General features: G+C 35.5%; 1 protein-coding gene across 7 annotated transcripts; it reads right to left on the reverse strand.

Moving 5' to 3' along the window:
• Positions 1 to 3590: 3590 nt before the first annotated feature.
• LOC110807864 (Spc97 / Spc98 family of spindle pole body (SBP) component) lies at positions 3591 to 31989 on the reverse strand. Of its 7 annotated transcripts, XM_088219373.1 has the most exons (24): positions 31653 to 31989; positions 31046 to 31063; positions 30478 to 30596; positions 30224 to 30282; positions 30059 to 30107; positions 28069 to 28203; positions 27389 to 27520; positions 26364 to 26447; positions 26188 to 26289; positions 25964 to 26055; positions 12980 to 13052; positions 12751 to 12903; positions 12503 to 12622; positions 12318 to 12371; positions 8123 to 8206; positions 7910 to 7984; positions 7698 to 7823; positions 7059 to 7184; positions 6872 to 6979; positions 5604 to 5666; positions 5381 to 5455; positions 4103 to 4284; positions 3891 to 4017; positions 3591 to 3761 (listed from the first exon to the last, which is right to left on the reverse strand). In XM_088219373.1, exons 2-23 carry the CDS (start codon positions 31047 to 31049, stop codon positions 3891 to 3893), a joined length of 2142 nt encoding a protein of 713 aa, XP_088075499.1. In that variant the 5' UTR covers positions 31050 to 31063; positions 31653 to 31989; the 3' UTR covers positions 3591 to 3761. The 7 variants fall into 7 exon arrangements, with proteins under 7 accessions (XP_088075499.1, XP_088075501.1, XP_088075498.1 ...); XM_088219375.1 differs by having other exon boundaries at positions 3591 to 4017; positions 30059 to 30101; XM_088219372.1 differs by having other exon boundaries at positions 3591 to 4017.
• Between the last annotated feature and the right edge of the window lie 40100 nt (positions 31990 to 72089).

Below are 72089 nucleotides of genomic sequence, written 5' to 3' on the forward strand. Positions count from 1 at the left end.
CTCCAATCTACTCAACATCAGGACACAAATACTGCATCTTGTTCTTGGATGATTTTTGTAGATTTACATGGTTGTTTCCATCAAAATAAAAATATGATGTTGTGTAAACCTTTATTAACTTCAAAATCTTGGTTAAAAATCAATTAGACAAAAGAGTTAAGTGTGTTCAATCAAACATGGGGGAAGAATACCTAGATCTTGCAAACTATTTACAATGTTAAGGAATTGAAATACAATATTCATGTCCCTATACCTCACCTCAAAATGGGAGGGAAGAGAGAAAGCACAGACATATTGAAGAAACAGACCTAACTCTTCTTGCTCAATCAAAAGTTCGTCAGAAATATTGGCCTAAAGCTTTTCATACAACAATATTTTTTATTAACATATTATCAACTTCTGTTTTAAATAATGTCTGTCCTCTAGAGAAATTATTTCATAAGAAACCCAACTATCTATCTCTTAGAACTTTCAGTTGTGCATGTTACCATTACTTAAGACCCTATCAAAACCAAAAATTTCAATTTCACTCTACAAAATGCATTTTCTTGGGATATAGTAACTCGCACAAGGATTCGAGTGTCTAAGCTCAACTGAAAAAATATATGTTTCAAGACATGTACTGTTCAATGAACAAGAATTTCTCTTTTGTGATAATTTTCTGAATACTAGATTACTAGAGAACCAAACAATGATAGTTATGCTAAATTGGTTCTCAAGTACTACATCGAACACAAACACCTTCTCTATACTTGAACAAAGTATGACTGATTCAAGTAACCAAGATACTTCTTATGAATCAAAGCTGGAACCTCCAATACTAGTGGAAAATGAACAGTAAGTTGTTGAATTTAAGGTACAAAATAACAGCAGCAAACATGGTATGATAACTATATCAAAGGCTGAGATCTTCAAGCTCAAAATGCATCCTCTAGAATTTCAATCTTTTCTTATCAATTCCAAACCAGCATTAGCAGAACCAATCTCTGGTGATGAAGCACTGAAATTAGTAGAATGGAAGAAGACCATGAATGAAGAGTTTGAAGTATTTAAGAAAAACAATACATGGTCTATAGTACCTCTACAACCATCAATGAACATACTAGGTAACAAACGGGTATTTAAAATCAAAATAAATATGGATGGCAGCTTTCAAATGTGTAAAGCAAGATTGGTGGCGAAGGGTTTCCATCAAAATGCAAGGGTTGATTATGGAGAGACCTTCAGTCCTATTATGAAGGCTTCAATTGTTAGAATAATTTTAACCATAGTTGTCACTGAAGGTTGGGGAAGTTAGGCAACTAGACATCAATAATGCATTTCTAAATGGTGATCTTCAGGAATCAGCCTATGTGCAATAACCTAAAGGCTTTGAGGAAGGAGATAAATTCAAAATTATGCGCAAGCTGAACAAAGCCTTTTATAGTTTGAAATAGGCTTCAAGAGCCTAGTTTGAGAAGTTTAGGAATCACATTGATAAGCTAGGGTTTTAAAAACTCAAAATGCGACTCTTCCTCGTTCATTTTTAGAGAGAAAAACCGAACAATGTTTGTACTTATTTATGTCGACAATATAATAGTTACAGGAAATGATTATGGTTAATTGAAGAGGCTTATACAGGAGTTAGATAAACTATTTGCTTTGAAGGACTTGGGGACATTGCATTTTTTTCTGGGCATTGAAGTAATGAGAGATAAAGATTGAATTTATTTGACACAGACAAGGTACATTAAGGAGTTGCTCAAGAAGACCAGCATGACAATTCAAAACCTTGTCCTATACCAACAACATACTACACTTCTCTTTCAGCTCAGGAAGGTGAACCTCTCAGAGAGCCAACTTGGTACAGAAGGATAATTGGTGCTTTACAATACATCACTCACACTCATCCTAATTTTGCCTTTGTCACTAATAAGCTTAATCAGTTCTTACAGCAGCCTACAACCAAACATTTGAATGCTGTAAAAAAAAGTATTATGTTATTTAGAATGTAGCAAAGAGATGGGCCTTCACATTCAGTCTTACAAGAGCTACACTCTTACCAATTTTTCAAATGATGATTGGGCATGCAACAAAGATGATAGAAGAACAACAGCAAACTACTGTATATACTTTGGCTCAAATTTAGTCTCATGGAGCTTAAAGAAGCAGCATGTTGTTGCTAGATCAAGTACAAAGTCAAAATACAAAGCTCTTGCACATGTATCCTGTGAGATAACTTGGCTAGAATCATTGCTCAAAAAGTTGCATATTTCTCTAGAAGAAGTGCCAATTACATGGTATGATAACTTAAGTGCAAGTCAATTGGCTAGTAACCCTGTATTTAATGCTAGAACAAAATATATAGAAGTTTATGTTCATTTCATTAGAAACAAAATTCTAGATAAGAGACTTGAAGTAAGATATATCCCTTCTAAAGATCAATTCGCAGATAATTTGACAAAAACCCTGTCAGGATAAAATTCTTCGAAATGAGAAGCAAACTTGGAGTGATTGAGAGACCAATAACACTTTCAAGTTTGAGAATGGGTGTTAAGAATATACCTTGTGCTAGATGCTGCTGACATTAAAGATAAGAATTGCCATCCATGAATACTACAATAATTTGGGAATATTTTACAGAAATAGATTATAATAGAATTTATCCTGTAACATGAGCTGCAATTACTGTTTGTATTGTACACGTGTCTTTTATTCATTGATTGAACAAGTTTATAAATAAAATGTTCTACTATCAAATTGTATAATATGCTGAGAATTATTCTCATTTAATATTTTGTTATTCTTGTCTTTACTCACAAGAGAATTAATTGAGAATCGCACAAACAAATCAAGAATGAAAAAAAAAATTAAGATAAATAAATAAACCTAATGAACTCAATTCGGAACTTGTCATCAAATGTTCAAACTAGCTCAAATCTCAGCCGGAAAAAAGAAGAAAAAGGTCACAAGGAGAATCATCTCTTGTTCTTCTGTAAACCTATTGTTCAAGAGAGTGATTATTTTGTAAAGTTTAGGGTTTATAAAAAAAGGTTGTAATATCTCTTGGGTATTTTATGATTATTTTTGTAAAAAAAAAGAAAGACATATATAAGAGGAATTAACATCAGATTAAATGAACAGTTATACGTTATTTGAAGATGGTGAAAAAGCTTAATATGTTATTTGAGTACAGGACAGTGACGACATTGTGATAGAGGGGTGAGTCAAAATCAACCACTTTTGTTATTTAGCATACCAACTTCGTAGAATGTAAAATAGAGTACAATTAAAAATTTGGAAACCAGTTTAATACGTAATATAACATAAAGGATTTTGTTCTTTTTTTATATTTTAGTTTCCTTTCTCAAATTTAGGTTATTATTTTTTCTAATGGATTTCTCATCCTTTTAAAAGAAGATGTCTAGCGCAGACCAAACAGCCAAATTCAATCTCCTTTAGTCCCAACATTACAAACAGACTAAATTTTTTTACTTTTTAACTTTGTTTTGTTATTTACTTGTTTAACTTTCCTTGTAATTTATTTAAAGCTCTACATGTTACCTTTCATGCCAACATAATTTATCTTGGAAAAAAATATACACGCAGCATAAAGTGATATTCTTTTTTTTATACACTTCAGCCACGCAATTTGACCATATCTACACGATACGTCTTTGGTGTCATCACAACATAAAGGAAGCTCAACCCTTCTTTCAAGCCTGAACATGTCACACCAGCAGGACATGGTCTGGAAACAGACAACTCTTTTACTTTGCTTCCTGCTGACAAAGATTTCAAGTCCAGAAAACCCACATGAAGGAAACAGAGGAAGAAACACGCACAACAAAACTTACATTTCATAACCCAAATCATCTAATGGTCACAAGGAGATACATGCATATACGCACTTATTGGTCATTTGCAACGCCAAGAATACATTGTGCAAGATGAGTCAAATACGGTTCAGCCTGGGCACTATTGCTCAATATAGGTCCAAGACTCTGCAACTCAATATTGAACTCCTTCTCGAAATTGCTGCAGTATAAGGCGCAAAGAACAGAGATGAGGAAGAGAAATGGACAGACTAAAGAGTCAAACTACCTGTCATTATTCAACTTACAAGATAGAATCAGTAACTGCACTGTCTTTAGTCACTAGTTTGTACACTTGAGATGTTTTCTCTTTCTTAGATCTTTCTTTAGAATCAGATGATTCCTCTGGTTTGGTAATGCTGATAGAAGTTATCAACCACTGTGTTGCTGCAGCATAATGGAGACACAATGATTTCAGCTTCTCCACCTTCTGCAATGGAGAAATCACTCTTGTTAAATACAGAACAACCATATAAAACAGAACTAGAGTTCTGAAAACAATTGGCATCAACAAAACACTGCATTTCTCACAGAAATTTGAGTTGAACTTCATACTTCTGACTAGAGTCATCATAACGGACTAAGAGGAAAGTTATCCCATTGACTCAATATCATTACCGCAAATAGACTGAATAATATCTGGCTAAGAGCACAGTATGGAGAAGAATGGTTGTAGGGCTTGCAATAATTTGAGTCGAGACTCATCCTCAAAAAGAAATAAGATCAGAATGGTCCCTTACCTCAATATATTCCAAGTTTCGGCTATCTATATATACTGGTCTAACTTTTTTCAGGGAGAACAAAAAAAGAGAAAAAGAAAACATATTTTGGTTGTAATTAACATAAATAAAGAGAAAACACACAAGATCAGGTTGAGATACCAAATAGAAACAATTTAGGTCCTTAGAAACCTCAACTGACAGTTTTCTAAAACTTATTACTCTTACTTCCAGATTTGTCGGGACCATCTAATCTCTTCCTCTTTATAGAATGAACTCTCCAGTGCTTTTTATTCTTAAGCAATCAGCAAAGTCCTCTACCTATACTGCATCCATTGTTCATTTGCTATTAAATCTTTATTTCCTAAAAATTCTAGAGCTATGCATCAAAATGCAGGACAAATGATGAGGTAAGCTTGCATAAACAACTCATATGAAATGTACTTGACTTCTTTTAAAATAAGGATTTTCACATAGAAAAATTTACCAATATAATAATTATATTATCCTTAGGGAATGTTTTCTAAATGCCATATATCTAAGGCAGCTGGATATGCTCCTTGATTATGTGGTTTTCACCATGTCCCAGAGGCCAATATGCATCCTGATGTCCTTGAACTGGAGGATATGGTTTGCACTGTTCTTTCTTTCTTTTCCATCAATTATCAACTTTTTCATAAATGAAAAGATGTCCTGGGCCAAAATCTTGTTTATGTTCCTCCTTACCATAGAAATAGCACAATGCATCCATGACTGCCTAGTGTCAGAATAATCTGGGAAAGTATGAAAAAGACAAGCAGAACAAACCTTGAGCAGTTCAGGCAAAAGAAGCAAGCACTCGCGCAGACACTTGTTAAGGAAAAATTCATGATGTTGGATCACCTGATAAAGAATTAGCTCCCCAAATAAGATACAAACACGTTGCATAGATGTGCATTCTTATGCATTCTTTCATATGTCTGAGAACTGTGCAAGCCAGCTTTCATTCAAAAAAATTTTGAAGAGATCAGTCAGATGATGAAATTCATACCTCGTCTATGCTCCTAGCATTCTGAATTCTACTGTGTACCATGTGCCAATTAGGTTCAAGAACCTGAAGACAAGCATTGCAAATATGTTGAAAAAGGTGGCAAGCCATTTCATTTCACAAGTTTCTTCAGAAATCAAAATTTAGGGAGATAAACAAAATGTGATTTCAACTTGGAGTCAAATACTGCATCATATTGCTCCAGTTTTTCTTCTGAGAATTATCAATTTAGTCCATAAGCTTTACAATATGTTACAATTCAATCTCGAAATTTTTTTCATTCCAATTTAATCCTTGAATTTACAATATTGTTTCAAAATATGATTTTTTATGATGAAATTTTTATAGAAATAGCAAATTTTTTCTTATCTTACTTGAATGATATAAAAATAACTGAAAATAACTATTCTATCTATGACTAAAATTTGAAAAAAAATTCAAAATGGTTATTGCAAGCATATCATCTTCTCTAATGTTATTATCGTCTACATGGCATAAATAATACAATTAATTTTTCTTTGTAACTTTATTAAAGCTAATAATTTGGTGTTATAACTTTTGAACTCTATCGGAAATAAACTGTATTAAAATAAAATGAACTAACGTCCAAATTCTCACAGTTCTATAAAAAGATTAGGCATTTTTTTAAAAAATTATTTAAAGACTAAATTGTAAAAAGAACATAAAAGTTTTAGGAACCTAATTGTAACATGATGATTAATTTAGGGGCATAATTTGTCATTTTCTTTTCCAATTCTCAACACTAACCACTCATCCCCCCAACCATTTCCTTTTCTTTGACCTCCAAACAAATTTGCAAGATAATCTGTTGTAAGCTAAATGAATCTACCTCCAAAAAAAAACATTTTCTGGATAGATTTGCAGGTAATGCAGGGACATGTATATCATGTCTTTTCAGTTTACCAATTTTTTAGGGTCGAACAGCCAAATGTAATGACATAATGTCATTTTGACTAGAAATGCACGGGGCATAAATGATCTTATAGACTAGCAAACTGAAACGAAATAATATAGCATCAAAACAGATCTTAAAGAAGGGCAAAAAGTTGACAAAATGTAAAACAGTGACAAACCACTGACCCCCTGGGATCAATGGTAGTGCCTACAGTGATGTTCCTTAAGCTCAAAGGTTCAAGCCATATAAAATCCCCATTAGGGCCACTGAAATAAGAAGAAAACAACAACCATGTATGCATGCCTTGATGAATCGCGAAGAGGAAATATGCCATAAATGAAAAGGTAAAACCTGCCTCGAATGTTAAATAATGCAGAAGACTGTTAATAAATTTAAGCATGCTTCGACAGAGGAGAGATGATCTAGAGATTGCTGTTCCACGTGAATTCATGGCACGGACTCCCTACAGAAATATATTGTAGTTTAATTAGATACCCAAACAAGATAGACAAAAGCAGACTACATGAAAGGTTCATCCCTACTTGATGCACTTGCCAAGCCCCACAAAGTTGGCGCTCCACATGTTTGCAATGGAAAAGAAAGCGGAAAAGCAACTGGTATTTTGTTAAGGCCTCTTTTGATATGACAATAGACAATGGCCATTTAACCTGAAAATATTAACCAAATGTTATGAGTCAGAACAGGCTAACTGATAGATGGCAAGTGGCAACAGATGTGGTATCATCAAGCTAATGCAATGGAATTAAAAGTTGCATCACAATTAGATTAGCAAAAGATGAGCCTGGTTCTTAAGGAGAACCACTTTTTGTAGAAAAAGAAACTTGTGGACAAGTGGAACTACAACCTACAGAAGGATAAGCTACATACAAGAAATAACAAAGAGAAAGTAAACTGAAGTTTCAATACAAAATTGGAGGCCAATCCCTCTACAGTGTAAAAAGAACAGCCCTCAAAGAGAAAATTACTAACAAATACAGAGAAGGCCTTCAATTTTCAATCTGTTTTACCTTGACCAAGAAATTAGAGATTAGCTAATGGAAATAAATATTAATAGTTGTTTTGATGCATATTCCCAGCTTATGAAAAGACCAATCCCGTATAAATATCACAACATCAGTAACTACCGAAAAAAGATAATCTTTAAGAGAGAGAGAGAGAACCTTGTAGCTTAATGTAAAAGTCTGAAGACCAGTAATGCCCACTGGCTCTTCTAGATCATCATTATCAGAAGCAGTCCTAATTTCTACTATGAGCTTGCCAAGACTACTAAGCAAAGAAGATCTTTCCTGAGACCAAAAGTAACAAAATCTAACGCAAATGTAAATTAACAATTAGCACCTTCAAACAGCCAAATCGATATTCGTTTGCTTACAACATAACATGTCAAGTCCTCATGACAAGGATCTGCGGCAGCTGCTGTGGTCCGTAATGCAAGGTCTAGCAAGGACTACATTTTTTAAAGTATACCCCCAGAGATGTTAGAAATTAATAGCATTGACGATATTTTCTTATCAGGTTATGTTTCATTTTAGAGGAATGATAAAGAAGAAATGTACTTGGCAAGATTCGAAGGATAAGTAGAAACCTGTAGCTTCTCCACTGAAATCTCATCAAGTTTTTTCATGAGCTCTTCCCGAGCTATATCCATGAAATGAACTAAGAAATCACCCTGTATTAAAAAAAGTTACTGCATCATAAATGTCTGGAACAACAAAAGAATAAAATGAAAACAGTAACGGGACGTGGATTAAACTGAAAGCTATACTAGATAAAACACCCATTTAGACAGTGTCAGCTGTCCCAGTATGTGCCTGTTAACTAAAAAGACTGGTACAAGCTGTACCCAAAATTTTTCTACCCCTTTTCAACTTCACCTGATATACGCACATATACCATCCTACTTTTTTGTGAAGAGGTACAAACACAACTGGATTCACCCAATTTTTCTATTTGGAAGCTTAAAATATATAAATGAGTTGGAGAGACCCTTGGGCAGCAATTCCCCATGATCTTTGCCATTGCTAGCCACAAGGAAGCCACAATTAAGGATTTTTTTTTAGGATCACTGGCAAATGGTGTGTGGAAAGTTGATCTAACCAGAAATCTTAATGATTTGGAGATTAATGAGTTTAATCTCTGTCCATGTGCGTTCTCAATGAGAAAGAAGATGAACCGATTTGATGTCTAAACTTAAAGGGGATGTTCTTTCTGAAATCTTTCAACTTTCACTTGGCTAGGAGTATAAGACAGATTTGGAAGATAAATGCATCATCAAGAATAGCTTTTTTTGCATGGGAAGCAGCAAGAAAGTGCACCTTAACCCTGGATAAACTGATGAGGGGAATAGTCTTGCTAAACGGGTGTTACTTGTGTAAGGAGATGCAGAATCCTACAATCACATTCTAATACAGTGCCCGTTCCCATATCGGATTTGGATTCAAGGACATGATCTTTTGGGGTTCAGTTGGGTGATAGAAGGCTCACTGGAGAAGTAATCTAGCTGGAAACGGGAAACTGACCTTTCGAGTATGGGAAGAAGGAGAACAACCAGGTAATGTCATAGCTCCTCACCACCATGATGAATGAAACAATAGCAGAAGAATGGGAAGCCATAAAGGAGGCAATTCATACGTCGAAGACACATCCGAACTATTTGACATCAAATGTCTTCTTCATGATCAGCGGCAAGGAGAACTTACCATCACTGGATAGACATTGACAGCAGTTTGATATGTTTGAAGAACATGCACAGAGTCCAGATGATGCTTTATACCATAAGAAACTTGAGCAGAAGCAATTATACAATTGCTTTATAGGTCTCAGCAAAAACCTAGATAAGTACGTGAAAGAATCCTTTCAAAAATACCAACTCCTAGTCTTCGAGAAGAGTTTTGTGAAGTGAGATGTGAGAAGAATTGCAAGAAAGTGATTATAAGAAAGCAAGATCCATCCAACAATCCCAAAGCATCTACCTTGATTGCTCTGGGAAGACAGTCCTCATCCAACACCAGAAAACAAAAGAGACCTTAATGGGATCACTACCATAAACTTGGTCAAATGAAGGACAGTTGATGGGACTAATATGACAGACCTCGTAATCGAAGAGATAACAGACTAAATTCAGAAATTTCAGAAGAAAATCCTGACACCATTTGAACCTCTCTCTTCAACAAAGAACAACTGGAATTACTCCAAACATAGTTCGTTCAGAAGAAAAACAATTCCTCCTTGTCCTCCATTACGGCCAGAAGATTCGTGGCACATAAAGGTTATATCCTGCACAATATCACTGCTGGAATAAAAAATTCTCATGTCTGGATAGTGGACTCCAGAGCATCTAATCATATGACAGGAGATTCACAGTTATTTATTGAAACTAATCTGTGAACCGAGAACTGACATGTTTGGGTTATTGATGGAACACAATCTCAAGTAGTGGAAATTGGAACAGTAAAATTAACAAGGACTTAATAGTGAAATTAACAAATTTCGTGGCACATAAAGGTTATATCCTGCAAAATATCAATGCTGGAATAAAAAATTCTCATGTCTGATAGTGGACTCAAGAACATCTAATCATATGACAGGAGATTCACAGTTATTTATTGAAATTAATCCATGCAACGAGAAGTGACACGTTTGGGTTGCTGATGGAACACAATCTCAAGTGGTGGAATTGGAACAGTGAAATTAACAAGGACTTGAGGATTTAATATTTGTTGTTTGTTCCAAATTTAGATTGTAATCTACTATCTATCAATAAAATTACTCATGACTCTAATCGTTTCATTGAATTTTAAAAAAATTTGCGTGAATTTAGATATAAAAATATGGGGAGCAAGACTAATAGTACTAAGGAATGCTCGGGGTTGTACCTACTTGCTGGCAATAACACTCCAAGTGGACAAGCTCTAAATTCTCAGAGTTCATCTTTCTATGTTTCTATTTCCAATAATGATGCCATGTTGTGACACTTTTGATTAGGTCATCCTAACTTTGTATATCTTGAAAATTTGTTTACTTTAGTATTCAAAAATAAAAATCCAAATTTATTTAAATGTAGTGTACCATTTTTCAAAACATACTCACAGTACATCCAGAATCAATCGTATAAACCCTCTCATTCGCTTGCACTAATTCATAATGGTATGTGGGGGCCTTCTCAGGTAAATCACATTACAAGGTCATGTTGGTTTATATCTTTTATTGACGATCATACTCAACCGACATGGATATTTCTCTTAAAAGAAACTTGAGGTGGATCGCATCTTCAAAAACTTCAACACAATGGCAATTTCAAACAAAAATTCAAATCATCAGAATAGGTAATGTGGTTAGATATTTCTCCTAAAAGAAATCTAAGATGGGTCGAATCTTAAAAAACTTCAACACTATGCCAATTTCGAACCAAAGTTGAAATCATCAAAATAGGTAATTCAGAGAATATATTAAGTATATTCTCGGAGATTGGACAAGGGACCATTCATTAGAGCTCTTGGCGTTGACACCTCACAACAAAATGATATTATAAAATGGAAAACAAACACCTTGAAGCTGTCTGATCCCTGATGTTCTCAACCAATGTCTCAAAACAATTCTGGGGGAATCCATTCTCACTACTATATTTCTAACAAACCTAATATCATTTCCTGTCCTCACATTCCAAGCACCATGCCAAGTTCTCTTGAAACATTATCTTCCTCTCAGCTTTTATCCACAACTCCACTTAAAATATTTGGGTGTTCCATATTTGTTCGTAGTCATTCCCATCTAACAAGATAATTTTTTTCCCAAATTGAAATTCCACATAATCAAATTTTTATGACATGGCATACATGTGGGAATTCTGTGGCCTACAAATTAGACCTGCTTTAAGCTTCGCTCGTTCATTAAGTATTCCATGTCTCTTGTCTCAAGATTTTCATGGTGATGAATCCTTTCAACCAACATTGCCTGTAATGCAGAATGGAGAACTCAATCAGCAACCGCAGCGAGTACAGGATCATTGTTTTCGAGCTGGCAGAAAGGAGATCCTCGCTCACTGAGAAGGTCTTTCTCCAGCCAATTGACTCTTGAGAAGATGCAGCTAAAACGACAATCCATTAGCCTACTCTGGCATTTGTAGACAAGCACCATATCGTGGGAGGGAGTAATTTCATGTTCAAAAACTTAACGAAGACCAATTTACTGCCAAAGTCCATGTATGGGGTCTCACGATTCCGAGAAGCTGCAACTGGCGTCAACCACTTAAAAGGATTTGGGATCACTTTCTTAATCATTTCTTAGGCCATCTAGTTTGCTCAGATGTTCTAATTCATCTCAACCACCCTATTTACCTTAGAAGTTTGGTTTAGGAAAAATTATCCAAGGATTAGTATTCCTAGACTGTAGGGTCGTCGACGATACTGCTTTGCCCGTGTATTATGCTTGAAACAGTAAATAAAAACATTAGAACTCTTTCATATATGATTATAGAGCGCCTAATTCTAAAGATCGAAGGGTTCTCTCTCAAGAGCCCTGGTCCCTAAATAATCATAGGTCATAAAAGAAGGAAAGCCTCAAAACAAGCTGCACTTTTTTTTTTGAAATACCTAAACAAGCTGCACTTGATCCCTAAATACCCCACTTACTTGATCGAAAACCTAGGACTGTATCACAATAATAAGGTGCAGAATGCCAATCTTCCAAAGAAGTAATGATGTTTGAGAGCTTTTCTTGAAAAACTATATCATTCTTCTTACAAGACACAACTCAGAAAAATAATAAAACAATAAATATACCTGATCTAGAAGCAGATAATGCTTTATTGACCACAACTTTCCAATCAGATCATACTGCATGATAAATTAATTATCAGTAATTGGCACTAAGCTGATGCATTTTTCATCACTGACCACTGCATTAGCAAATGATAATAAACCTAAGATTAGCAGCTCAGAAGTCAATTATTTGATGTAAGGTTCACCTTTTCTTTAATGAGATTTAAGAGTTCACCACTGGAAAATTCATGAGCAGCCTTGATACACTCCAGATAATGATGGTTTGAGCCAAAGATTCTTAATTTAGAATTTTCTGACACAGGTACCTGTCAATAACAAAACAGCCAATGCAGCACACTATTACATGGAGGACAAATTAGTTTCGTCACTCTTCCCTAAATCAAATACAACAAACCATATAGCCAAGGAGCCAAGGCCTTAATGATAATGAAACCTGAACATTGTGTCCACATTCTCTCATGACATTCAAACATTTTCCTGTAGTCAATATCGTTCCAGCAAGATTTGCCAGGAAGCTAGGAATGCCATCCTTGAGGCTGTATCGTTGCTTCCAATACTTGGCATCATAATCCTGAGTGAGGCTCTCCTATACAGAAAACTAAATCTTGAGCATCTAAAGGTCGAACTTGATGTGCTCATTAACATGAATGGAGTCAAAATACCTTTTGAAGGAACTTGTTCTCGGCAATAAAAAATTCACCATAAGGATCATCTATAACTCCTTCATAGACCCACCTAAAATTTGTGTTCCATTTGGGTGAGAAGACTTGATAGACAGAATTAATCATATGAATAACAGGAGTTCTCAAAAGAATCTGAGATGGTATCACAAATAAATATGTAGTAAAAGAGTTCAACATAAACAAGTTAAAAGTAAATTCAATTCAGTGTTTTAAGTCTGAGTTTGGATCCATTAAGCATGAAGTCAACCAAGGCCCAATAGACAAACAAGGAGCCAATATAAAATAATGAAATAACAAAACAACGTGTTTCACATATGTTACTTCTTATCTTTAAAGATTCGAACTACCTGAAACAGTTTTCTTCTTGAAATCAAGATTCCTAGAATGTAATGGCTCCGCAGTGTGGTGCTCTACTTACTGGGTGATGGGTATTATGGCCAGATTGCAAGCTGGAATCTTGAATAAACACACCCAATTTTCTTGCTCATTTGTCAAAGAGGTGGTGCTTTTGGCTTCTTTAAAGGCCAAGGCATGAGGTATTCCAGGAATATTCCTTTACCAAGTTTTCATAGAATTTTTTTTTTTAAATAACCAAATTTCAAAGGAATTAGGAGGTTATTCCATGCTAAAGCCTTTCTGTTCTCTTTTCTTGTATCCTAGTTTAATTTTTTGTTTTTGTACAAGGATGCATTATCCTCACTCTTTTTGTAATTTCTTCGCCTTTAATTAATAAATTAAATTAGTGTGCACTAGAGGGTGCAACCCCTGTACAGAGCTTTACAAAATTTTTCATTCATAATAATGTTTCTTTTGTACTTAAAAAATAAAAAAGGTGACAGCAACATTCATTCAAGAAACACTATGCATCATTTTAATTTATCCGTGATTTCTTCATAAGGTAATGACTACTTGGATGATGCAAAAGTTACATTGCCAAAGTGCAGCATTATATTGCTGAGGCCTAGTGCAGGAAAAGGTATAGAAAGCTCACAAAGAGATTCAAATGTTTGTTATTGATGTCATCTTACTTTCTGCCACTTTTTCAAGCATTTCTTTCTAATTATATGCACATATCTTACAACAAAAAACCACAATTAATTAAGATGTGGTAACATCACATCATCATATTAACAAAGCCTACTCCAAAACAATGTTCCATAAGGCCATCCCTAGAAAAAATAAAAATAACATCCAATTTGTACTCTCTTTGATGTGGTAGAAATGAATAAGAATAGAGCAAAAGAAAAAAAATTAAAAAATTAATTCACCCCACAATCACATGGAATGGTAGCAACCACAATCACAGAGTAGTCACAACCATACAGAATTAGACACTCGAATAAATTAAAAGAAGAAATCCATATGCTTTATTCACAAACAGTCCTAGAAAATGTTGAATCACCCATGGACTTATAGAGTGTCCAAATAACTAATATCATTACTGGCAGCCAAAAGTTTTTTGTCTAATCTCTTCCAAGTGGGGGATCCTTATTCAAGGAGTTCAAATTAATTATTATATTATTGTCCATGATCTGAATGAAATCATTGCTCACTGCAAAATCAAGAGATCCATCAGTAAGTGACTTATCAATTTGTTCAGTAGGAATAACAACATCCTCTGTAAATCTCCTCAGTTACTTAATCTGCTAACTTGCTCTCATTAGTTGAACGGTGAACACTAATGGCATCTTCTAGCTCTATAAGAAGATATGGCCCTGAAAAATGTAATCCCAACATCAGTCTAGTCATGCAAGAGGATGCCGTAAGTCCAAATATTTAATACCTATATCAAGAATAGTTTAAGCTTAGTGCAACAACTTTCAAGGACTCTCCCTATTAACCATGAGCAACTAGTGTTGTTATCCCTTCGAACACTATGTAGGAGTGGAGAAATCAACTCTAGCAAGACGCAATCACTTTCTTAGGAAAGAGTGATCAAAATTATCCCATACATGAGGAGATAATTTATCCATTGAGGTTCCATAGACGTCAAGAAATGTTCGAATATTTCAACAATTAATGCTTCACGGTTAAGATCAACATCACCTAACATAAATCTAAGCCTGCAAGCCTTTTGAGAATTAAGATATCCTTGACATGTGATTGCCTTGTGATGTCAACTAATATTTTAAATGTAAAAACAATCGACTGAAAAACCTTCTTCATCCATGAATTACTGTAAAGACTATTTGGTATAGTTATTCAAGTAACCAGCAAATGCAATAAGCAACTTCAATTTCACATCATCATTTTAAAGTTGAGAAGGTGATCATAACTAATGCCTTTTATAATTTGTATTGTCTTAGATGGCTCTTGACATTCCATTGATAAACAATATTTAGCTTGGTCAAAACCAACTCAACTGAGACATAATCACTTTCTTGTAAAAGAGTGGTCATAGTTGCCTTCATGTAAAGGATATCCTTCCATTGAGGTTGCATCTACTTCAAGAAGTGTTTGCGATTTCTACAGCCAGTTTTTCACAATCAAGATCCAATATTACTAGATATAATCAAAATCTTGCGATTTTTTCAAGAGTTAAGATCTCCATGACATGCGATTGCTTCGAACTATAAGCTACCATTTTAAATGTAAAAACAATCAACTTGAAAACCTTCATCTGTCAATCACCATAACAAATATTTGGTACAGTTATCCTAGTTACACAAATAGATGCAATAAGCAATCAATGCCTTTTTTTACAACTTGAGACGCTGATCAACATCCAATGACTTATAATAATGGCCAATTGCATCTGCCATTGGCTAAGATGGCCCTTGATTATCTTTGGTAAACAATATTTAGCTTGCTCAAGACGAAGAAATAGATTACTTGAATGAAGAGGACCCATAAGCATATGACAAATGTCCTTAAGCCACTGTTTGAGTATGTTTGTTCACGACGCCATGATATTGCTAGCAGTATAGTCATTCTCTCCTCTATCAAGCCAAATAAAAGACTTAAGGAACATTATTTTTAAAATAACTTAGATTGAAGGTCACCAACATTCCTGAATAATTCACTGTTCATCTTTTCTTTCTGCAGAAAGGATTTTATTCTAACAATAACTGAGAATAATTACTTCTAAAGTCTAGACACTGAACAGCAGTCAAACCTAATAGACTGCCAACTTAAAAAGTGGCAAAAAACAACAAAAAGCACATAAATCCACCATAACTGTCCTTTTTTTTGAGATTAAAATAGTGTGAATATTATGTATATGACACCAAGAGGGTGCAACCCATGTAAAAAACTATTTACAGATCAGCAATCCACCATAACAGTCACGTAGAAGTAGAAATACCCTAATGGGATGACAAACTGATAAACATATGGCAGCAAAATAGCAGCAACACCTAACACACACATTTGTTACATACAGCAGTACCGTAGACATCCCAGCGAACTAACAGTTAAAAACCAGTCTCAACAAATCAAAAACAACCAGTTGAGATGAGGGTGAATTGAGTTTGATGAATAGGTTTGGTCAAACTGGATTGAACATGTCAATAGCTGAGTGTCATATGTGTACCCCACGTCGAAAACATATTTTTATTAAGGATTTGGAGTGTGAAATGAAGGAAAAACTTGGTGGGTAAAGAGGCCCTTGAGGAGTTTATGAAAGCAATTTGGAATTGTATCCCACTTGTATGAATCATCTTTTTGTCAGAGGTTAGGAGTGCTACCTGTGGGAAAGTGGAATTAATTAAAAATGTATAATTATTTATTTCCGGTTTGTAAAGTAGTATATTCCTAAAATATGTTAATAAGTCTCCTAATTTTCCTAGGGTTTCCTTTTCCGCTCTTAAGGTAATATATTATTCAATAGAAATTATCACATTCTTCCACATGGCTTCAAAGCCATAGGTGAAAATTTTTCGAGGGAAGTTTCTTCCTCTTTAAATCCTAACTGGCTTTCGTTGCTAGGAAACCAAAAAAAATAAAAAATAAAAAATAGAAAACCCTAACACCACTAGCTGGCCTTCACAGCTAGCCAGTCCCCAACTTGCCTTCACAGTCACAACCAGGCTGTGCAAAGCAGCACCGACCAGCCACTACCGCACCCAGCAACGCAAAGCAGCACAACCCAGCACCCCCCTGCCGTCAGCTGCACGTTCTGCCCCCTCTGCTGCACGCCGCTGCACGTCATGCACAGTAAGCTGTGAGGACAGTCAGCCCCATAGACAGCCAGCTGAGCCTCCTGCAACGCATGGTTTTTGGTTTGTTTCTCTATTCTGTTTTTTGCTTCTGGTTTCCTCTTTTACACTGCACCTACACGACTTGCTACCATGCCCGAGTTATCTGTAAGGATCTAAGTGCAAATAGAGAAAAATAAATTAGGAAATACAAGATCTACAGGAATACATAAAGAGAACTATGGAAATGTTTGCAGAAAATTCAAACCCAAGAGGTCTTTAATCCTTTCAAACTCTTAGTTAACTAGTCATTTCCTCTTCCATCTCCATTCAATGAAGTTAGAGATTTTCTCTACAACCCATTGGGATTCCATAAAAGATTGATTGTTTATTTACTTGTTCATGCGTCTTTTCTTCCTATATAAATCACATATTTTCATCTATGTAATCAACCAATGAATGAAATATTTTGAATACATTATCAATCTCTCCCTTATTTCTATTTATGTCTCTCAATATCTATCTTTTCTCTCTAATTTTCTATCTATTCTTCTTAATATTCTTACTCTATCTTTCTCAAATCCTTCTATTTCTCCTCTCACTCTCTCTCTCTCTTTCCCTCAAACCCGAATACATACTTTCTTAAGTCATAACCATGTACCCAAGTCATGACAACTTGGTATCAGAGTCGCGTACCAAATCCCAATGGGAGGTGGTGATGGCCAACGACCGCACTGCGAAGCTCTTCGATCAAATAGAGCAAACATTCGATATGATGATCAAGTTGCTGAGCAGCAGTGTTACTTCTTCGGAAGACGTAAAACCAACGGTCGCTGCTGCAGTCGTGTGCATAGGACATAGTGAGGTTCTGCTTTTTCCACTGCGTCACGATGAAGAAAAAGAAGAAGAAGACCCATATGAAGAAATTGTGGAAGAAGAAGAACCATAAAAAGAAGAAGAAGAAGACTCATATGAAGATATTACAGAAGAAGGAAAACCCGAAGGAGAGGAAGAAGAAAAAACAGAAGAAGAAAAGAAGAGGCATAAGAATAAGTGGAAGAAGAAGAGGTGGAAGAAAAAGACGTTACTGCGCTGGTGGTGCCCGGGGCATGCCAAGAAGATCTGATTTCTATGGGTTTAAGCAGTGGAAAATTGTTTTCAAAATATATATATATATCTATATAAAATAATTATTAAAAAAAATGTAATATATATTGGTTTAAAAAAAAAATTGTTTAAAAAAAATATGCTTAAAATATATATATCATAATTAAAAAATATATAAAAAAAAAAAACTAAAGCTGAATTTTAACCTTGAGGACAAGGTTAATGTTGAAGAGGATTGTAAGGATTTGAGTGTAAATACAGGACAATAGACTAGGAAATACAAGATCTGCAAAGGCAGCACAAAGAGAACTATGAAAATGTCTACAAAAAATCCAAACCTAAGATATCTTTAATCCTTTCAAACTTTTAGTTAACTAATCACTTTCTCTTCCATTTCTATTCAATGAATTTAGAAATTTTCTCTACAACTCCTTGAATTTCATGGAAGATTGACTGTTTATTTACTTGTTCATACATCATTTTTTTTATATAAATCACATATTTTTTATCTATGTAATCAATCAATAAATGATATATTTTGAATATATTATCATTATCTCCCTCATTTTTACCTATTTCTCTCAATATCTATCTTTTCTCTCTGATTTTCTATCTATTCCTCTTGATGTTCTTACTTTATCTTTCTCAAATCTTTCTATTTCTCCTCTCACTCTCCCTCTTTTTCCCTCAAATCCGAATACATACTTTCTTAAGTCATAACCATATACCCAGGTCATGACAACTTGGTATCAGAGCCGTGTACCAAATCCCAATGGAAGGTGGTGATGGCCAACGACCGCACTGCGAAGCTTTTCGATTAAATAGAGCAAAAACTCGATATGATGGTCAAGTTGCTGAGCGGCAGCATTACCTCTCCAGAGGATGTGAAACCAATGGTCGTTGCTGCAGCTGTGTGCATACGACAGTGATGTTTTGCTTTTTCCATTGCATCATGATGAAGAAAAAAGAAGAAAAAGACCCATATGAAGAAATTGCAGAAGAAGAAACAGAAAAATAAGAAGACCCATATGAAGATATTGCAGAAGAAGGAAACTATAAGGAGAGGAAGAAGAAGAAAAGGAAGAAGAGAAGAAGAGGCATAAGAAGAAGCGAAAAAAGACAAGGTGGAAGAAAAAGATGTTACCATGCTGGTGGTGTGTCAGGCATGCCGAGAAGATCTGATTTCTATGAGTTTAAGTAGTAGAAAATTGTTTTCAAATATATATATAAAAAATAATTTTTTTAAAAATGTAATATATATATAAGTTTAAAAAAACAAACTACTTAAAAAAAATCTGCTTAAAATATATATATATATGATAATTAAAAAATATAAAAAAAAAAGGCTAAAACTAAATTTCAACCTTGAAGACAATGTTGATGTTGAAGATGAGGGTATTGTAAGGATTTGAGTGCAAATAGAAAAGAATAGATTAGAAAATACAAGATCTGCAGGGGTGCACAAAGAGACCTATGGAAATATTTACAGGAAATCCAAACCCAAGAACTCTTTAATCCTTTCAAACTCTTAGTTAACTAGTCACTTCCTCTTCCATCTCCATTCAATGAATTTAGCAATTTTCTCTACAACCCCTTGGGATTCTACGGAAGATTGATTGTTTATTTACTTATTCATGCATCTTTTTGTTTTGTATATAAATCACATATTTTCATTTATGTAATCAACCAATGATATATTTTGAATACATCATCACTATTTCCCTCATTTCTACCTATCTATCTCAATATCTATCTTTTCTCTCTTATTTTCTATCTATTCCTCTTAATGTTCTTACTTTATCTTTCTCAAATCCTTCTATTTCTCCTCTCACTCTCCCTCTCTTTCCCTCAAACCCGAATGCATACTTTCTTAAGTTATAACCATGTACCCGGGTCACGACATTATCTTCACATTCCACCGGAGTTACTCTTGGAGGGATGACAGCCATTCCACCGGAGACTTACAGCACATTCAGGCAGTTTAACACTTGAAAGAAAAATATTAAATGGTCCCAACTAAACCGTATGTTCCTGAAAGGAAAAGGAAACTTAATCACCTTTAGGTAGAAGACCGAAGCTAGAGGACCCAAGATTTGATGCATGACATGAGGAAACCTCAATAATGATAGCATAGCTAGAACTTGATGTTCCATAATTCAGTCACATTTGTATATTTCTGCCTACTGCCGAAGATACCGGATGCAATTTGACAGACATACTTCAGAGTTCGAGATCCTGGTCAGATTTAAGAATTGGAAGTGAAGACTATTTCTACCAAAAAAGGAAACAGATCAGTTACAGAGTATACTAATCTCCTGAAAGGACTGTGGCAAGAGTTTGATCACTACCACTGCATAAAAATGGAAAGAAGCGAAGATGCAGGTATGCTAAAAAATTCTACTGAGGAAGACTATGCAAATGATGTTTTTGCAGGTCTTAATATTGAATTTGATCAAATTTGAGTTCAAATTTTGGGGAAAGAAGAATTGCCCTCTCTGAATGAAGAAATTTCTCTTACTGTGACTGAGGAACCTAGAAGAGGATAATGTTGGAATCTCAGACAACTGAGGGCTCAGTTATATCAGCTAATGGGTCCAAAATTTGACAGCAAACAAATAAAGAGAATGGAAAAAACTGAACCACCAAAATAAGTGGGGATAGACGAGATAACATGTCGTGCATTTCCTGTAAGAAACCAAGGCAAAACAAAGAAAAATGTTGGAAATTAAAAAGAAAACCTTCTACCTCAAGCAAAGTGTGGGTGTCTAAGAGCGGATAGTAGAAAAATTAGGGATAAGTCCACTTGACAAATCAACAAGAGAAAGAAAAAGCTCCAGAACACAGAGAGTTCATCAAGGATAAGATTAAAAGGATAAAATCCTCCTGTCTTTAGAAAAACCCACAGGTACTAGGTCATTGGAACATTCAGGTAAGTTTTCCCTTTTATATGGTTTAAATATCTCAGATAAATCATTTGCACATTCATGGATCATCAACTTAGAAGCTAGAGACCATATGACACATTTCTCACATAATTTTAGAACATATGTCCGCTCTAGCAACAGAAAAATAGCTATTGCAGTTGGTTTACTGACCATTGTAGAAGGGATTAGAGATGTCAAGATTAGTTCCTTTTTCATTTTTAAAATGTGCTTCAGGTTCCAAAGCTATTTTGACTAATCTTGTTGTCTATAAGTAAACTCTCTCATGATATGAATTGCAAGGTAACATTTTTTTTTTTCTAAATGTGTATTTCAGGACCAGAATTTGGGGTAATGATTGAACAAGTTAAGGAGATGGAAGGATTGTCCTTCTTGAAGGTACCTAGAAACCTAAGTAAAATACCTATTTTCCTTCTCTTCAAACAACCTGCTACCAGTAAGCATAGAGTATGCATCCATCACCTAAGAATTGGATACCTTCATTTACGATTTTAAGGTTATGTTTTTCTCTTTTTTTTTTCAAAGAGCTAAAATAGTTGCAATTTGCACTGTGATCTACATGAATTTGCTAAATACAAACGTATAACTTTTCCTCAATAAGACAAGAAGTTCTTTTCATTTTACATTAATTAACAAAGATATTTTGATCCATCTAACATCCTAAAATTTCTGGGACTAGATTGCTTGTTTCTTTCATTCATGATTGTACTATGATCATGTTGAGTTTATTCCTTAAATCCTGTTAAATATAATATTTTATTATTTAATTAGTTGGTATTATGTAATTAAAATTTTATTAGAATAGTAATATTATGTAATTAGAATTCTAATAAAATAATTATTTCTTAATTAATAGGTTAAGAATGTTATAAATACCCCAAGTGTAACCACCTAACAGGTGATAAATAAAATTATTATTTTTCTTCAAAAATCAACAAATCCAAATATACTATCAGTAGTGTCTTCTCCAACTTTCATAACATGATCAAAACTCAATTTAGTGTTCACATTAAAAAATTTTAAATTGAAAATGCAAGGGATTATTTCTATCGAACTCTATTAGCATATTTCTAACAAGAATGGATAATTCATGAATCACCATGTCTCCATACTTCACAAAAAAAATGGAATGGCAGAGAGGAAAAGTAGTCACTTTTTTGCCGCAACTCGAGCCTTTTTATTTCAAAATAATATACCCAAACACTGCCTGGGAGAAGCAATTCTTACAGCCATGCATCTCATTAACAGGCTACATCCACAGTATTGGACTTCAAAAGTTCTCTGGAGGTTCTCTCAAAATTATACCCTAACCTCAACACCACAAATCATCTTATCCGAAGAATTTTGGTGGAATGTCGACTGTTCACGTTCATGATCAAAACAAAGGGAAACTAGACTCGAGAGCCATTAAATCTGTCTTAGTGGGATACTCTTCAACATAGAAAGACAATAAATGCTATCATCCATCCATCTAAATATTCTAGACTTCTACGAATATTACTTTTGTGGAAACTGACTCATTTTTACTAAACCTTATCTTCGGATGGAGACTAAATTTTTGGAATATAAGGACAGAGACCTCTTCCTTCTTAATTTACCTTTGCTTTTCAATCTCAACCGGCATCTATATTCCCTCAACACCAGTTTGACTCACCCCAAGAACCAAAAAACCTCCAACTAAGGATCTTGAACCGGGATCAGAGGTAATGAAAATTACAAGACCTAAGGTTCTCTCAGGTTTACTCAAGGAAGAGGAATCCAATTCCTAAACCAGAGCAAGTTCAACCATCATATCCTAATTATGGGAATACGGTAAAATATGATAACTCTTTCCCTTATGATATTAATGTGCTTATTAAAATTTAAAAAAGAACTAGAGTATGTACTAAACCCATTGTGTCCACTCTTAAAATTTGTATCTCATGAAAAATGTTTACTATCCCAAAAAATTTTTTTATGAGTTTAAATATTGTGTCTATTCCTATTTCATTATTTGAGACATTATCCTTTAAAAATAAAAAAATACTACGAATGTAATAAATGCAAGAGTAGGAAAAGAACAGGACATAACAATGCTGAACCTACCTAAAGGAAAAAAGTCAGTGGGATGTAAATAGAAATTCACTATAAAGTACAAAGTAAATGGTTTAATCGTGAGATATAAAGCAATATTAGTGGCCAAGGGATACATACGGACCCATGGTATACTATCAAGAACTTTTTGCTCCTCCTGCCAAGATGAATATTCTCAAATACTATCTTCCCTAACTGCTAGCTATAATTTGTAGTTGTAACAATTTGATGCAAAAAATGTCTTTCTACATAGGATCTCCATGGGAAGACATGAATGAAAATTCCACCTTGGTCTTATTAAGAATGCGGGATCCAATAAAGTTTGTAGACTTAAAAACTTATTGTATGGATTAAAGCAATTGCTAAGAGACTCGTTCAAAAGATTCTTCAAGGTAATGCTAGCTATGGGAAATAGACAAAATCAAGGGGGACCATAAACTCTTTATCAAGCACTCAATTTCAAGGGGAGTCATAGTTTTACGAGTGCATATTGATGATATTGTGACGTGAAATGATGTAAATGAAATATAGGCACTCAAGTAGTGTCTGGCAAAGGATTGAAACAAAAGAATTAGCAAGTTTGAAATACTTCATAGGAATTGAAGTGACTCACTCAAAACATGGAATCTTTATCTTCCAACGGAAGTACATCAATGATCTTTTGGAAGATATAGGAAAGCTATGCAAACCTGCAAGCAATCTAATAGATCCTAATCACAAACTTACACTAGGAGAGGAAAGCTCTCAATAAGGAGATGTATAAAAAATTATTGAGAGATTCATTTACTAGTCACATACAAGACCTAACAATGCCTACATTGTAAGTGTAATAAGTCAATCTATACACAACTCCAAAGAAATTCATCTGCAACCAGCATACAGAGGATTACAATATCTTAAGGGAACTCCACGCAAAGGCATTTTGTTTAAACAGAATACAGGACTAACACTTGAAGCTTACATGAAGTTTGACTATGCTACATCAGTAATGTGATAGAAGATCTATTACAGGTTATTGCACTTTGCTTGAAAGATAAGTCCATTATCAAGGGTAGTTCTTTTGCAATTAAAAAAGCTATACAATCTCATGTTGCCTACTTTTTCGACCACGCAGATCATTTAGCCCTTCAGAAGATTAAGAGGTTAAGAGAGGTGATTTAAAACTAGATAGATATGCATTGATGTGCATAGAGGTTCATGAAAGAATGGCTATAGAATATATTGTTGATGAACATGAGTCCATATATGAGGAAAACCTAAAATCTGTAGCAGTTGAGAAGCTTGCTGAAATTCAATTATATAAAACAGGATCAAAGAAAAGATAGCTTGATGAACGAGAGTGCTTGTTAAAATTCTCCAACCACAATAGTTCCAGTGTCATCGAAGCTACGTATCAGCAGCAAGAAGGTCAAGGGATGGAATCACTACAGCTCCTTATGAAGCTGTTGACACCAAGCTTGTTTGAAGATTCAATTAGATCCCAGAATCTATTTCTGGATAGTGATTGTTTTACTAAATGTGAATTAAGTTCCAGCTTCAACAACAACGGAACTCTACTGAAGGATGTTTGGTTATATGTTAAATATCACCTTCATAAAGGATTGTTGCTTGAACTGATCAAATAGCATTAATTGATATTAGCAATTCAAATGGTAGTGGATCCCTTAGGATTTTTTCTTTGTACTGTGCTTTATGGCTATACACATCCTTGAGGACAAGGATGCTTTCATGGGGAAGGTATTGTCAAGACCCTATTAATAGTAGTTAGAATTTATAAGAAATAATTAATTCGGTTGTTTTGATTACTTAGAAATTAATTTCAACTAATTACTTTTCAACTGTAGAAGGTGGTGTTAGAATGGATTTTGTATCAAGGAAAAATATGAATGAATATTGAATTTCTTTCTCTACAGCTTTGTTGTGCTTCTTCAATTCTTTTACTTCCTTTCCTTCTTCTTCTTCCTTTTTTTCTTCCATATCAGGACAGGTTCCTGACAACCTAGTCGGAGCTTCTCGGACAAGGTCATATAAAGGTTTTGATGATCATTGGAGAAATCATATTAGGTGATTTCTATCAATGTCACTGATGAACTAAAAACTTAATTTACATGTCAAGGAATTTGGCAGGAAAATCCTCTTTCTCCTTTCCTCCTTATCTCACTAGTGGATATTCTTTACTGCTGTATGTTACTGTGGGCCAGCTGAAAAAGGTCTAATTTATCAGGGGGTGATATGGATTTAATTTCCCATTTACAGTTTGGAAAATGATATTATACTTTTATGCCATAGGAGATCAATAAATTCATTAATGTGATTTTAATGCTACTGTGTTTCAGTAACTTAAGTAAAACCGACAGAGCTGGCATTGATGTTGAGAAGCAGTCTATTAGAGGTTAGGTTAACATTGCTGGATCGTGCTAAATTATAGTGGCCCTTGACTTAGATGTCCCACTGAGGGGTTACATTTTGTTAACTTACCTGTGTATCTAAGAAATCACAGCTAAAGCAAAATATTCGATTTGTTTTTTCTAATAAAAAAAGTATATCAGAAATAAAAGAACTTACAATCTAAAGGACAATAAACTATCTTCTAGAAAGGAGAAGAAACAACCAAAATGTTTCTTTCACATGAAGTACAGGTTATCGAGAGAAAATCACTCAGGATATCTATAGATGTCATCAAGACAAGCCAATTCTAGGCATACCTTTCCAATATGCTCAGATATGCATTACTCGCATAGTGGGTCATCTTTTCCAGTAATGACCTCACTGCATTGTCGCCAGCCATGGCTTTAGCCTGGGCATTACAAAAAACCACATTTGGACAAGGGAAGAAAGCATCAAATATTTGGGAATGATAAAGAAGCAAGCTTAAATGGAAGCAACCTCAAAAATAGTATTTATTGACTAATACTAGAAAAATAATCACCTGACTCTGCAAGAGATTAAGAACTGCAGAACCTGCAAAATCATTAGCTGAAGCTTTCTGAGTCACATCAGACAAAGCTTGCATGGACGCCATCGTGGGCTGCTACACATGAAAGAGCCTTTTAAGCAAAAGAGTATATAGAAATAGTAGCTAGCATGAAGCAAAGAGATTCATACCTGACAGTAAAACCACAACCCTTGTATGGAGAGTCTTCCAATACGAAATTGGTGCTCAAGTTGTGCCACCATGGCCTGGTAATCCTGATAAAGAAATACAAAGGTGAAACTGAAAGAATATATGCCTGAATATAATATACGCAAAAATGGAGGGGCAACCACTTTGGCACTCATATACATGAAAATTATAAGATGATTATATGCATAAGGCTATAACATACAATACCACAACCTGCAGGATAAAATAACACCAGGGAAAACTTCAAGTTCTCTGTGGCCAAACCTCCATTAAAAAAATGTTCAAAAAGAAGCAGCACTGAAACCAATAAATTGGAAAAACGAATAGAAAACTGTCACTCATTAGTTACCTACCCTGCACTAGTGACAGCCACCAAACTGTCAAAGTAGAACAAAGGCGTGCATGTCTCGGGAAAGAGTGAGCATATATACACCAAATCTTTAAAACAAAAAGATCTACAAAACTGATAGGAAACACTGTAAAATCACTGACTTTAAAAAGAAACTAAGATCAGAAGAAGATGGGGACAAATGGGATAGTGATGATACCCTAGATAATTGTGAAATAAAAAAAATGCTTCAAGTTATTAAAAAAGGAAAAATTCTTCAAACAGTGGTTCTACTTTACTACTTCCAGGTTGAAAGAAGGAAATCTCAGAACTACTAAGTAAATACCAAGGGCATAATCTCAAAACAGAAACAAGCTTACTAGTCCTATAGACTGTAGTCTATATTCATTCAAAGAACAAAAGAAATCAATTCGGCAGGCCTCTGAACTACAAGGCTTGGTCCTTGTGAAGTTAGGTTTATTTCTCAGTAGAAGAGAAAGATTCTAAGATCCATTCTCAAGGATTAGCAAGAAGAGACCATATTCTTTTAGTGTCAGCTTGATTTTCACAAATATAAATAAAAGGATACAATTATAAAAGACAGAATTCAATCTTCTAACAGTTGAAGAAGTAAAATATTTAAAACATATCAGCCCAGAATACAACTCAAAGACCTACAAGAAGAAATGCCCTCACTGCAGCTGCAAAGGCATGATTAACTAGCCCATTCTTGAACTGAGACCTTGACTCAACAAAATGGTCGATCAACAGAAAGCTCTTGCACAAAGGGAATATCCGTTTTGCCATTTCCTGCAACAATATTCCAATGAGTTCAAAAGTTGTGCAAGTAAAAAATGCTAAAATGCGGAGATTGCATGTGATCTTATGTATATATATGTATATATATATATATATACATTAGTGCATTGTAAATGGGCGGTACCCCCTTAGTATTGTTGATATAATACTTTACTTATTTGAAATATATATATATATATATATATACGAGAGAGAAGAACAAAACAAGGACTCATACAAAAGTTCAAAAGCTGCCATTTCTTGCAATGATATTCCAATAAGTTCAAAAGTTCTGCAAGTAAAAAAAATGCTAAAAAAGGCTAAATTGTGGAAATTGCATGTGGTCTTTATATATAATAAATATATATATAGAGTGAGAAGAACAAAAATGAAGACTTCAGAAGAAGATAAGTTATCCTCTAAAAATGAATAAAAAATATGGACATGAGAGAAACATGAATTAAAAAAATTCTAACTGAAAATGAATTGATCCTAGTGATCCAAAAAAGCAACATGAAGAAAAACTTTGTTTTACTGCTTCCAATGACCACACTGCTGACCTGAAGTGCTAGATCCATAGATGCATCAACTTGGAAGGTAACATCAAGCTCCTTTCCACGTATCCTTTTGATTGAAATATATCTTCCTTCAATTCCAACCATAGCAGACAGCAAATCATCCATGACAATAAGTTCCTGAACATCAAGTGGACCAATTAAATTTCTGCACTGGAATTTAGATACATCCACCTTCTGGGTTGAAATAAAGAAGCATACTCTGAACATATAGGCATGCAAGTTAAGCCTCTTCCCAAGTATTTTAAAAACCTAACGTTCTCCCAGCCTCAAAAGATTTTGATACTTATACTGAATCATAAAACTCATTGCTGATGGCAATCTACTTCCACAAAATTTCCATGTTTGATGCATGAGGCCGGCTCCCGAAAATGTAGTTTAACAATAATAAATCTAAATATCCAATTATAGTAGCAAACCTAAAAAAGAGGTCAAAGAAAAAGAGAGACCAGCAATGATACAATAGCCCCTTCCCATAAAGAAGTGTCAAGCAAATGAACACCATTGCATATTCCCAAGCAACCAAAACACAAGCAACACTAGTTTGACGAAATGACTTGTTCGTCCTAACTCAGTGGATGTGAAGTAGCAGTAAATCAAGGACTAACTACCATCTTCAGCCCATCACAGCTCAGTAGACATTCACTTCAAGCAAATAAGTAACATGAAGATCCTAAATGCCAAGCTAATAACATGCTCTACAAGCCAATGGAAGAATGAAAAGGTTTTGTCTTAGATGCATTTCAAGGTGGCAGTCTTGTGATCTGGTCCATGATTGTATCAACAAAGCATTAGAGGGTAAACAGCTATGGAGATTCATGAGAAAGCAACATAGCCTCTAGAGAAGAGCGATTAAAGCTAGATTGGAGAAGAAACCAAGCATTGGCGCTCTAAAAGTACTAAAAATCTGCACGGGGTTGGACTATGGAAGAAAATAATGTCAAAAGGAGAAGATTTTCATGGGTGTATCCGATGGAAGATTGATTTGGGCCAAAGGATTAGCTTTTGGTTGGATGAATGGAATGAGGGCGAAATGAAACTCTTGGACAATGATTTTCCACAATTTATTACCTAGTTCAAAATAATAGGCAACATTGGCAAATCTTTATACAATAACCCAGGTAATGATTATGTCAAGTTATTGTAGTGTTTGTCCAATCATGAAAGGCTAAATGAAGCCTTGGATGAGCCAATTCGGAAGCTCACTATTAATGGGGCCTTTTCGATAAAATCCAACTATATCCATTTAGCAAACACAGAAGAATCAATTTCTAATTTCTTATAGAAACTGATTTGGAAGATTAACGCTTCACCGAGGATGGCCTTCTTTGCATGGGAGCTGCAAGAGGATATATTTTCACTATAGATAATCTCATCAAAAGACGAACAGTAATGGTCAATAAATGCTACTGATGCAAGAAAGATGAGGAGTAAGGAAATCATCTACTTCTTGGAGTCCTTTCTCTTATTATCTTTGGTCTATAACACAGTCTTTTTGGGGTTTAATTTTGTAATGGTTGGTTCAGTAGGAGGGGAGATTGGGGCCTGGAGAGGCATCCATGGAGATAAGCATTATAATAAGAATTTAGACCTTATCCTTCTAACTAACTTATGGCTCATTTGGAACAAAAGATAAACAAAGGCTTTCAATGGTACAGAATTTATTTTTTGATAGAATTAAGGATGTTTGGTTGCAGGCCCAGGGTTAAAGTATCACTCTCTTTATACTTTTGAGGATTTAGAAGATTTGCTTGATATTTGATAGATTTATAAAGCATTGTATATGGGTTGCACCCAGCCTATATATAATATACTAACTTTTCCTTCAAAAAAATAATTACTAAAAGAGAGAAAAGAAAACAATAAAAAGAAAAGAGAAACTGAACAGCTAATAATATTAGATAAACATACAAATAATAATAAACAAAATCAGCATTATTTGATCAATACAATAATGTAGTTTTTCTAAGCATACCTGAACAGAGGTATTATAACAGCCTATGGCTTTCTCCAACCTGCTGGTGCTTAAAGCATGCTAAGATGGATTAGGTGGATCCTTTCTGACTTTCTTCCATAATGATACAGAACATAAAAAAAATCTAAAGAAGACAACCCTAAGCAGGTTAGAGCAACACAATACCCGGATGAATCCAAGGAAAAACCCTTTGAATCAGAAAACCTTGATGTCGGCTTTGTGTCCTAAATGCAAAAAGTAATGAAGTCGAAGGAAAAATCAATTAAACATAGAAGACAAAATAACTCAGACTATTAAAAAAACACATAAATCAGATAAATCAATGTAATTCAATAGAAGAAAAAAAAAACTAATTTTACTTTTTATTTGAAAAGAAGTAAAGAAATTCAAGATTGATTCCAAGAAAGTGAAAGTGAAACCTGGTAGAATTGGCCTGTGAGGAATGGCCTCTCCAAATTCCAACGAGGCGTTGAGGGGCATGTAGTTGCCATTGCTGGTTCCATTGATTCAACCCTCTCGAAGCCAGTATGACTGGAAACTGTTGTCAAATATTGGAAAAACAAAGTCTTAAATACATTGTTCTTTTCTGATGTTTCAACCTTTTCCTACTTTGTTCCATAACCCGTCAAACCATATAATTCAAATCTCAAGTTTCTATAAAATTTTCAATTTAGTCCACCTCACAGTTCTAAGAGAAGATGTTAGGCATCCGTCCAAGGGTGCTTAATTAGTGAATTAGGCCATGTAAGTGAATGTGTCAAATCTAGGTGCACATGTAAGAATGAAATTCATTGCAAAAAATAGAATTGGCCTTGTACCCTTAATTCCAATCTACCCGCTGCAAACGCTCAATAGAATAATTAATTTACAAGTTCAAGCGGGAAGTTACAAAATAATAAATGAACATAAACTAGTAGAAATGCTTCTCTTCTAGGCAATGCCTTCAAAGTGTTTGCTCCCATTGTCATTAAGAGATATCAAGGATACACATGTTGAATTATCCTCCTGACAATAAGAACTTAATAATAGGTAAATAACGCCAAAAAAACAAATCACAGTAACCATAAATTGAGTACTAAATCATCAATTATTTCCTACAATTTAGCCCATGTAAGTAACTAAGTTCAATTCAGCAATTATCGATTAATCTTAACAAAAGCGAAGTATTTTAACTTTTAAGCCACATAATACTTTTCAAAAAATGTATGTATATCTGGAAGAAAAATGTAATTAACCCACATTTCCAATTTTTCATTTTGTAAGTTTAGGAATATATGCTTAGAATTTTATATAGCATTTTATTGAAATACCTTAACTGCATATCTAAAATAATTTAGTCCAGGAAAAATTTACCCAATCAGTCTTGATAAATACATTAACTTTTATCCAAATCAAATACAAGCCAAATTTATCATAGATAAAAAAATAAAAAATAAATAAAAGAAAGAAACACCATCTCAATACTCATTAATCGGCGGTGAACACAGTAACAATCATCAATAAAACAGCGTCTATATAGATATATATATATATAGAGAGAGAGAGAGAGAAAACCGAAAAAATCCGATTAGGAGCAATGCAAGGAGGAGGTTACCTGCGAGGCGTTCAAACCAATGTGACCAGAGACGGCGTCGGTTTGCAGAGGAGGTTGCGACAGAGAAGAGAGATAACGACACACAGTGGCGGGGAAAGAAGGACGACGACACGCGGCGACCAGGAGAGAACGGATGCGCAACTTGGGGCTTCTCCCTCGGCTAGCAAACTGGGCTCCGGTGAAGCTTTCAGAGAAACAGCCGCGAGTAGTGGCGTGCAAGGGAGGTCTGCGGTTGGGCCTTCTTGATGAAGCTGGAGAGTGAACTGAGAAAGGGACGGCCTGAGGAAGATGGGGCAGAGAGGGAAAAAGAATAAGAGCTTTTTCGGTTTAATTTTCAAAAGTCAAATTATTTACGTGATAAGTTGTAATTTTGTTTTAAAATTTTTTATTATATAATTTAATTTTTAACTTTACAAAATTATATTAGAACGAAAATTTTTTAAAAGTTTTGCAAAACTGTAAGAAGTGTTTCATGTCTATTTTCACTAAAATAAATTTTAAAAAATAATAATTTTATCTAAAATTAAAACTCAAAAACAAGAGAAAATTATGATTACATACATTATTTGTGTTAAGTTACAATTTTGTTTAAAAATTTTTATTATAAGTTAATCTTGAAATTTATAAAATTATTTTTACAAAATTTTGTTTTTGAAAATTTTTGCAAAAAGGGCAAAAAATGTTTCACTAACACTTAAAAACATTTAAAAATATAATATTTTTATTTAAAATTTGAAATAAGAAACAAAAAGAAATTAAAAATATTCTTATTTAAGGCAACTAAAGAGGGAGATAATTGGATTTTTTAAATTTTTTATGATTTTACTAATATTTAAAACATACACAAATAAACAAAATATTTGAATGCTTGAAAATAAAAGAGAAAATGGAAGATAATGCAAACACTATCTATAAAGGTTATACTACTATGCTTGGGCCCACATCATTTTATCAAATCATTAGACTTTACTTAAAAAATCTTCTAACAAGGTGTCTAATTTAATTGCATAAGTATTTTTCGTAAACCTTTGAAAATCTTTTTACTCATTTTTTAAAATATTTATAAAAATAAAAGATGAAATGTCAGTTGTAGCGCCCGGAAAGGGGCCGAAAAAAAAAAAAAAAAAAAAAGCCACGTCAGCAGGCCCGGTCAGCAGTCCCGGCCAACCGGGACCTGCCACGTGGCAAGACCACGTCGTTCCAAAAAAGGCCACGTTGGCGATCCGCGTAGGCGCGATCGGACGACCCAGATTAAGCGTGCGATCGGACAGCCCAGATTTAAACGCACGGACGGCCTAGATTTAATCAAAAACGGACGGCCCAGATTAAAACAAAATGGACTGCTGAGATCAAAAGGCAAAGGGTTATAAATAGAACCCCCACACCAGACCACAAACCCTAGCCGCCTGCCGCTCGCCGGAGAAGACGAACCAGAAGCCGGCTGCCGCCACCCGCCGCCGCACCGGAGGAATTTCCAACCGCTGATCGAGGTAAATTTCGTACCCCCGACTCGTTTTTCCACGCTGATTCCTCCTGTGGCCAAATCGGAGCCAAAATCCAGGCCAAACGGCCGAAATACACGGCCGAAGCACAGCGGCGCCGCCGCGCCCCTTCTCGGTTTTTGCCTCCGATGAGGCCCTTCCCGGCCTCCGTTTGATGCAATTTTTATATCACCGTGATTACCATTCTTTTCTCTACAGGTTGACTGGAGCCGAATCACCAAAACACGAACCTCGCCGGAGAGCCGCCGCACCCGAGAGCGCCACCGCCGGTAAGCTCCGTTTTTCCGTGATTTTTTGGCCCCCCGAGGGCCCTAGGGTTGTTTTCTCGCAGGGACCGATGCGAGTGTGGGCGAATTCGACCGGAAACGGTCGAAAACAGCCAACCCAAGGCGAATCGCCGCCGCCAGTGGCGGCGCCTTTGCCGGAACACGGCGGAGCCACCGTGCCGGAGTTGCAATTTGGGCCGAAAGGGGCCCTGGGCCTAATTTGGGATTTTTTTGGAACACGTGCAGGTACCAGTAGTGCGTTTCAGTTCCCCGAGAAAAATTCAGGGAAAATTAGGGACAGCCTGCAAGCGCACTGTGAAGCCGTGTTCGGACCCCGAAACGAGTAAGGACCCCTCACCCTATTTCCTATCACGGTTTTAAAGTTCAATAAATGATAAAACGGTATTTCATGAATCAACGAGTGTGTGAAACTGCTTAAGGTCGCTAATAGAGCCCGAGTCTAGTGTGTTTGTCGGTTAACTGTTAATTGGCCTGTTTTACAGTTTTAAATGCAGCATGAGGTTCGATGTTTTCATTTTATGGATTCGTGTGCATATTTTACTGTTTTATTGATTATGGATTAAATGACCGGGATATTGATGCTGTATGTTGTCTGTTTAGCATAAATTACTGTTTGCTTGCTTGTATGTGGATTAATGATGCTGACTGAGGAAAAAAAGAATGAAAAATTATGTAAATGGGTAATGGTATAATGTGGTCAGCCTGACTAGATATCTTGGGAGATGGTGGACGGACCGGGTCTGTAGGGAACCCTACCGGGATTGTGGTCTCCCATACCAGACGGGGTATGGAGATCTTATGTGTTTTGGCGCCCATACCGGACGGGGTATGGGGACGGCCCGTTTCACCCTCATACCGGACGGGGTAATGAGGTCTATGTTTTGGCGCCCATACCGGACGGGGTATGGGGACGGCCCGTTTCACCCTCATACCGGACGGGGTAATGAGGTCTATGGTTTGGCGCCCATACCGGACGGGGTATGGGGACGGCCCTGGAATGGATTTCAAGTGTTAAGGATTAACGGGTAACGGGACCCCTATGGATCCCCATGGATACTAGTGGGCTGGTGAATCAGGAAAATATGTTGTGTAACGATTGAATTACGAAAAGTGTGATAGGTATTATGTTATACAGTTCATATATATGTTTCCATGATGATGATGATGTTATTGCTTTCGTATATTGTTTTATGAATTTCACCGAGGTAAGTAAATGGTAAAGGTTTTATTATCGATAAAAGGATTTGTTGTAAATTATGCTCCATTGGTCTTTTTGTGTTTTCTACCCACCTTTACCTCCGTGACGGTGAGATATCGTGATGTCTTTATTGGGCTAGTGTAGCTCATTCCTTATTTAATCATTTCATATCAAGAGGACATCGTTCCCGAGCCGGTTCCGCAGGAGGACGACGAAGGGGACGCCTAAAGACTCCATAGTCACATTCGTAGTTTTTACTTTCAAGTTTCTCCTTTAGGTAGTTTAATCTTTTATATTTTGTGAGCACGTTTCGGTTTCAGTGTAAGGGATGTTATTCAAATTTTGACTTCGCTTCCGCATTTGATATTTATAATATAAATTCCATTATGAATTTCCGGGGCTGCTACATCAATTATTTCTCATTCACAGTTAGTTACAAGATGAATCAGAAGGAGATCCAAATATATTTAACCTTAATAGTGAAAGAAAGTTGTTTGCTTGAAAGTTCAAATTTCTCACCTTAAAAATAGTGTTTAATATGGTTAATGATGAGAACTTATAATCTACTTATCAAAATAATTATTAGAGATATGAAAAGTACTAAATTAAACATTAAATGCGTAAAAAAGATGTGTTTTTTAAAAAATACAAATCTACGATCTAATGTAATAAAAATAATCACATATAAAAATACAACAAAAATAATATACTTTGTCATATTAGTCTAAAATAATGGCGTAACTGACTATTTTCATCACATTGATTTATTAATATATTTTTTGGTGTGACGAAGCATGTGGCATATGTTGTCATATTGTCCGCCATTTATATCTTCTAGAAAATTAATTTTTGATTCCAATTTTCTTCGAACTCCATTTGTTTTTACACAAAAAAAAAATACTTTTTAAGTACTCTCTCACAAAAAAAAAAATTTCTAAAACTTTAATTTAAAAAATATCTTAAACTTTATGTTGAATTTTTTTAATCAACCATGTGAATTTATATGTGGATTTATTATATATAAAAGACTATCAAATTTAATTGGATTCGTTTAAATAATCTGGTATAGTTGAAAATATTGGGTCTTAATGCATTAAATTAGAGTGTGAGTTTTATTTTATATATAGATACCAAAAGCGTAATTTATAATTTTATGATAAATAAAATTAGAAATAACGAAAACTTAAATATATAAATAGGTAGTTATAGTCCTTAAATTACACGTCAAAATTTTTTTTATTTTGTTATTCCCTCACAAAAAATAGAGAGAGTGTAAGAACACAAAAGGATCACGTGTTGATTTGGAAAATCTATTAAAGAACACGCAAATTTATGCTGCTATGGATTCAGGTACGCTTTCGTTTATACATCTATTCTTTTTTATTTGATACGAACATGTTTTAGATTTAAATCTATTTTGTTTTGAAATCCCTTCACTTCAAATAATGAATCACTTTTTTTGTATACTAAGCTATCTTGTATAAAGTGAATTGTATTGATTCCTTCTTTCCCTCAACTTTTCTTCAATATTTTCAAGTTTTTTGTTCCACTTTCTAAATATGGTTGATCTTTATATTTTAAAAACTAACAAACAAATATTAGACAAAATTAATTATTATCATTTATTAAAAGCAATGCAATTTTCTTAATAATGTCCCTTTTTTAATTGATGACAATACCTAATTCTTAATAAAGAAAAACAAAGAAAACAAAGATTCAGAAAGTCCTTAATATATGCCTCCCTATTTTACTTTCAATATCCAATTTCATTTCAAGAGATTGTCAAGTTAAAATCTATAATGATAAATTTCACTAAATGATTTTAATTTATCATTATACATGTAACGGCCCCAGAAATTTAAATGAAATATATGTATTAAAAATGTCAAATGCGGAAGTGTAATAAATATTTTGATTAACATCCCTTACACAATAACTAAAACGAACTCAAAACATGAAAGAACAAACTAACTAAAAGAGATACTCGAAATAAGAACTATAAATATAACTATGGAGTCTTTAGGCGTCCCATTCGCCGTCTTCCTGCGGAACGAGCTCGGTAACAATGTCTTCCTGATATGAAATAGTTAAATAAGGAATGAGCTACACCAGCCCAGTAAAGACATCACACTATCTCACCGTCACGGAAGTAAAGGTGGGTATAAAACAAAATGACCAATGGAGCATAATTTATAACAAGTTCTTTTATCAATAATAAAATCCTTTACTGTCCACTTACCACAGCGAGATCCATGAAACAACATCTGAAAATAATAATTTTACAATATCATAAAATCATATACACTTTTATAACACAACATATATCACACATTTACATTTCAATCATCAGGAAACAGATTTTCTCTTTTACCAGCCTACTAGTATCCTTGGGGATCCATAGGGGGTCCCCTCTACACGTGAACCCTTAACATTTATAACCTGGTTCCAGGGCCGTCCCCATACCCCATCCGGTATGGGCGCCAAAACCATGAACCTCAATACCCCGTCCAGTATGAGGGTGAAACGGGCCGTCCCCATACCCTGTACGGTATGGGTGCCAAAACATATAAGGTCTCCATACCCCGTCCGATATGAGAGACCACGTTCCCATTAGGGTTCCCTACGGACCCGGTCCGTCCACCATCTCCTATGATATCTAGTCAGGCTGTCCACATTATCTACTTATCAATTCACATAACCTTTTTGCCTTTTTCCTTAATCTTAATCATCCAATCATACAAAACATGTAAACCAGTAATTGACACCAAACATGACAACACAATATCGGGTTAATCATAATATCAACCATAATAAAAGAAACCATGATTCATGCATACGAGACCATAAAATAAATACATAAGACATCATGTTGTATTTAATACTGGAAATTAAATCAAACAATAACAGACCAACACTGTATCAGGCTCGGGCTCCATTAATTATTTATTTAGCTTTAATACCGTGATAGGAAATAGGGTGAGGGGTCCTTACTTGTTTTGGGATCTGAATATGGCTCTACAATGCGCCTACAGGCTGTCCCTAATTTCTCTGAATTTTTTTCAAAAAACTGAAATGCACTACCGGTACTTGCACGTGTCCCAAAAAATCTCAAATCAGACCTAGGGCCCCTTTCAGCCAATATTGCAATTTCGGCACGGCGGCTCCGCCGTGCTCCGGTGACGGTGCCGCCGCAAGCGGCGGCAATTCGCTTCAGGTTGGCCGTTTTTGGCCGTTTTCGGCTTAATTCGGCCACACTTGCATCGGTTCCTGCGATAAAGCAACCCTAGGGCCCTCGGTGGGCCAAAAAATTATGAAAAACTGAAACTTACCGGCGGCGGTGCTCTCGGGTGCGGCGGCTCCTCCAGCGTGAGTTGCGTTTTGATGTTTGGCTTCGATCAACCTGTAGAGAAAAGAACGGTGATCACACTGGTATAAAAATTGCATCGAACGGAGGCCGGGAAGGGCCTCATCGGAGGCAAAAACCGAGGAGGGGCGCGGCGGCGCCACTGGGCTTCAGCTAGGTTTTTCGACCGTTTGGCCGGTGGTTTGGCTCCGGTTTGGCCACAGGCGGACTCAGCATAAAAAAACGAGCAAGGGGGAGAAAATTTACCTCGATCGGTGGTCGAAAACTTCCCCGGTGCGGCGGTGGGTGGCGGCAGCTGGCTCCTCCGATGTCTGGTTCTTCTTCTTCGGCGAGGCACTGGTGGTTAGGGTTTTTGTAGTCAGGTGTGGGTGGGGTTATTTATACCCTTTGCCTTTTAATCTCAACCGTCCATCAAGATTGAATATGGGCCGTCCGTGCGTGTGAATCTAGGTCGTCCGTGCACACATTTGATCTAGGCCGTCCGTGTGCGCGGGAACGGATCTGGGCCGTCCGATCGCGCGCACGCGGATCGCCCACGTGGCCCGTTACCTGGTCAGCGTTGCCTTGCCACGCGGCGCGTTCTGGTTGGCCGGGGCTGCTGACCGGGCCACTGACGTGGCTACTGACGTGGTGCTGACGTGGCACAACTTTTCTAAATTGCCTTTTGACCTCCGGTTTCCAATTTTCTTTTCAAAAACACCCCCATAATCTAAATTTTCACTCCTTTTTCCCAAAATCAATTTCAATTAATTCTAAATAATATTTTTACCCAATTTTATCATTATTATTATTTTTATTTTCATTAAATTAAATTAAATTAAATTAAATAAAAAATCAAATAAATAAATAAAAACAAAAATAAATAAATAAAATTTTTATTTTTATTTGGGTGTTACAATATAAATGGATAGGCCAAAGATTGCATGTACATTGTATTTCTCTAAATTTTCAAATCTTTTGCTGAGTGAGGAACTCAAATCTAATTCAAATCAAATAGACAAATTTAAAACAAAATTTCTTTAATCCAAACATTGTTTTATCTTATCTCCTTTTCTCCAAATAGTCAATTCAATTTAAGTGTACGATATCATTTTTCATATGCAAAACTATATTTCGAATAATCAAATCAATTTATGGATAACCAATTAATAGTCAATTTAATTCAAGAAAAATTAAGTCCACTTTAATGCAATAATTATATTCCAAATAATCAAGTGAATTTCCAAATACTCCATTCATAGCCAATTTAATTTCAAAAATAAAATTATCCATTTTATTTTCTCATTTTTCTGTCATTAATAAAAAATATGTGAAAAAGATAAGAAACGAGGTAACGTCATATAACAAACTATATAAATAATATAATAATGATATGGTAGATATAGTAACCACCAACTGTTTATTAGCCACATGGTCAACAGATAAACATAAACCCACATAAAAGACACAAAAAGTCTTATTTATTGCCTAATAAGTTTGATGTCCCATATTTATTTTCTACAAAAGCATTTTCATAAAATATGGCAAGGGCTAACAAGCACAAGACACATAAAGTGTTTTTTTACTTCAACAAGCATAAAACATTACAAACTATTATATAATTTAAAAAAATCTGGCCATAAACATGCATGACATATACCTCTTTAACCACTTCTATATCTATAATATCAGGGCTACTTAATCACAATGGTTGAGATTAAGAGACCGTGTGGTAAAGCAACAAAAGAGGATTTGGCATTCTTTATTGGATTCAATATAATATATCATAGATTAATAGGGATTTTTACAGTATGTGCCACAAAATGATTGTCTCTAGAGTAGAGATTCGCTTAAAAGCCCTTGTGTTGGGTAGAATATCAGCATTGATGAAATAATATGAGGTATGTGTATATGGTGGTAAATCAGTGACTAACGAGTTCATAAAGCCAAAGAGTTCAAGGTTCCCTACAATAAAATTAAGGGTCTCATATTTGTCAAGGTCCAAAGTATTATCTGGTCACATACTTACTGCATAATATTTAACTCCTTTGAGCAGGTCTTCCATACATTTGGATATATTATCCAAATTGACAGTCATTTTAACAATGTGTGGTCTAATGAATATTAGTCTAATATTAGCCATATCCATATTTACATAAAATAAATGAACAAACGTAAAATATACTAGATGTTTATTTATGAGAAAGTGTTCCTATCCCTAGGATCCAATTATTGTATCAATCTTAGAATGAGACTACGTAAAGCATGAAAAATTATCTTTTAGTGAGTGAGATGGATTTATTATGCAATTTTGACACAAAGGTTACCATTGTTTGGTTTGAAATGAACTCCCTAAAGTTAATATCATGAGGGCATCTTAGAGAACCCGATCCTTCAACCTTAGGTACTGGAGATACTTTTAAAGATGCTTAGCGACTCTTATTAAGAAGGTTATATTCTACATGTTCAAGGGTAGTTTTGAAGTACATTTGCTCTTATGAGTAGTTTACTTCACTCTAGGCATCTTAATATTTAAGAGAAAATAACAATATAAAAACATGGTAAATAAAGAGTTTAAATTTTTTGTGGAGTATGAGAGTGCTTGATCTATGAGGGAAATAAGAAGATATAGTGAAATGTTTAGCAAGATAAGTCAAATGAGGGAAGAGATGTACCTTCCGGTGGCATGCGAGAGATGTAAAAGAATGAGACATGAGAGAGTGGTTTAATTCCTGAGTTTGTATAGGACTAAATATGAAGAAAATGAAAGATTGAGAGAGAGAGAGAGAAATTTAGTGTGTAAAAAAAGAGGTGAAAGAGAGATATGAAAAAAAATAGGTGTTAGCATATAAATGGGTTTAAAAAGTGGGGCTAAATTTTTTATGACTTTCAACTTTGACCTAGATGTGAAGAATTTGATCACACGTGAAAATTGTCTAACTAAGCTGATATGAGTGATTATAATAATGTTGTTATCTATATATATAAGTATTATCCCTACGATCAAAGCATACTTAAGGCCAACATGATCAAAGAATAAATCAAATAATAAAGGAGACATGGTTAATGCAGGAAAATAGGCAAGAAAATATATACTAAATATTATACCTATATTGTAGCTATTTTTTCCATAATCACTTAGTCAATCTTTCTCTATTTGTTCCTCTAATACTTCCCGTCAAGTTGGAGCATGAAGATTGAAAATGCCCAACTTGCTTAGTAATTCATAGAATCAATCATTGCTAAGAGTTTTGATAAACATATTAGCTAGTTAGTTTTGAGATGCAATAGATCAAGTTGATATAACAAAATACCCTATATACAACTTCAAGATGAGGTCGTGGAGAATGCATGAATTGACTGAATAAATGGACTGCATACATATGTCTTGACGAGTGATGGTGAGATCAACAAACGGCCAGTTAGTTGATAATAATGTTCCAAATTAGCACCTAATTCACTAGAATCATTAAAAAACCTATGTTGTTACTCCATGGGAGAATGAACTAGTTTGCAGCTAGTGAGACCACTATCAGCTAGAATATTAAAAGGATATTTATGTTGGCTCAAGAAAATTCTTGTATAAGAGTGAGCCATCAAATACAAGAAAATATTTGAGTTTGCCAAGATCTTTAATATGAAACTTGGTATCTAAATAATGCTTTAACTTATAGATGCGTTCAATATTTGTCCCCCTAATAATAAGATCATCAACATATATGAGGACAATAATGAATGATCCATCATTAGATGACAAAGTGAATAAAGAATGATTTGCATTTGATTGCTTAAAGCCAATATTAAGTAAAAAAGTGGTTAATTTCTTATATTAATTGTGAGAAGCTTGGTGAAGGCCATAAAGAGATTTTCGCAATCCACAAACTCATTGCTCTTCTTGCTTAGAAAATCCCATTGGAATTTTTAAGTACACTTCTGCCAAATCTCCATGTAAGAAGGCATTATTCACATCTAACTAATGTAGTTCCTAATTATTCAAGTGCCAATAAGCACCTGACTGTGACCAGTTTGGCAGCGGGTGCAAAAGTCTCATGGAAGTCACTTCATTGAATTTGAGTGTAGCCTTTAGGAACAAGAGAAGCATTGTAATGCTTGAGGTACCATCTGATTTATACTTGACTTGGTAAACCCATTTAGAATAAATAGCCTTCTTTTCAGGAGGTAAAGGTTCTAAAGTCCAAGTATTATTTGCTTCAAGTACATAAATTTCCTTTGCCATTACATCTCTCCAATGTTGAAATTTAATTGCTTGAGAGTAACTTTGGCTCATCATTAGATGTGATGGTCTCTAGAAAAAAAGTGTGAATAATAAAAAATTTGAATAAGAAAGAAATTGTGAGAGAGGATATACCATCGAGTTTGTTGATGGAAAAAGCAAGAGCAATGTAGAATTTGTGGAAGCAAAATATGGGGGGCAAAGTGTACTCATAGTAAGATAAAGGATGCAAGACTTATCTTTGTCGTTTATCTTCTCTTGCAGTAGCTTTTGAATTAACATTATGAATCTCATCATGTGATTGATTATATGGAGATAATGATCTTTCTTCAACCATTTCAATCTCAACAGTGTCTTGAAGTTGTGGTTGAGACAAGGTAGAAATAATTGGTTCTGATTCTTAAGAAGTATGAGTTGATGTTGAAGTAGATGCAACTGAACAATCATTATAAGCTGGACTCACACGTGATTTTGAGAGCCCAAAATTCTCAATTGCAGATCTGGTGTCATTTAATTTATCATCCAATTGATTTAATCCTGTAAATATGAATATTTTTTCAAAGAATTATATGTCTCAAGAAACACAAATTCTCTTACTTTTAAGATAATAAATTTTATATCCCTTTTGTCTATTTGGATACCCGACAAAGACACCTGGTTTAAATCGTGATGCAAATTTGTCACGTCCCTTATCATTCACATGTCCATAATAAAGGCATTGAAAGCTCCTTAAATGATCGTATATGAGCCTCTTCTTCAGTAATATCTCATAAAGAGTTTTATCTTGTAAAGCAAAAAGTGGCATACGATTGATTAAATATGTTGTAGTAAGGACACATTCACTCAAGAATGATATGGGAAGATTTACTTGAAAATATAAAGCACGTGCCACCTCTAAGAGGTGTCTATGGTTGCTCTCGAAGATTCTTTGGGGTGTGTATGTGCAGCTCGTTTGATGCTCCATTTCATGATCAAAATAATAAGTCCTCATATCATCATGTGTAAACTCAAGTTCATTATTTGTTCGCAAGATCTTAACTCTCAAATTAAATTAATTATAAACCTAATTAAAAAACTGTATCAAGTATGTTTTAGTTTATGATTTATTCTGCATATAAGGAATAACCATGTTGTTTGACTGAAATCATCTACCAAAGTTAAAAAGTAATGACATTCAGGATAATATTTTATTTTGTACGAGAACCAAATATCACAATGGATTAAATCAAAAACATTCACCGTCTTATTCATACTAATAAGAAAAAATAGTTTAGTATGTTTTGCTCTACAATAAGCATCACAAATAAATTCTTCTTGAATTTAAAAAAAACTGATAAATTCATAACCAAATGAATTTGATTAATTGGTAAATGCCCTAATCGATGATGCAACAAGTCTACTTCAATTATATCAACAGTAATGAAGGCCTTCTCCCCTCTCATCGGCTCCAAATAATAGAGACCATTTCACTCTTTACCCAATAAGCTTCCTCGAGGCTAACTCCTAAATCACAAAACAATATGGCAAAAAGATTACTAAACAATTGAATTTTTTTTTGTCAATCTACTAATAGATAGTAAATTGAAACAAAAATTAAGAATTCCCATAACTCGTTCAAGTATCAGTTTGTTTCCAAGGTCTATTTAACCTATGGCATGAACTTTAACTATTGCACTATTAGGAATTTATACTTGTGACATATTGGTTAAAGAACAGGTTTGGACAAAGACTCAATATCACAAATCATGTGGTTTGTGGATCCTATATCCATGACCCACTCATCATTCTCTGTTTTTTTTAAACTTTTTAAAATAGCTAACAACTGTTGATGTTGTGTAAAGTCAGACTTGGAATCGACAATTTTGTGCTGTTTTTTTATGCAACAAAAGTTATGTTAGAAGATGTCATTGTTCCAACAACGCCTTCTAATTGGTTTCCACATGCACGAGACTGACCAGTTCAGTTTGCTTGCCACTTTTCTTTCTTGGTTTGTGTAAATCTAATGGGTAATTGATCACTTTGACATAATATTCTTTGCTGTGATTAATTTTCAGAAAATAAACACATGGTGGAAATTGATTTCCACTTCCGTTGTGACTATTCTTTTATTTTAGTTAATTCCTTTTTGCGAGTAGTGCAACTCCTTCAATGGTGGGAGTTCAAGTCACCGCAATTGATTATTACTTCTTTTCTTGTGCTGCAATGGCATAGGTCTTTTCCAAGATTTGGCCAAGGATCTGCACTCAATATATATGACTTGAAAGTTGAGTAAACATCATCAAGACCCTTAGAAATTAAATACCTTTTCTTCTTCACGTATGGACTGCATCTGCTTCGCTGCACCACACTTACATTTACATAATGGAATTGTATTAAGACTTTGCACTTCATCCTAAGTAGATTTCAATTTTCCATAATATACTGAAATCGAGAACTTTTTATGTTGTAAGAGTGTGATTGCTTGCTTCAACTCACATACTCTAAGTGTTAAGCCTTGATTAAATATTTATTCCAAATCTTCCTATACCTCTCTTGTTATCTCGACATGAGCTGCACAACCTTAAAGCTCCTTAGTAAGGGTGTTTGTTAACCAGAACAGAACAACCGCATTGCATTGCATCCAAGATTAAAAATCTGGCAAGTTAGCATCAGGTCTTTTAATCACATTATTCACAAAATCGATTTTGTTTTTAGAATTAAGTGCATTCATAAAATTACGTCTCCAAGTGAAATAGTTGTCTCCATTTTCATTGAGAGGGTGTGTAATAAAAATCAAGCCTGAATGGTCAAATAGATGTAGGTAATAAGGAGAACCTTCATCAGCTTTATTAAAAGTACAATTTCGATGGTCATACTTCAAACTTGTAGTTTGTAAACCTACTCTGATACCATGCAAATTTGCCGATTAGGCTAATATGATTGATTACAATAATATTGTTATATATATAAGTATTGTCCCTATGATCAAGGCATGGTCAAGGCCAACATGATCAAGAATAAATGAAGTAATAAATGAGATATGGTCAAGTTAGGAAAATAGGCAAGAAAATATACACTAGATATTGTGCCTACATTATAGCGATTTTTTTCCATAATTACTTGATCAATCTTTCTACATTTGTTCCTCTCATAACACGAAGAGTTGGCTCTAGGGCACTAAGTTTTTGGCACTACAGAGTTAAAAGGCCATGTGATGATTTTCACTGCATACCTCAAAACACCAAGAGGAATGACCAATGTTTTAATTATAATTTGATGTGACAACTTACTCACAATTTTTATCACACAAAAACTTGCATTTTGAAAGTTTGTGGATTTTCTGCATTAGATTCATCCAATTTTTAACTTCTTATGTATCTAATGATTGAGATGTGAATATAACTAATCATGATATTAAATATTAGCACAACAAATTCACATACATTCATTTAAATGAATCAAAAGTACCAACTTCTTTCATAATCATGATAAATCTATCTTCACTAAAAGGTTTAATGAAGATATGGACAAATTAATAAAGTAGTCTATGAAGTTTGACACTTTTTATAATTTAGTCTTTAGTTCCTTTTTTTTGTTATAACTTAATTTTTGACCTTTTTTTAATTTTTTTAAAGATTTAATTTCCTTTCATTTCATTCAAAAAAAATAGGTCATACTTACGCTTTAAAAAAAACTTAAATAACACATGTTAAGTCTTGTATGAGGAAGAGAAAACTAAAAATTTCATTGACAAATCAAAGAAGTGTATATGACAAGGTTACGTGTGACAAGGTGGGATTTGGATATGATTCCTTTAACAAACAACAGCTTCTTAGAAATTTATTTGCGAAATTTATTAGCACAAGTAGTCCATTTATTAATAGTCCATTATTCATAAATTTTTGGAAGAAATTGACATACTTCATACTTTTGCTCTATTCAGAAAAATAATTGCAATGGTATGAAAAAGATTTGGGTTCCAAATGAAACATTTATCGTTAACATTCACAAACCTAAAAAAAATTAGTGTGTCAATACCAACCCGAATAGTTGTCTTTAATGAGACTATATTTCTTTCTTGAAAGAAAAATGATGAAGATGAAGAAATAGATATAATAAGCGCACTAAAAGAATTGAATATTGATGAATCACCTATTAATGACATAAACAACAATGAGGAGGAAAAAAATGGCATGTTACATAACCCAAATCAAGCATAAGAAATACATAAAGGACTATTCAAAGATTATAAATATGCACATGCCCATCATAAAGAACTCATAGGTGACATATCACATGGAGTGAGAACTAGAGGTGCCTTAAGAAATAAATGTCAATTTATTGCCTTTATAGCCCAAAAAGTTTGAAGAAGCTGCAATGATAAAAAGTGAATGAATGTAATCAATAAGAATTAAATCATTTTAAAAAAAATAAAATATAAAATTTCGTGCCTAGATCTAATGATAAAACCATTATTTATACTAAATAAGTATTTAGAAACAAGATAGATGAAAATGAGATAGTAACTAGAAATAAAATTAGATTAGTGGCAAAGGGATACAATCAAGATGCATGAAATGATTCTACTGAGACCTTTGCTCTTATATCTATAATTTAAGTTATTAGATGCTTATATTTTTCACTTGTGTAAAAGACTTTAAGCTATTTCAAATTGATATAGAAAAGTGATTTCTTAAATGGCGTCATAAAATATAAAGGATATATCAAATAATCGGATGGTTTTGCAGATTAAAACTTTTCAAATCATGTTTACAAATTTGTATAGTGTTTTATGGTTTAAAACAAGCTTCAAGAGCTTGGTATGAAAGCCTTAATAAATTCCTACCAAAAAATGAGTTCATTAAAGGAAAATTGTTAATATTTTGTTTACAAAGATTAATAGAAAAGATATCTTAATTATTCAAATTTATGTAGATGATATATTCTTTGGTGCAACAAATGAAAAATATGTGCAAAAGCTTTTCAAAAAGCATGCAAAACGAATTTGAAATGAGTATGATTGAAGAAGTAAATTATTTTTAGGCCAACAAGTTAAACAATCAAAAGAAGGGATCTTCATAAACCAAAATAAATACATTAAGCATCTTTTAAAGAAGTATGATATAGGAAATGTAAAACCAAGTTCAAGTCCCATGATCACATCCATAAGACTTGATAAAGATGAAAATAGAAAACCAACCATCATGTTTACTGTGTGCATATCTGCTCATTTTTAAGCTAATTCTAAAGAGTCACACTTGTATGCCATCAAATAGATATTTAAGTATCTAAAAGACACTTAATCTCTTGGACTTGACATTCAAAAAGAAGTTTTTCAGAGTTAGATAACTATTCAGATGTTGATTTTCGAGTTGTAGAATTGATAGAAAAGTTGTTAGTGGAACATGCCATTTAGTATGCAACATTGCATGTTTCTTGGTTTTTCAAGAAACAAAAGTCGATCTTGTCAACCACGGAAGTCGAATATGTTATTGCAAGAAGTTGTTGTGCTCAAGTCTTATGGGTGAGATAATGAATTTTTGATTCAGAATTAAAATGGGAACTATTCCCATTAAGTTTGATAATACCAGTGCTATCAACTTGAGTAAAAGCCTTATTCAACACTTAATAACCAAACACATTGAAGTTGGTCATCATTTTGTAAAGGATGTGACATCCCGAATACTAATTTAAGCATAAGGGTACTAGATATAGAAATAGATACGAGAGCATAAAAGGTAAATGTCTGCGGTGGAATAAATAATTACAATAACTTACAAAATAATAATAGAGTTCTCATTCTTATAATACTGAGGAATAAACAAAATTAATTACAAGCTTCTACAAAATATGCACTCAAAATGATTCACGGATCCACAAGATCCTCAAAGACTTCAAAGGGTAGATCAATGATTAGTTCTTCACTATTGTCCTCATCTGAGGGGGGCATGGGAAGGGGTGAGCTCTACGTACTCAGTAAGAAAAGTAGTATTTAAATAATATTACTAAGATTTCAAAAGTAAATTTGAACTGAAATAAAGTACTAGAATTATTTACCATCGGAAATCGTGTCAGAAGTCCATTTATTAATTATGAAAATATTTTAATTTATTAAACAAAATATTAAATCAATCATGTCATAATCGTATCATGCCAATTAAATCAATCATGTTGAAAATAAAAAAAAAATCAAACAAATCATGGCATGCTCTTTATTTCATTTTATTCTTCGCACGAAGTCGTTCTGACTTCCATCTACTGAGGGCACTACAAATTTCAGACTACTCATGTGGCATGACCAATTCATTTCATATTATATCAGTAACTTGCGATTTGCCAAACCAACAAGAAATTTACGGCTTGCCAAATTATGACATGATCTATGATCACGGTCATGCTAACCACAGTAGTTCTACATGTAAACTATGGTCACAGCCGTACTTCGCCAAAGGTGACCCCTACAATCATATTGCATCACCACTCTTGTTAGAGGGTGCACCATCATCCACAAGAAGCGGTCCTCTTACTTCTTTTCATACCAGATGGGGGAGAAATAGAAATTCCTAAGAGATAAAAAGCTTAACGAAACATGTTATTTATGAACTATGCATGCCAATATTGATAAATATTTCTTATGCTTAACATCTTGCTTTATTACTTCATCTCGTCATATGCATTAACATTTATTATGTGCAAATTAACTATTTTAGTTAAACATGTAATTAACAAGTTTACATACATTCATATAAACATACTTAACACATATTAACTTTATTAAAGCATATAAAATTAAGCATACAACCATTTGATCAAAATTTCATTAATTTAATCTAAAAATGCTCCCTAGTATGTTAAAAATAAATACTAGATTCTTTACTGAAAAGTTAGAGTTTTCCTGCGTCTTTTCCTCTTTTAATTTTTCCATTCTCTTTCTAGTTCATTTACTCACTCTCTCTAGAACTCTTTGATGGATGGAAGAATGAAGTTGGAGTAGTGAGGAAATGGTGAAGAAAGGTCCTTATTTATAGAAAATAGGGACTATAAGATTTGTGCCAAGTGGTGAAATCTTGTGAGGAGAGAGAAAAGTAAAAAGTGACTTGATGCGACATGACAATTGATGGACGTGACTGACGGATGCCAACATGATGACCGCAACGTGATGACAGTGCGAAAATTGGAAGCACACCACCTAAATAATAGTGGCATGTCACCCAACTAATAGTGCGCACTGCCAAGGGCAGCGCCCACTGCCCCAACCAGCTGTGCGCGTTGGCTGAGGGCTTGCACGTGCAGGCACGTGTACATGGCGCATGGAGTTGTGCGCTCGTGTGATGCGCACAGACTACGCGCGATGCGATGCGCACAGACTGCACCTCGCGCTTCGTGTGGATGGGGTATGCATGTAGGCGCATGTCCCGAGCTGGCCGCACGCATGCAATTGCGAGCGATGCGCGGGGCTCGCACGGGCAGGTAGGTGTTCCCACGGGCATTCTCTGCGGGATTTTTTTGCCATTTCCTCCTCCATTTTTCTTGAAACATTTTTAAGTTAATTTAAAAATAAAATTTTAACAAACCAATATTTAAAATAAATTTTAAACAATTATATTGTAATTAGGGGTTTACAATATAATTAAGCACAAAGGTTTCGGTGTGTTACGAAGGATCATGCTTGAAATGGAAATGTAAGACTTAAATTTAACCTTACAAAGATTTAACTTGTCAAAATATTACTAAGTCCTTATATGCTGAGAGATTTTCTATAATTAGAGCATGTTTTAAAGAAAGTGTGACATCTTGTTCCTAGTTTCTTGAAGACAATCGCCAATCAATCTATCCAAAAATTTCAACTATAAAATTTAATTCATTTGTAGCATACTACATAAAAATAAATATCTCTTATATTGAAATTTTAAATATAAAATTCTATTACATGAGATAGTTGACTCATACAAATTTAAATACATAAATTTATATTAGCTCATACTGAATAATTTAAACCCAACACTAGGAGACTCTTCTCACATTGTTACCGGCTGCTGACCTTATCGAGGTTTCCTAACCTGAAAAAAAAATCTGGATTGAGGTGAGTTCCAAGCAACACAGTAAAAAATCTAGCACTAGCAGGTCACAATAATGTTTTAAAACATTTTTAATACATTTCAGTGAAGACTCTTTACAAAATGCAATGTGATCTTTTATGAAAAATATTTTATTTAATAAGCAATAATAATCAATCAATCCATCAATTCATCAATCAATCTCTATCCTATAATCCGTACTCTATAATCGATATCATATAATTTCCAGTGCCATAAATATTCCTATCTTCCAATTTCCAAAACCCCATGCAAACACACATACCATCAAACACATGTAAGCTTTACACACACACACACACCTGGACTAACTCTGACACAATGACTCTAACTCAAAACTGACTCTGACTCTTCTTCTTTATTAAGTCTTTTATGTTCATTTATATCTTCAATTAGGTTCATATTGCTAAACCCATGCGCATGGTCATTCACACCTATTTCGAAGGAGGCAATCTAAACATCGACCAAATCCTCATAATTGGGACATTAATAAATGATAACGAATGCAATCACTCAATCTTTCCAGATGCCATTAATGAATCCAATAGTTCAGTTCGCCATCCCAAAAACATTGAACACTGATTCCAACCTGGAACCCAAATACTAGTACATGCACTCTGATCGAGTTCTAAAATAATCAATACAATATAATTAGGCCTTTTAAAGAGATCAGACGAATCATATTTTAACAGACTACTTGGTTGAGTACATTTATTAGACTCTTAGCTTTTCTATCTTTTTAGACATAACTACTAGCTACCCTAGACATCATCAGTCCTAACTCTACTTTGGTTCCTCCATTTCCTTTTTGATGTTCTGATGTGAGCAAAGAGAGGGAAATGAATTTATTTAAAGGGAGAATAAATCAAGAGGGAAGATTTCTTCCTAAACCATGTGATATCTTAAAAGAAGAGAAAATCAAATCTCATTCCTTAAATAATTAAATCCAATAGTTTAAAAAATATATAGTTGGCCTCTTTACTCCTTCAATGGCTAGCCTTAATTAACCATATTGACTTCCCCTAATTCCTCCACAATTAATCAAAATATTCTCATTTAAAAAGAAAATATCCTATCTAGCCTATTTTAGTCAAAATCTTCTTAATTTTTATTATTTTCTCATTTAAGACAATATTTAATTTTCTTATAATTTCTACCATCAATTTAGGAAATTTATTTCCTTGTAATGCACATGGCCTACTCTATAAATAGGTATTCAATTCACAATTTTAATCATTCAAATTTAAGAATAATAAAACTATGAAGTTTAGTTTTTAACTAGTTAGGTTTCGTCAACCTTTTTATTGAGTGGGAATTGATTTAACTTATCAAGGTACTTCTTTGTGACGTTTTATCAATTTTCTTTCGAATTGATTTCTAACTTATCAAGTCATACTCGTGGCATTTTTTTAATCAATTCAAACTATCCCAATTACCTTAGTTGACATTCACATGTTGAATGTACATCAAGTTGAGAGGGTTTGTTGAGGGTTTTGTGATTCTAAATATTAATATTATATGTGGGGTTCGTGATCACGTTAGTTGATCTTGGATTTCGTATAATTTGGTATCAAAGCTTAGGCTCGAGATAAATCTTACTATCCTAAATTTTTATCTTTACATATTTGTTATTTTTCATAGTAAAAAAAAACATATTTTGCATCTTTTCATATACAAACAAAAAAGAACAAAAAAAAACTCATATCCATATTGTCTTCTTTGCACTCTAAGTTTTTTTCTTTCACTATGTTTTATTTCATTACATCTCTAAATAGTTAATTGTACTGTAGCTACTTAGCATCATACATAAAACACACATTATCTTCATTTGTGTGTTTGAACTATTATTTTTAGAATTATTTTAACACTTGTTATCCCTAGGATTCCTTGAAATGTCATAAATAAAATTTTGATTATTTTGATTAAAGAAAATTCAATTATGACATTCAACTTGAAGGAAGAAGGTTGAGTAAACCATAATGATTGAAACACATAAGAGAGTGTTATTTTCTTTACTAACCATTCCTTACAGATTTTCATAATGACCTTATACACAAGTCCAGCCGATGATATTTTTTCAAAAAAAGTAGAATTAGTGAAATCTCGACGTAAAAAGTGTTCGATTTGAGAATGAATCATTTTTTTAAAAGGAAGGGGATGATTTGAGCAAGGAGAAAGAAATAAATTTATTTAAAGGGAGAATCATCCAAGAGAGAAGACTTCTTCCTAAACCATATGATATCTTAAAAGAAGAGAAAGTCAAATCTCATTCCTTAAAGAACGAAATCCCACAGTTTAGAAAAGATATGGGTGGCCTCTTTACTCTTTTAATTGCCAGCCTTAATTAACCATGTCTATTTCCCCTAGTTCCTCCATAATTAATCAAAATATTCTTATTTAAAAAGAGAATATCCTATCTATCCTATTTTAGTGAAAATCTTCTTAATTTCATTATTTTCTCATTCAAAACAAGATTTAATTTTCTTGTAATTTCTACCATTAATTTAGGAGATTTATTTCCTTGTAATACATATAGCCTACTCTATAAATAGGTCTTTAATTCACAATTATATTCATTTAAGTTTGAGAATAATAAAATTATAAAGTTTTAGTTTTCAACTAGTTAGGTTTCGTCAACCTTCTTGTTGAGTGTGAATTAATTTAACTTATCAAGGTACTTTTTTGTGGTGTTTTATTAATTTTCTTTTGAATTAATTTCTAACTTATTAAGTTCATCCTTGTCGTATTTTTTAATCAATTCAAACTATCCCAATTATCTTTGTTGACATTCACATATTGAATGTAGGTCAAATAGGAAGGGTTTGTTGAGAGTTTTATGATTCTGAAAATGCGGGATTCTTAATCACGTTAGTTGATCTTGGGTTCTGCATCACTTTTTCTTGTTATTTCCATCTTTACTGGTCTTTCCCCGTTTCACAACCTAACCCTTTTCTACTTTCTATTTCAATTCATGCATTCCAATACAATCCATTTTACTTTAACAATAATAGCATTTCCAATTCAATTAATCAATAAATCATATGAATATAGAATGCATAAAATAAATAGAAATAACAAACATACCGTTTCAATTAGCCTCAATTCTTCTAGGTGACCTTAATCGATTTATTTTATTTTTACATTATTATATTTTTAACTTATCTATTCTCTATTCCAATTTTCTAGTTTGGTTTTCCTAATTATATCTATCTATTTATCTAATTACATTCTTATTTTCTTTTCTTATTTATTTCCCTAAGTTTTATTGGTTTCTAGTTACTTATTATTTTTAGGATTATTTACCGAATTATTTATTTAATTAATTATTCACAATTTATAACTAATTTATTATTTATAATTTTCATCATTTTATTCCCGAATCTCCATATTCTTGCTTATTTCTTTTCTAACCTTATTTTATAATAATTTAGCATATCTTTAATACCTACACATAGCAATGGGCATCTATTAATAGAAAACACACAAGAAGACATTAATTTAATTTACTTAAAATCTCATTAATATATACACACACACACATACTTCTTTCAAAATCATACTGTTTTTTTATTTTCATTCAAATTACATCTTCTAGATGTATATAGAAAACTCATTAAAAATTATTAAGGGAGTACTACAATTCTTACCTCAACTGTAGTACGATATCATACTAAATTTGAGGACTTAGCCCCAATCATTTTCCCCATTTCAATTCCTAATTTTAGATAAAATCTCAAATTATTTTATGTATACAATTAATACTCTAACTATATTCTAATTGAAATTCTAACATTAATTCTAAAAGTAAAATTTCATAATTTACAAAAATTCAAAATTATACTGTTGAGACTCCTCTAGTTTAATCTTATTTGCTTCATTATTCGTCCGCCAATTTCTTCCAAATCTTCCCCTTCTTATTTAAACTTTATTTGTCTTGAAATATCCTTCAAAATCTCTCCACAATTCTTCCACAATTTTTCTTAAATTTTTCTTCTCTCAAAAATATTTTTTTCTTAATTTTCTTCTTCTTCTTTCTCATGTCTCTCTTCGTTTTTTTTTTCTTTTCTTTGTTTGCTCATGCTTTCCATTCTTTCATATTTATAGGGAAATGACATTAATTAATCAATAACACATGGTGGGGAAGGTGCAGAATTCCCCCCCCCCCCCCCCCCGATAATTTTGTTTTGCTCACTTTGGGCCTCTCCACCTCTCCACTACTTCTTTTATTCCTCCTACCTCAAGCTTCCAATTTTCTTTCTCTTCACTTAGCCGCATTTTCTATTCCTTAATTTGCTTCCATGATATAATATATATATATGTGTATCTATATAAATATATACGTATAGGTATATTACATGGCCACAATTATCCCAAAATATGACACATCATTCTTAATTTTCCTTAGTTTTTTGGCCATATATACATATATATATAAATCACTTTGGTTTAGATAATATAAAAAATACATAATTTTATATTATATAATCAAGCACGTACGTCCACCTTCTTTTCCATTTATCAATAATTGGCCACCAATCCTTTATAGCCTGCCACCTCATGCTTCATTTCATTCTTCATCTATTTTTTTCCCTTATTTCTCTCTCTGCACATTATCTATATATGTAAATATATATCATGTAACCTGAATTTTTTCCCCACTACGTAAACTAAATCCCTACACATCTCTTCTCAAGTAATCATTGAACTTGAATGAAGATACGAGACATGGATGTTGAGGATCCCTAATCCCTTTGAATTTGAAGTCCTTGTAATTGAGAATATTAAAAGTAGTCTTCCTATGATAATCTATATTGGCATGGTATGTTGCCAATCAGTTCATTTTTAGTATGATGTCAAAATCACGCATATTTAAGAGTATGAGATCTACTGGTAACTCTTTATTAGCAATCTCCACAATAAATGCTCAACAGATTGTACTAATAGTCAAGTCCCTATTAGTTGGGGTAGAGACTACTAATACATAATCTAAAGGTGACTATTCAATATTCAGATGCTGAGCAAATTCATATGATGCAAAAGAGTGTGTAGATCCTTGGTTTATTAAGACCTTAGCAAAGGTGTTAGAGATAGTGAACATATCTTGGATCAAACCTCGGGAGGCTTCAACATCTCTCTCTATAAGAACATATATTCTTCTTTGACTTTTTGGCCTTGTTTACTCTTTGTTAATAGAACACTCTTTGATCCAATGTTGAGTACTACCATATTTGAAGCATCCATTTATCAGCTTGTAGTAGGATCTGCTACCATGGTTCTTTTCACAATGGGGGACATATCTACTCTGGCCCTTATGCTGGGACTATGAGACCCGTCTTCTATTTTTTATTAGGTTGTTGTGGTTCTTGGGTCTTCCTCTTATTGTTTGGTATAAATGGTCGAAGCCACTAGATCTATTGTGGGATTGGGCTTGTAGCCTCTTCTGTAATTTGGGCTCATTTCAATGTTTTTTTGTAGTCATCTTCAGAACTGAGATTTTATCCCATATCTCCTTACGATGCCTCTTTGAAATTCTTGGCTCCTAAGTTTTCATCTGCTACTAAGTTGGGTGTAAACCGAGCCAACTCTATGAACTTTTCTGCATATTCTGCTACTCTCATATTCCCTTACTTTAACTCTAGGAACTCTATTTGCTTCTGTTCTCGAACAAAGTTAGGGAAATATTTTTCGTACAATGTTGATCCAAATTTTTTTCAAAAGATCGGCGTCCTTCCTTTTTCAGGCGCCACCAGTGTTCTGCAGCTCCCTTAAATATGAATGTAGTTAATTGTACTTTTTGCTTTAAAGTGGGGTTAAGAACCTCGAACATCTTCTCCAACTCCATGATCCATTGCTCGGCTAATATTGGGTCAGTTGCTCCAGTAAATGGTGGTGGTTGCATCCTTTTGAACCTTTTAATGAGTTTTCTATTATTTCTCTCCACTAGTTGGGTGTTACTAGTACTAACATTATTACCGTTAGTTGTTTTGGCTATGGAGTACGTGTTGACTTACCACCGTAGCTAAGCTTGTGACTATATGGATGAGTCTATCTAGACTCTACTCAATACAGTCTTCTGGAACCCGATGTGTCACGGACCATATCTTGTCTTATAGAATAATGACCAAAAAATCATGAGCAGAACTATCCTATATCTATAGTGGTGCTTTAAAGCAAGGATTGGGATGTGTGCTAATGTAATACAAAAAAGTGATAGCTTATGAATCTAGACAATTAAAGAATCATGAGCAGAACTATCCTACCCATGACTTAGAACTAGCCGCTATAATTTTTGCCTTAAAGATCTAGTGTCATTATTTATATGGTGAAAGTTTTAAAACTCACACAAACTATAAAAGTTTGAAGTATTTGTTCTCGCAAAAAGAACTTAATATGTGCCAAAAGAGATAGATGGATTTACTGAAGGATTATGATTGTAAGATCCTATACCATCTGAAAAAAGGCAATATGGTTGTAGATGCACTTAGTAAACAGAGTATTTGCTCTCTTGCATACATAATGGCCTCAAAATAGAGACTCATATAGGAGTTCTAAAAATTTAATATGAATCTCTGACATAAGAGATTAGGAGGATACCTAACCAATATAAAAGTACAACCCATTTTTATGCAAAAAATTAGAGAAACTCAGCAGTCTAATCTTACCTTGAATTCAAGGTAAGAATTCAAACTATCGGAGGTAAGGGACTTAGGCCAGAATTCAAACTATCGGAAGATGGTGTATTGAGGTTTAGAAACAGAGCATATGTGCCGAATAATAATAGTATGAAAAATAAGATATTAGAAGAAGCGCACTTCTCTATATTTGTTATGCACCTTGGTAATACTAAGATGTATCATAACTTAATGACCAAATATTAATGGAGTGCAATGAAGAAGGATATAACAAAGTTCGTTTCTAAATGTCTAATATGCCAACAAGTGAAGGCTGAACGTCAGAGATCATCAGGACTACTCAAGCCTTGCCAGTAGCAGAGTGAAAATGAGAACATATTACTATAGATTTCGTGGTGGGTCTACCTAAAAGAAGATCCCAACATGATGTTGTTTGGGTTATCGTTGATAGATTAACCAAGTCTGCTCATTTTCTGGTAATGAGAATAAATGACCCACTGGATAAGTTGGCCAAGCTCTATATCAAAGAGATTGTGAGATTGCATGCAATTTCAGTCTCAATCGTCTCCGATCGAGATCCCCGTTTTACTTCAAGATTTTGGACCAGTCTACAGAATGCTATGGGGACCAAGCTATCCTTTAGTATGGCTTTCCATCCTTAAACAGTTGGTTAATCAGAACGAAAAATCCAAACTCTAGAAGATATGCTACGAGCCTGTGTCATTGAGTTACGGGATCATTAGAACGATCATTTACCTCTGATTGAGTTTGCGTATAACAATAGCTATCAGTCTAACATTCAAATGACACCCTATGAGGCTTTATACAGAAGACCCTGCAGATCATCTATTTGTTGGGAAGATGTTGAAGAACAAAAACTAGTTGGACCTGAATTAGTGGAAGAAACTACAAAAAAGTGAAATTGATCAGGAAACATCTTCTTACAGCTCAAAATAGGCAGAAAAGTTATGCCAACAATGAAAGAAGAGATTTAGAATTTGAAGTAGGCAACCATGTATTTCTGAAAATCTCGCCAATTAAAGGGATTATGAGATTTAGGAAGAAAGAAAAACTCAGTCCTTGATTTATTGGACCTTTTGAGATATTGGATAGAGTGGGAGCTGTCGCCTACCGTTTAGCATTGCCACCTGAGTTAACTAACATACACAATGTTTTTCATGTGTTGATGTTGAAGAAATATCACCCAGATTCATTGCATGTACTCTGATATGAACCCCTTGTACTTCAAGATAACTTATCCTATATTGTACTTCCTGTGCAAATAATGGATCGCAAAGAAATGATATTACAGTCCAAGGTAATCTCCTTAGTAAAGGTACTATGGAAGCACCATTCGACTGAAGAAGCCACATGTGAGTCAGAAGAGGAAATGAAAGTAAAAAACTGACATCTATTTATGACTACTGGCAAGTCCAATTTGGAGGACCAAATTTTTTTTTAAGGGAAGGGGGGATGTGATAGCTTGAAAATATCTCCGAGTTAATTTCTTATATTTGATATATTTAATTTAGTTTTGCATGTGTTTAAAAATATACAATAAGGTTAAGGACATAGTTTAGAGTCAAACAAAAAAAAGATGGATAAGGATAAATGAGCTAGAATAAGCATGAGGAGGCATGAGAAAATGTGAGAATATTTTAAATAAAGTGGTATAATAAAAAGTGGTAACTATTATATAAAATGATATAATAAAAAATGATAACTTTTAAATGAAGTGACATATGAAAAGTGGTAACCTTTTAGATGAAGTGACATGTGAAAATATCTTTTAAATAAAACGATATATGAAAATTGGAAAGCTTTTAGATGAAGTGACGTGTGAAAATGCCTTTTAGATAAAACGACATGTGAAGAGTGGTAACGTTTTAAGTGAAAAGACATGATGAAAGATGACAACTTTTAGATGAAATAATAAGACAAAATGATGACAACCTTTCCCTTGTGGCTCCCCACTCCTATAAATAGGGGATAGGAGAAGGGAGAAAGAGACGTTCTAGATGAAAGAAAAATAGTGAAAAGCATAGAGGTGAAGGAAGAAGAAAAAGTACGAAGTGTGTGATCTTTAAAGTATTTTGAGGTTTTGGATAAAAATCTTTAGGAAACTCTGCTAAATTTGTGAGAGCAAAGAAAGAAGAAAAGATAAGGAATAAGACTCACGATCAAAAGAAAGTTATAAATTATTAGAAAGAAAGTGACAAAAAATCATCCTGAAACTCTACTATATTTTTTAGAGGAAAAAGTCATAAATAAAGCTGGAACTTTATCAGAATTAAGACTACAGCTACTAAGGACCTAAGGTAAGTGAATATTATGGATTCATAACCTACGTAATTTTGAGATATTTTACATATTTTTAGTATAAAAATATGCACATGTTTAATTTATCTTACATATTTGCTAAGTAACTATTTATTTAAGTTTTACTCTATTTATTTAAGTTTTACTTCGATATAAGTATTATTTCGTTTTGTGTTTTCAAAATGTGGTTTTGATATGTGTGACTCAATATGGAAAGAAGTTATTCCGAAAGCACTTGCATTATGCTAGACTTTAATCTGGTCATACATAACCATTTCGTGTCGGGTGTATTGACGAAGTGATAAGTATGCACCCATACATAACCATTCCGTGTTTGGGTGTATTGGGAAATAATTTGATCTGCGTGCCCTAGCCGTTCTGTGTTTGAGGGTAGCAGTATTTCAAGGTACTCACATATTTTGTTCTGTGTTCGGGTACATGGAGAACCAGTAATAAGTATATGTGTCTAAGCATAATGTATGGTAACTGATTGATCCTCCATAATAGTGACGAAGTATACAACATGAATCTGTTTTCTGATTTGTGCTTTCGTCTTTTGATTCGTGTATGTTTTGGAAAGATTTTATTATATGTGTATTGTTATGTGTAAGAAAACTATATATTACATGCACTATACTATGATTTCATAATATTACTTATAGGAATATTTTATCTCACCCCCCTATCACTCTCTAGATACTGAAGATACTGCTGCAGAGTGAGCAGTGATACAGAGTAAATTTTTGAAGTCTAGACTTTGATATTAAGGTTACCGTTTTGTACTTTTGTTTAGTAATATAAGTAAGGAAATTTGAAGCCTCATACATATGTTTGCGTTTTATATGTAAGGGATGTAATACTTTTACGACTCATTTTATTATTAATAAAGTTAAGTTATTTTACTTAACTCGAGTCTATATGATTTAAAGGAGTATGCTCCGATCATTACCCGATAAGATGTGATGTGGTCTGTGACAACCAAACCTAAAAGTAAGGAAAACGCTGACCAATCTGATGTTGAATGTTTCTTCTGCAAAAAGAAAGGACATTGGAAGAGAAACTGCAAGGAATATCTTGCACCTCTGAAAGATAAGAAACAAGATGAGACCTCAATGAAAAGTTTTTTCGCGATTTTTTAACTTCTATTAATCCGTCTGTATAGGTATTAGATACCGATAGTCATTTTAACATTTGCAAAATGTAGCAGAGACTAGAAATTAATAGAAGATTAAAGAAAGGAGAAGTTAATCTTCAAGTTAGGAATGGTGCAAAAATTACGATCTTAGCTGTAGGATCAATTTCTCTTAGGATGCCTATGAGCTAAATACTTTTGTTGGAGGATTGTTATTACGTTCCTAAATTTTTTCAAACATAATTTCAATATCTTTTTTGGACCAACATAGTTTTTGTATTATTTTGAATAACATAATTTGCTTTATTTATCATGGTGATGATTTATATGCAAATGGTTATCTCTAACATAGTATTTATGTCTTACTTGATATGAATAAAAATTCAGTTTTGTATATTTATAGTCTTAAGAGAAAAAGAGATGATCAAGTAAATTATATATATCTTTAGCATTGTAGGCTTGGTTATATTGGAGAGAAAAGAATAAACAAGTTGTATAAGGAAGGTTACCTTGACAAATATGATTATGAATCATACCCAACTTACAAATCTTATCTCAAAAGAAAAATGACCAAATCTCCATTTATTGGAAGTGGAGAAAGAGCTTCTGAATTATTGGGACTAATTCTTATTAATGTTTCTGGTCCCATGAAAATTCGAGCCAGATGAGGATATTCTTACTTTATCACATTCACTGATAATATGTCAAGATATAGATTTGTGTATCTTATAAAATATAAATTTAAGTCTTTTGAAATGTTCAAAAGATTCTTTAGTGAAGTTAAGAAACAGACTAACAAAAGCATTAAAGTGCTAAAGTCTTATAGAGGAGGAGAATATCTTAGTGATGATTTTACTAGATATCTTAAAGAGATTGAGATTCTCTCACATTGGATCCCTTTTGAAACACCACAACACAATGGTGTGTTCGAAAGAAGAAATTGAACCTTATTAAATATGGTGAGATCAATGATGGAGTTTACAGATCTTTCAATTAATTTATGAGAATATGTTTTGGAAACTGTAACATATTTGCTAAATAAAGTATCCACTAAGTCAGTCTCTACAATACTATATGAGATATGGAAATTACGTAAATTGAGTCTTAAGCATGATAAAGTTTGAGGTTGTCCAACTTATGTTAAGAGATTACAAACCAATAAACTTGACTCAAGATTTGATAAGTGCAGATTCATTAGATGTAACACCCAAAATAATTTTTTCTATTTTTTTTTATTTTTTATTTTTTTTAATTTAATTTAATTTAAATTAATTTTTGTGAATATAAAAATATTAATAATGATAAAATTGGGTAAAAATATTATTTGGATTTAATTGAAATTGATATTTGAAAAAATGGGTGAAAATTTGGATTCTGTGGGTATTTTTGAAAACAAATTCGGAAACTGGGGGTCAAAACGTAATTTAAAAAAATTTTGCCCCGTCAGTGCCATGTCAACAGCCACGTCAGCGGCCTAGTCAGCAGCCCTAGCCAACCAGGACCTGCCGCGTGGCAAGGCCACCCCGACCCGGGAACGGGCCACGTGGGCGACCACGTGCGCGCGATCGGACGGCCCAGATGTGTCTCCGCGCGCACGGACAGCCCAGATTCAATCAAGTACGGACGGCCTAGATTTAATCCAAATTAAATCATGATCGAACGGTCCAGATTAAATCAAGATGGACGGCTGTGATTAAAAGGCAAAGGGTATAAATAAACCCCCTACACCTGACCACAAAAACCCTAGCCGCCAGCCCTCGCCGGAGAAGACGAACCAGACGCTGGAGGAGCCGGCCGCCGCCACCCGCTGTCGCACCTGGGAGTTTTCCGACCGCCGATCGAGGTAAATTTCATACCCCCAGCTCGTTTTTCAATGCTGAGTTCCCCTGTGGCCAAATCGGAGCCAAACTCCCGGCCAAACGGCCGGAAAACACAGCCGAAACCCAGCGGCAACGCCGCGCCCCTCCTCAGTTTTTGCCTCCGATGAGGCCCTTCTCGGCCTCCGTTTGATACAATTTTTATATCACCGTGATCACCATTCTTTTCTCTACAGGTTGATCGGAGCCAAATCACCAAAACACGAACCACGCCGGAGAGCCGCCGCACCCGAGAGCACCGCCGCCGGTAAGCTTCGGTTTTTCTTAATTTTTTGGCCCCCCGATGGCCCTAGGGTTGTTTTATCGCAGGGACCGATGTAAGTGTGGTCGAATTCGGCCGAAAACGGCCAACCAGAGGTGAATCGCCGCCGCAAGCTGCGGCGCCGTCGTCGGAGCACGGCGGAGCCGCCGTGCCGGAATTGCGATATTGGCCGAAAGGGGCCCTAGGTCTGATTCTGAGATTTTTTGGACATGTGCAGGTACCGGTAGCGTGTTTCAGTTTTTCGGAAAAAAATTCAGAAAATTTAGGGATAACCCGCAGGCGCTCGGAAAAGCCTATTTTGGGTCCCGAAAACAGGTAAAGATTCCTCACCCTATTTCCTATCATGGTATTAAAGTGCAATAAATGATAAAATGGTATTTCATGAATCAATAGCTGTGTGAAATTGTTTAAGGTTGCTAATGGAGCCAGAGTCTAGTGTATTTGTCGGTCAGTTGTTGTTTGTTCTATTTTACAGTTTTAAATGCAGTATGATGTCTGATGTTTTTATTTCATAGTTTCGTGTGCATGTATCACTGTTTCATTGATTATGGACTGAATGACTGAGAACCCGATGTTGTGTGTTGTCTTATTGGCGTGAACTACTGGTTTGCATGTTTGTGTGTGACTTGATGATGGTGACTAAAGAAAAAGGAATAAAAGGTTATGTGAATGGGCAAACGGATAATGTGGACAGCCTGACTAGGTATCCTGGGAGATGGTGGACGGACCGGGTCCGTAGGGAACCCTACCGGGAACGTGGTCTCTCATACCGGACGGGGTATGGAGACCTTATATGTTTTGGCGCCCATACCGGACGGGGTATGGGGACGGCCCGTTTCACCCTCATACCAGACGGGGTATTGAGGTTCATGGTTTTGGCGCCCATACCGGACGGGGTATGGGAACGGCCCTAGAATCAGGTTATAAATGTTAAGGGTTCACGGGTAGCGGGACCTCTATGGATCCCCATGGATGCTAGTAGGCTAGTAAAGAGGAATTATACTGTTTAAAGATTGAAATGCAAACGCGTGATAAATATTATATTATAAAGTCTATGTGATAACGTGATGATGATAATGTGTTGCTTGTGTATTGTTTTATGGATCTCACCCAGGTAAATGGAAAGTAAACGTTTTTATGAACAAATGGGTTTATTACAAATTATGCTCCATTGGTCGTTTTTGTTTTCTACCCACCCTTACTCCTGTGGCAGTGAGGTAGAGTGATGTCTTTACTGGGCTAGTGTAGCTCACTCCTTACTTAACCATTTCAGATCAGGAAGACGTGGTACCCGAGCTCGTTCCGCAGGAAGACGGCGAATGGGACACCTAAAGATCCCATAGTTATAATTGTAGTTCTTACTTTCGAGCATTTATTTCAATTAGTTCATTCCCTCATTTGTTGAACACGTTTTGGTATTGCGTAAGGGATATTAATTGCAATGTTTAATAGGCTTTCACAAATTCAGATTATTTATCTATATATATGCCTTTCCAATATTAAATTTTTCTGGGGCCGTTACAGTTGGTATCAGAGCCGCGTTTCCTCGGACTCATCCCATACACAATAGTGCCTTAGAGAAATACTCACCGATAGATCGTTACTCAACCATTCCTTGTGAATGCAGGTAGACGGAAATGAGGAGAGGAAGGCCCCCACTAAACCGAGCGGCCCAAGATAATTCGCTTCGGGAGAATTTAGACAGACTATTTGAAATGGTGGAAGCTCTCGTAGCTGCCCAGCAAAGGCAAGAGGAGAGAAGGGAGTTACCCGGACCTCCTCTGCTATCGCAGGTTGAGCCCCCGCTACAGCAGGCTGATCCTGAGCCACCCTGGCAGGAGCCTGCTCCTCCACAGTACCACCCGGCACCACAGCCGCGGTACGACCCGGTACCACAGCCATGGTACCACCAGGCACCGCCACAGCACATTCCAGTACCCCACCACATCAGCAGGTGCCACCACAGGGCCCTCCAGTACACCCTCAGCCGGCCCCAGTCCCTCTACCTCGGGACCCCGCTCCTTCCTTGATCGACCCCGGCTTCATAGAGAGGTACAGAAGACTGAACCCTTCTACTTTTGCAGGGGGATCCTCTTTTGAAGAGGCCCAATACTGGCTGGCAGAGACTGAGAGAGCTTTCGAGACCTTGGGAGTAGTTCCTGAGCAGAGGGCTGCCATTGCCTCCTACATGCTGGTAAGGGAAGCAGTACACTGGTGGGAGCTCAAGTGGACCACCCTGCCTACACCAGCTACTTGGGAGCAGTTCTTAGCGGCCTTCTACGCGGAGTATCTCCCTAAACACATCCGACACCTAAAGAAAATGGAGTTTGCTCAATTGGTCCAGGGAAACATGATAGTGTCGGAGTATGCCCGTAAGTTCCTGGAGCTGGGCCGATATGCCCCGGAGACATTGATGGATGAGGGCCGAAAGGCCAGAAAATTCCAGTGGGGTCTCCGCCCGGAGATCAGACAGCACTTACTGGTAATGGAGCTCGAGACATATTCAGCAATCCTAGTAAAGGCGCAGAGACTGAGAGAGCTTTCGAGACCTTGGGAGTAGTTCCTGAGCAGAGGGCTGCCATTGCCTCTTACATACTGGTAGGGGAAGCAGTACGCTGGTGAGAGCTCAAGCGGACCACCCTGCCTACACCAGCTACTTGGGAGCAGTTCTTAGCGGCCTTCCACGCGGAGTATCTCCCTAAACACATTCGACACCTAAAGAAAATGGAGTTTGCTCAATTGGTCTAGGGAAACATGACAGTGTCGGAGTATGCCCGTAAGTTCCTGGAGCTGGGCCGATATGCCCCGGAGACATTGATGGATGAGGGCCGAAAGGCTAGGAAATTCCAGTGGGGTCTCCGCCCGGAGATCAGACAGCACTTACTACTAATGGAGCTCGAGACATATTTAGCAGTCCTAGCAAAGGCGCAGATCATAGAAAGGAGCTTCGACACCCACCCTCAGCTAGCGGGGAATTCCCGACCCTCTGCCCTGCGCCGCAGGCCAGCACCTACTGCGCCTGTCCAACCCAGTAAGAGGCCCAGACCCGTCATCCAGGCCCCTCCTCAGGCTACGGGGGCAGCACGTAGGAAGATCTGCCAGCACTGCGGCAGCGATCACGGGGACCAACCCTGCTACCGCCTCAGCAACACCTGTCGCATATGCGGCAGTGCCCAGCACTATGCAAGGGAATGCCCAAAGAACCAGAATCAAAGAAGGCCTCCAATCCAGGGCAGAGTTTACAACCTTACCCAGAAGGATGCCGACGCAGACCCGGACTCAGCATTGAAAAATAAGCCGGGGGTATGAAATTTACCTCGATCGGCGGTCGAAAAACTCCCCGGTGCAGCGGTAGGTGGCGGCGGCCGGCTCCTTCGGCGTCTGGTTCGTCTTCTCCGGCGAGGGCTGGCGGTTTTTGTGGTCAGGTGTGGGGGGTCTATTTATACCCTTTGCCTTTTAATCATAGCCGTCCATCTTGATTTAATCTGAACCGTTCGATCGCGATTTAATTTGGATTAAATCTGGGCCGTCCATCACGATTAAATCTGGGCTGTCTGTACTTGATTGAATCTGGGTCGTCCGTGCGTGTGCATCTGGGCCGTCCGTGCGCGCGGGGACGCATCTGGACCGTCCGATCGCGCGCACGCGAATCGCCCACGTGGCCCGTTCCCAGGTCGGCGTGGCCTTGCCACGCGGCAGGTCCTGGTTGGCCAGGACTGCTGACTGGGCCGCTGACGTGGCTGCTGACGTGGCGCTGACGGGGCAAAATTTTTCTAAATTGCGTTTTGACCCCCCGGTTTCCGAATTTCTTTTCAAAAATACCATCAGAATCCAAATTTTCACCCCTTTTTTTCAAAATCAATTTCAATTAAATCCAAATAATATTTTTACCCAATTTTATCATTATTAATATTTTTATATTCACAAAAATTAATTTAAATTAAATTAAATAAAAAAAATAAAAAATAAAAAATAAAAAATAAAATAAAATAGAAAAAATTATTTTGGGTGTTACATCTAATGAATCTGCACTTATCAAATCTTGAGTCAAGCTTATTGGTTTGTAATCTCTTAACATAAGTTGGACAACCTCAAACTTTATCATGCTTAAGACTCAATTTACGTAATTTCCATATCTCATATAGTATTGTAGAGACTGACTTAGTGGATACTTTATTTAGCAAATATGCTGCAGTTTCCAAAACATATTCTCATAAATTAATTAAAAGATCTGTAAACTCCATCATTGATCTCACCATATTTAATAAGGTTCAATTTCTTCTTTCGAACACACCATTGTGTTGTGGTGTTCCAAAAGGGATCCAATGTGAGAGAATCTCAATCTCTTTAAGATATCTAGTAAAATCATCACTAAGATATTCTCCTCCTCTATAAGACTTTAGCACTTTAATGCTTTTTTCAGTCTATTTCTCAACTTCACTAAAGAATCTTTTGAACAATTCAAAAGGCGGCGATCTGCCTCGGGTTGGCTGTATTCGGCCAAATTCGGCCAAACTTGCATCGGTCCCTGCGATAAAACAATTCAAGGGCCCTTGGGGGAGCAAAAAATCATGAAAAACTGAGACTTACTGGCGGCGGTGCCCTCGGGTGCGGCGGCTCCTCCGACGTGAGTCGCGTTTTGATGTTTGGCTCTGATCAACCTGTAGAGAAAAGAACGGTGATCACAGTGGTATAAAATTTGCATCGAACGGAGGCCGGGAAGGGCCTCACGGAGGCAAAAATAGAGAGGAGTCACGGCGGCGGCGCTGGACTTCGGCTGGGTTTTTCGGCCGTTTGGCCGATGGTTTGGCTCCAGTTTGGCTATAGGCGGACTTAGCATCGAAAAATGAGTTAAGGAGAGAAAATTTACCTCGATTGGCGGTCGAAAACCTCTCCGGTGAGGCGGCGGGTGGCGGCGGCCGGCTCCTCCGGCGTCTGGTTCTTCTTCTCTGGTGAGGCACTGGCAGCTAGGGTTTTGTGGTCAGGTGTGGGTGGGGTTATTTATACCCTTTTTCTTTTAATCTCAATCGTCCATCAAGATTAAATCTGGACCGTCCGATCGCGATTTAATTGGGATTAAATCTGGATCGTCCATCGCGATGCAATCTGGGTTGTCCGTGCCTGATTAAATCTGGGCCGTCCGTACGCGTAAATTTGGGCCGTCCGATCGCGCGCACGCGGATCGCCCACGTGGCCCATCCCGTGTCAGTGTTTCCTTGTCACGCGGCGTGTCCTGGTTGGCCGGGGCTGCTGACCAGGCTGCTGACGTAGCTGCTGACGTGGCACAACTTTTCTAAATTGCGTTTTGACCCCTGATTTCCGATTTTCTTTTCAAAAACACCCTTAGAATCTAAATTTTCACCCATTTTTCTCAAAATCAATTTCAATTAAATCCAAATAATATTTTTAGCCAATTTTATCATTATTATTATTTTTATTTTCATTAAATTAAATTAAATTAAATAAAAATCTAAAAAAATTCAAATACAAAAAAAAAAGAAAAATAAAAATAATAAGAATAAAATTAAAAATACTTGGGTTTTACAGAACTTGCTATCAAATAAATTTTACATAAAATTTTTAATCTGCAATATAATTTTTAAAGCACACATAAATCATATAAGATTGCTTATATCTTTATATCCGTGTTATGAATATATTACAATTCTACATATACAATTAAATTTATAATGTTTATTAATGTTATAAATTAGTTCTCGAAGGTTTTGTATTTGTTTAAAACATTATTGAGCTTATTTCCTTTTTTAGAGGATAAAATAAAAGGAAATCATGTTTGCTTTGTGAACTTGTAGTTTGGCTAGGGATCTCGCACACAAATCGTACACTATAGAAAATAAACATAACTTCCTTTCATTGTACACTCTAAAAATAAAAACAAGCTCAATGATGTAATTTCTAGCACTAACAAATATTTGAGAACTTAATGATATTATTTATTTACAGTTATGGGACTAAATTAATACAAGTTTTACTTACTCAACAAAAGAAATACAACCACTGAATTCAATTATCAGAGACGTTAAAACCTTATAAATTGATCATAAACTTAAACACTATTAAATAAACTTATATAAAACTTAATGTAATATTGAAAATAAATTTTTTTTATATAATTAAAATCGTTAAACGTTGGCTAAGAAAGAGATATCGAGTTCCTCACAATTCCAAGTTCTCTTGTAGGTACCTTTAGGCTTCTACTGTAACGGCCCCAGAAATTTAAATGAAATATATGTATTAAAAATGTCAAATGTGGAAGCGTACTAATAATTTTGATTAGCATCCCTTACAGAATAACTAAAACGAACTCAAAACATGAAAGAACAAACTAACTACAAGAGATACTCGAAATAAGAACTATAAATATAATTATGGAGTCTTTAGGCGTCCCCTTCGCCGTCTTCCTGCGGAACGGGCTCGGGAACAATATCTTCCTGATATGAAATAGTTAAATAAGGAATGAGCTACACCAGCCCAGTAAAGACATCACACTATCTCACCGCCACAGAAGTAAATGTGGGTATAAAATAAAATGACCAATGGAGCATAATTTATAACAAATTCTTTTATCAATAATAAAATCCTTTACTGTCCACTTACCTCAGTGAGATCCATTTAAAATAACATATAAAAATAATAACCTTATAATATCATGAAATTATACACACTTTATAACATAACATATATCAAACCTTTACATTTCAATCATCAGGAAACAGATTCCCTCTTTTACCAGTCTACTAGTATCTCTGGGGATCCATAGGGGGTACCCTCTACATGTGAACCATTAACATTTATAACCTGATTCCAGGGCCGTCCCCATACTCCGTCCGGTATGGGTGAAACTGGTCGTCCCCATACCCCGTCCGGTATGGGCGCCAAAACACATAAGGTCACCATACCCCGTCCCGTATGAGAGACCACGTTCCCGGTAGGGTTCCCTACGGACCCGGTCCGTCCACCATCTCCCAAGATATCTAGTCAGGCTGTCCACATTTTTCGCTTATCAATTCACATAACCTTTTTGCCTTTTTCCTTAATCTCAATCATCCAATCATATACAACATGTAAACCAGTAATTGACACCAAATAAGACAACACAGTATCGACTTCACCATAATACAAACCATAATAAAAGAAACCATGATTCATGCATACGAGACCATAACATAATTACATCAAACATCATGCTGTATTTAATACTGGAAATTAAATCAAACAATAACAGACCAACACTGTATCAGGTTCGGGCTCTATTGGCAACCTTAATCAATTATGCATCTATAAGGTCACACAGTACAGTTTAATTATTTATTTAGCTTTAATACCGTGATAGGAAATAGGGTGAGGGGTCCTTACTTGTTTCGGGGTCTGAATATGGTTTTACAGTGCGCCTACAGGTTGTCCTTAATTTCCCTGAATTTTTTTCAGAAAACTGAAACGCACTACCGGTACTTGCACGTGTCCTAAAAAATCCCAAATCAGACATAAGGCCCCTTTCGGCCAATATCGCAATTCCGGCACGGCGGCTCCGCCGTGCTCCGGTGATAAGTGACGGCGATCCGCCTCGGGTTGGCTGTTTTCGGCCGAATTCGGCCACACTTGCATCGGTTCCTGCGATAAAACAACCCTAGGGCCCTCGGTGGGCCAAAAAATCACGAAAAACTGAAACTTACCGGCGGTGGTGCTCTCGGGTACGGCGGCTCCTCCGGCGTGAGTTTCGTTTTGATGTTTGGCTCTGATCAACCTGTAGAGAAATGAACGGTGATCACAGTGGTATAAAAATTGCATCGAACGGAGGCCGGGAAGGGCCTCATCGGAGGCAAAAATCGAGGAGGGACGCGACGGCGCCGCTAGGCTTCGGCTAGGTTTTTTGGCCGTTTGGCCGGTGGTTTGGCTCCGGTTTGGCCACAGGCAGACTCAGCATCGAAAAACGAGCAAGGAAGAAAAAATTTACCTCGATTGGTGGTCAGAAACTTCCCCGGTGCGGCGGCGGGTGGCGGCGGCCGGCTCCTCCGGCGTCTGGTTCTTCTTCTCCGGCGAGGCACTGGTGGCTAGGGTTTTTGTGGTCAGGTGTGGGTGGGGTTATTTATACCTTTGCCTTTTAATCTCAACCGTCCATCAAGATTAAATCTGGACCGTTCGATCGCGATTTAATTGGGATTAAATCTGGACCGTTCATCGTGATACAATCTGGGCCGTCCGTGCGCGTGAATCTGGGCCGTTCGTGCGCATGTTTGATCTGGGCCGTCCGTGTGCATGGGAACAGATCTGGGCCGTCCGATCGCGCGCACGCGGATCGCCCACGTGGCCCGTTCCCTAGTCATCGTTGCCTTGCCACGCGGCGCGTCATTGTTGGCCGGGGCTGCTGACCGGGCCGCTGACATGGCTGCTGACGTGGTGCTGACCCACGGCACAATTTTTCTAAATTACGTTTTGACCTCCGGTTTCTGATTTTCTTTTTAAAAACACCCCTAGAATCCAAATTTTCACCTCTTTTTCCCAAAATCAATTTCAATTAAATCCAAATAATATTTTTACCCAATTTTATCACTATTATTAGTTTTATTTTCATTAAATTAAATTAAATTAAAATCAAACAAATAAATAAAAATAAAAATAAATAAAATAAAAAATTTTATTTTTATTTGGGTGTTACAACTCTTCCCCCCTTAAAGAAATTTGGTCCCCCAAATTTGCCTCTTACTCTTGGTCGAACAAATGGGGATATTGGGCTCTAAATTCTGATTCTAGCTCCCAAGTAGCCTCCCTAGGCGTGTGGTTCTGCCACATGACCTTTACAAATGATATTTCCCGGTTGTGGAGTATTCTGCTCTTTCGGTCCGTGATACCGACTGGTACTTCTTCATAAGACAAGTCCTCTTGGAGTGGAAGTGGTTCATGAGCCAAGACATGAGAAGGGTCCGGGTTGTACTTACGTAGCATAGATACGTGGAACACGTTGTGAACTCTAGAGAGCTCTGGAGGCAATGCTAGTCTGTAGGCAGCAATACCAATCCTGTCTAAGATTTCAAAGGGTCCAATATATCGGGGGTTTAGTTTTCCCCTCCTGCCGAACCTACTAATTCCCTTGAAAGGAGTGACCTTAAGAAACACTCGATCGCCTTTCTCAAACGCTAGGTCTCTCCTCCGGGTATCTGCATAACTCTTCTGCCTACTCTGAGCTGTCTGAATGTTCTTCTTGATTTTAACTATCTTGGACGTGGTCTCCTCTACCAACTCCGGGCCAAACAATCTTCTATCGCCCACTTCCTCCCAACAAATCGGTGATCTGCACGGGCGCCCATATAACACCTCATATGGAGCCATGCCAATGTTTGCTTGGTAGCTGTTGTTGTAGGCAAATTCTATCAGGGGTAGATGGTCGTCCCAATGGCCCCCGGAGTCAAGGACATAAGCTCGGAGTATATCCTCAAGCGTACGAATTGTCCTATCTGATTGTCCATCGGTCTGGGGATGGAAGACAGTACTAAGAGACAGCTTTGTTCCCATAGCTTGCTGGAAGCTACTCCAAAACCGAGAAGTGAACCTGGGATC

Source organism: Carica papaya, chromosome 5 (assembly GCF_054855325.1).
Source record: "Carica papaya isolate Zhongbai chromosome 5, ASM5485532v1, whole genome shotgun sequence".
NCBI classification, from domain to species: domain Eukaryota; kingdom Viridiplantae; phylum Streptophyta; class Magnoliopsida; order Brassicales; family Caricaceae; genus Carica; species Carica papaya.

Bases quoted from the DNA above. Each gene is read 5' to 3' on its own strand.
- LOC110807864 (XM_088219373.1), bottom strand. The intron at 26,290-26,363 runs GTATGAATCTCT...TTTCATGTGTAG, and splicing joins GGTTGTGGTTTTACTGTCAG to CAGCCCACGATGGCGTCCAT. The intron at 5,456-5,603 runs GTATGAATTTCA...ATTCTTTATCAG, and splicing joins ATGCTAGGAGCATAGACGAG to GTGATCCAACATCATGAATT.